The sequence below is a fragment of the Bombina bombina genome, chromosome 2 (assembly GCF_027579735.1).
Source record: "Bombina bombina isolate aBomBom1 chromosome 2, aBomBom1.pri, whole genome shotgun sequence".
Taxonomy (NCBI): domain Eukaryota; kingdom Metazoa; phylum Chordata; class Amphibia; order Anura; family Bombinatoridae; genus Bombina; species Bombina bombina.
The window spans coordinates 358240743-358312831 of record NC_069500.1 but is presented as its reverse complement, the minus strand read 5'-3'; positions in this window follow the sequence as shown (position 1 = coordinate 358312831).

Sequence of the window (72089 nt, the reverse complement as noted above, 5' to 3'; positions counted from 1 at the left end):
GGGGCCCACCCGGCAGGGCCTTTTTTACAACTACTACAAATCCGTTGTGTTAACTTAGACAATGTAACAAGTGAAGAAACAGCACTACTGAGAGGTGCAGGTAAGGATAAGAGACACTGCCAAGTCCCTGCAGGCATGAGCATGATTAAGGGGTTTTAACCACAACACATCGCTGTTTTTATTGTCTTAATAAAGCATTTCTAAGAAGTTTTTGGTGCTGTGGACCTATTGTGTTTAACTCCTTTGCTTGTTAAACACATTGTTACCACCATTTGACACTAGTGCAAAAATTATATTCATTTTCCATTACAATATCCCTTTAACATTAATAGAAAAAAGTTTTTTTTAATGAAGTAAAATGACCACCATGGTAACAGGGTCCTAATGCCTGGCCGTAGCAGTTAATAAATGTATTTTTTTTATAGAACTTTCCCACTTTCAAGCAGTCTGTTTTTTTTCCAGGTACTAACAACTTCATAAATAGTACAATTACCTTCTTGAACTATATCAAGTACAATTGAAATTGGCTTTAGGCATTTCAGAATCCAACAGGTCTTCTGCATTTCTCCAGTGTATTTTTATTTTTTTGTTGTTGCCTTCAATGCTATCAACAAAGCCCTATTTTTTGTACACACTTTCATGAGAACAGACCGTGTTTGTGTTCAGGTAAGGTGTATACTGAAATACAATAGCTAATTGTTTGAGTACAAGTCAGAACATCCTCTTGTCTAAATTCTGCACTTGCCAAGTGCTTATTTGTAAATGCTTGATCATCGTAACCATCTTCTCTGTCACATTGGGGATTTGCATATCATGTGTCAGTAAAATGAATAGGTCAACTGTAGCAAGATCAAATTCTCTTTAGAAATGAGCTTGCATTATCTTCACATTGCCAGTTTTGTATGTTCTCAGAAGCAGCAATGCACTGCTAGGTAATAAATGCTGATTTGTGGCTACACATATGTCTCTTGTCATTAGCTCATCAAATGTTTTCAGCTAGCTCCTAGTAGTGCATTACTACTCCTAAACATATTACTGGACAAGAAACACCAAGAAAACGATGCAAATGTGATAGACGTAAACTGGAAAGTTATTTAAAATTGCATGCTCTATCTGAATCAAGAAAATGGAATTTTAATTTTACCACCCTTTAACTGCTTCACCGATTATGGGCTAGATTGTAAGTGGAGTGCAAAATATTGTTTTATATATATATACACATACATACACACACACTGTGTGTATATATATATATATATATATATATATATATATATATAAATACACACACACATACATACTACACACACACACACATATTTATAGTGAAAACACAGTCCCCATAGACCACAATGTAAAGGCACTTTTAACCCCTAAAAAATGCTTAGTGGTGTTTTTTTTTTTTAAATTAAAAATGCTAATATATTCAAATGAGACCAACTAATTCTGCAAGTTTTTTTTCTTACTTTGGGAAAAACATACACCATAAATTCTGATCTCTCTCCTGGTTGAAGCTAAAATGGAAGTTGGGATGAAGATATAGGACATAAATTAAATTAGTCATTTTACTAAATAAAAAAGGTTTGTAAAGGGCTTACTGTGCATTATACAGTGAAATGAGACAGATCTTAAAAGAGACAGTTTAGTCAAAATGACATTTTTACGATTCAGACCGAGCATGCTATTATAAATAAATTCCAATTTACTTGTATCTAATTTGCATCTTTCTCTTGGTATCCTCTGTTGAAAAGCATACCTAGGTAGGCTCAGGAACAGCAATGCACTACTGGGAGCTAGCTGCTGATTGGTGGCTGTACACATATGCCTCGTCATTGGTTCACTTGTGTTCAGCTCTTGCACAGTAGTTTATTGCTGCTCCTTCAACAAAGGGATTTCAAGAGCAAATTTTATAATAGAAACAAATTAGAAAGTTGTTTAAAATTGTATGCTCTATCCGAATCATTAAAGGACATTTGGGCATTCATGTCCCTTTAAATGACTTAACAAGTAGCGTACATAAACCTCTCATACATTCAGTTCTGCTACAGCTGTGGTTTGCAAGTTAGTTCACACAAAAGGCCTTATGGATCTTATTACTTGTTCTAGTCTGAAATCTAATATCTGTCCTCCTTTAAATGCTCCCTAAAGACATTTTTGTTCAAGGAAGCCTAACACCCTACTCAGTAACAAATTAATTCCACTTACCTAACAATTGCCCTCATCTAACTCTGTACGAAACATTATTCTCACCCTGCAGTCCTCGCCTCCTGTTTCTCACCTTCCTACCCTTCTAGATTGTAAGTTCCCACGGGAATAGTGCCCTCAATTCCTCCTGTATTTGATAAAATGGTCTTCTCTTACAAATATCGTATAATCGTTGTACTTTTATCATTTGTAACCACAGCGCTGCAGAATTTGTTGGTACTTTATTTATAAAGTATAATAATAATAATAATATCAGCAGATAATCTACCAACATTAGAAGTTGTGTTTATTCTTGTTTTCTTTTAAGGAAAACAATATCTTACTATAAATAACATTCTATTTGTTAAATTACTTACCTAACATGACAATGGTTTTTACAACTTTCTTTTGTCCCATCTTGGTATTGAATAAGTTTCTGGATGATTTTTCATTATGACACTAATACCATAATTTGCTTTCTTTCACTTAGATTACGAGTTGTGCATTACGAGTCAAATAGTAGCGTTGTGGCCCATAACGCATCATTTCTTTCATGTAATTAGCAAGAGTCCATGAGCTAGTGACGTATGGGATATACATTCCTACCAGGAGGGGCAAAGTTTCCCAAACCTCAAAATGCCTATAAATACACCCCTCACCACACCCACAATTCTGTTTTACAAACTTTGCCTCCTATGGAGGTGGTGAAGTAAGTTTGTGCTAGATTCTACGTTGATATGCGCTCCGCAGCAAGTTGGAGCCCGGTTTTCCTCTCAGCGTGCAGTGAATGTCAGAGGGATGTGAGGAGAGTATTGCCTATTTTGAATGCAGTGATCTCCTTCTACGGGGTCTATTTCATAGGTTCTCTGTTATCGGTCGTGGAGATTCATCTCTTACCTCCCTTTTCAGATCGCCGATATACTCTTATTTATATACCATTTCCTCTGCTGATTTTCGTTTCAGTACTGGTTTGGCTTTCTACAAACATGTAGATGAGTGTCCTGGGGTAAGTAAATCTTATTTCACTCTAAGCTATGGTTGGGCACTTTGTTTATAAAGTTCTAAATATATGTATTCAAACATTTATTTGCCTTGACTCAGAATGTTCAACATTCCTTATTTTCAGACAGTCAGTTTCATATTTGGGATAATGCATTTGAATCAATAATTTTTTCTTACCTTAAAAAATTTGACTCTTTTTTCCCTGTGGGCTGTTAGGCTCGCGGGGGCTGAAAATGCTTCATTTTATTACGTCATTCTTGGCACTGACTTTTTTGGCGCAAAAAATCTTTTCTGTTTCCGGTGTCATACGTGTCGCCGGAAGTTGCGTCATTTTTGACGTCCTTTTGCGCCAAAAAATGTCGGCGTTCCGGATGTGGCGTCATTTTTGGCGCCAAAAAGCATTTAGGCGCCAAATAATGTGGGCGTCTTATTTGGCGCTAAAAAATATGGGCGTCGCTTTTGTCTCCACATTATTTCAGTCTCATTTTTTCTTTGCTTCTGGTTACTAGAAGCTTGTTCACTGGCATTTTTTCCCATTCCTGAAACAGTCATTTAAGGAATTTGATCAATTTTGCTTTATATGTTGTTTTTTCTCTTACATATTGCAAGATGTCTCACGTTGCATCTGAGTCAGAAGATACTTCAGGAAAATCGCTGTCTAGTGCTGGAACTACCAAAGCTAAGTGTATCTGCTGTAAACTTTTGGTAGCTATTCCTCCGGCTGTTGTTTGTATTAATTGTCATGACAAACTTGTTAATGCAGATAATATTTCCTTTAGTAATGTACCATTGCCTGTTGCAGTTCCTTCAACATCTAAGGTGCAGAATGTTCCTGATAACATAAGAGATTTTGTTTCTGAATCCATCAAGAAGGCTATGTCTGTTATTTCTCCTTCTAGTAAACATAAAAAATCTTTTAAAACTTCTCTCTCTACAGATGAATTTTTAAATGAACATCATCATTCTGATTCTGATGACTCTTCTGGTTCAGAGGATTCTGTCTCAGAGATTGATGCTGATAAATCTTCATATTTATTTAAAATGGAATTTATTCGTTCTTTACTCAAAGAAGTACTAATTGCTTTAGAAATAGAGGATTCTGGTCCTCTTGATACTAATTCTAAACGTTTAGATAAGGTATTTAAATCTCCTGTGGTTATTCCAGAAGTTTTTCCTGTTCCTAATGCTATTTCTGAAGTAATTTCCAGAGAATGGGATAAATTGGGTAATTCATTTACTCCTTCTAAACGTTTTAAGCAATTATATCCTGTGCCGTCTGACAGATTAGAATTTTGGGACAAAATCCCTAGAGTTGATGGGGCTATTTCTACCCTTGCTAAACGTACTACTATTCCTACGTCAGATGGTACTTCGTTTAAGGATCCTTTAGATAGGAAAATTGAATCCTTTCTAAGAAAAGCTTATCTGTGTTCAGGTAATCTTCTTAGACATGCTATATCATTGGCTGATGTTGCTGCAGCTTCAACTTTTTGGTTGGAAACTTTAGCGCAACAAGTAACAGATCATGATTCTCATAATATTATTATTCTTCTTCAGCATGCTAATAATTTTATCTGTGATGCCATTTTTGATATTATCAGAGGTGATGTCAGGTTTATGTCTCTAGCTATTTTAGCTAGAAGAGCTTTATGGCTTAAGACTTGGAATGCTGATATGGCTTCTAAATCAACTCTACTTTCCATTTCTTTCCAGGGTAATGAGATTACCGATCAATATTTTGGAACTCCGTGAAATTTTCAGAGCTCTTCAGTTTTGGCCTCTTCTGAAGAGAGAATCGTTCATTTGTTTTCAGACAGACAATGTCACAACTGTGGCATACATCAATCATCAAGGAGGGACTCACAGTCCTCTGGCTATGAAAGAAGTATCTCGAATTTTGGTTTGGGCGGAATCCAGCTCCTGTCTAATCTCTGCGGTTCATATCCCAGGTATAGACAATTGGGAAGCGGATTATCTCAGTCGCCAAACGTTGCTTCCGGGCGAATGGTCTCTTCACCCAGAGGTATTTCTTCAGATTGTTCAAATGTGGGAACTTCCAGAAATAGATCTGATGGCGTCTCATCTAAACAAGAAACTTCCCAGGTATCTGTCCAGATCCCGGGATCCTCAGGCGGAGGCAGTGGATGCATTATCACTTCCTTGGAAGTATCATCCTGCCTATATCTTTCCGCCTCTAGTTCTTCTTCCAAGAGTAATCTCCAAGATTCTGAAGGAATGCTCGTTTGTTCTGCTGGTAGCTCCGGCATGGCCTCACAGGTTTTGGTATGCGGATCTTGTCCGGATGGCCTCTTGCCAACCATGGACTCTTCCATTAAGACCAGACCTTCTGTCGCAAGGTCCTTTTTTCCATCAGGATCTGAAATCCTTAAATTTAAAGGTATGGAGATTGAACGCTTGATTCTTGGTCAAAGAGGTTTCTCTGACTCTGTGATTAATACTATGTTACAGGCTCGTAAATCTGTATCTAGAGAGATATATTATAGAGTCTGGAAGACTTATATTTCTTGGTGTCTTTCTCATCATTTTTCTTGGCATTCTTTTAGAATACCGAGAATTTTACAGTTTCTTCAGGATGGTTTAGATAAGGGTTTGTCCGCAAGTTCCTTGAAAGGACAAATCTCTGCTCTTTCTGTTCTTTTTCACAGAAAGATTGCTATTCTTCCTGATATTCATTGTTTTGTACAAGCTTTGGTTCGTATAAAACCTGTCATTAAGTCAATTTCTCCTCCTTGGAGTTTGAATTTGGTTCTGGGGGCTCTTCAAGCTCCTCCATTTGAACCTATGCATTCTTTGGACATTAAATTGCTTTCTTGGAAAGTTTTGTTCCTTTTGGCAATCTCTTCTGCCAGAAGAGTTTCTGAATTATCTGCTCTTTCTTGTGAGTCTCCTTTTCTGTTTTTTCATCAGGATAAGGCGGTGTTGCGAACTTCTTTTGAATTTTTACCTAAAGTTGTGAATTCCAACAACATTAGTAGAGAAATTGTGGTTCCTTCATTATGTCCTAATCCTAAGGAGAAATCGTTGCATTCTTTGGATGTTGTTAGAGCTTTGAAAGATTATGTTGAAGCTACTAAGACTTTCCGAAAGACTTCTAGTCTATTTGTCATCTTTTCCGGTTCTAGAAAAGGCCAGAAAGCTTCTGCCATTTCTTTGGCATCTTGGTTGAAATCTTTAATTCATCTTGCCTATGTTGAGTCGGGTAAAACTCCGCCTCAGAGGATTACAGCTCATTCTACTAGGTCAGTTTCTACTTCCTGGGCATTTAGGAATGAAGCTTCGATTGATCAGATTTGCAAAGCAGCAACTTGGTCCTCTTTGCATACTTTTACTAAATTCTACCATTTTGATGTATTTTCTTCTTCTGAAGCAGTTTTTGGTAGAAAAGTACTTCAGGCAGCGGTTTCAGTTTGAATCTTCTGCTTATGTTTTTCATTAAACTTTATTTTGGGTGTGGATTATTTTCAGCAGGAATTGGCTGTCTTTATTTTATCCCTCCCTCTCTAGTGACTCTTGCGTGGAAAGATCCACATCTTGGGTAATCATTATCTCATACGTCACTAGCTCATGGACTCTTGCTAATTACATGAAAGAAAACATAATTTATGTAAGAACTTACCTGATAAATTCATTTCTTTCATATTAGCAAGAATCCATGAGGCCCGCCCTTTTTTTGTGGTGGTTATGATTTTTGTATAAAGCACAATTATTCCAATTCCTTATTTTTTATGCTTTCGCACTTTTTTATCACCCCACTTCTTGGCTATTCGTTAAACTGAATTGTGGGTGTGCTGAGGGGTGTATTTATAGGCATTTTGAGGTTTGGGAAACTTTGCCCCTCCTGGTAGGAATGTATATCCCATACGTCACTAGCTCATGGACTCTTGCTAATATGAAAGAAATGAATTTATCAGGTAAGTTCTTACATAAATTATGTTTTTCCCTAAAGCAGCCATCTGTACCGCAAGCCTTTTAGCCTGTAACCCAATAAAATGAGAGCTGGTTAAATCCTATTGGCTGATTTGAACATCCAATAGGATTTTAGCAGCCCTAATTCCTATTGGCTGATTCAAAATTTTCAGCCAATAGGAATGCAAGGGACACCATCTTGAATCACGTCCCTTGCATTGAAGATTCAGTGTACGGAGGCGACCGTATGAAGAGGATGCTCCACGCCGGATGTCTTCAGGATGGACCCGCCCCGTGCCTCCGGGATCAAGATAGAAGATGCCGCCTGGATGGTAGACTTCTTGCTTCCTGGATCAGGACTTCAACTCCGGGATGAAGATCATTCAATCAGGACTTCAAAAACTGTAAGTGGATCTTCGGGGGTTAGTGTTAGGATTTTTTTAAGGGTTTATTGTGTGGGTTTTAATTTTTAGTTTAGAGTCTGGGCAGTAAAAGAGCTAAATGCCCTTTTAAGGGCAATACCCATACAAATGCTCTTTTCAGGGCAATGGGTAGCTTAGGTTTTTTAGATAGTTTTTTTTATTTTATGGGTTTGGGGGGGTGGGAATTTGTATTTTTATTTCATAAACAGAGCTGATTTATTTGGGGCAATTCCCTACAAATGGCCCTTTTAAGGGCCATTGGTAGTTTATTCTAGATTTTTTTTTATTTTGGGGTGTATTTTTTTAATGGGTATTAGAATAGGAATATTTTTTTTATTTTTGTTAATTTGTTATTTTGTGTAATGTATATATATACAGGGAGTGCAGAATTATTAGGCAAGTTGTATTTTTGAGGATTAATTTTATTATTGAACAACAACCATGTTCTCAATGAACCCAAAAAACTCATTAATATCAAAGCTGAATAGTTTTGGAAGTAGTTTTTAGTTTGTTTTTAGTTATAGCTATTTTAGGGGGAAATCTGTGTGTGCAGGTGACTATTACTGTGCATAATTATTAGGCAACTTAACAAAAAACAAATATATACCCATTTCAATTATTTATTTTTACCAGTGAAACCAATATAACATCTCAACTTTCACAAATATACATTTCTGACATTCAAAAACAAAACAAAAACAAATCAGTGACCAATATAGCCACCTTTCTTTGCAAGGACACTCAAAAGCCTGCCATCCATGGATTCTGTCAGTGTTTTGATCTGTTCACCATCAACATTGCGTGCAGCAGCAACCACAGCCTCCCAGACACTGTTCAGAGAGGTGTACTGTTTTCCCTCCTTGTAAATCTCACATTTGATGATGGACCACAGGTTCTCAATGGGGTTCAGATCAGGTGAACAAGGAGGCCATGTCATTAGATTTTCTTCTTTTATACCCTTTCTTGCCAGCCACGCTGTGGAGTACTTGGACGCGTGTGATGGAGCATTGTCCTGCATGAAAATCATGTTTTTCTTGAAGGATGCAGACTTCTTCCTGTACCACTGCTTGAAGAAGGTGTCTTCCAGAAACTGGCATTAGTACTGGGAGTTGAGCTTGACTCCATCCTCAACCCGAAAAGGCCCCACAAGCTCATCTTTGATGATACCAGCCCAAACCAGTACTCCACCTCCATCTTGCTGGCGTCTGAGTCGGACTGGAGCTCTCTGCCCTTTACCAATCCAGCCACGGGCCCATCCATCTGGCCCATCAAGACTCACTCTCATTTCATCAGTCCATAAAACCTTAGAAAAATCAGTCTTGAGATATTTCTTGGCCCAGTCTTGACGTTTCAGCTTGTGTGTCTTGTTCAGTGGTGGTCGTCTTTCAGCCTTTCTTACCTTGGCCATGTCTCTGAGTATTGCACACCTTGTGCTTTTGGGCACTCCAGTGATGTTGCAGCTCTGAAATATGGCCAAACTGGTGGCAAGTGGCATCTTGGCAGCTGCACGCTTGACTTTTCTCAGTTCATGGGCAGTTATTTTGCTCCTTGGTTTTTCCACACGCTTCTTGCGACCCTGTTGACTATTTTGAATGAAACGCTTGATTGTTCGATGATTATGCTTCAGAAGCTTTGCAATTTTAAGAGTGCTGCATCCCTCTGCAAGATATCTCACTATTTTTGACTTTTCTGAGCCTGTCAAGTCCTTCTTTTGACCCATTTTGCCAAAGGAAAGGAAGTTGCCTAATAATTATGCACACCTGATATAGGGTGTTGATGTCATTAGACCACACCCCTTCTCATTACAGAGATGCACATCACCTAATATGCTTAATTGGTAGTAGGCTTTCGAGCCTATACAGCTTGGAGTAAGACAACATGCATAAAGAGGATGATGTGGTCAAAATACTCATTTGCCTAATAATTCTGCACTCCCTGTATATATATATATATATATATATATATATATATATATATTTTTTAGCAAATGAGCTGTTTAATTTTGGGCAATGCCCTACAAAAGGCCCTTTTAATGCCCCCCCAAAAGGCCCTTTTAAGGGCCTTTGGTAGTTTGGAGGTTTGTATAGTTTTAGGGGGTGTTTGTATTTTTTTTCGAGCAAAAGAGCCATTTAACTCAGGGCAATACTCTACAAAAGGCCCTTTTAAGGGCCCTTGGTAGTTTATTCTAGATTAGGCTTTTTTATTTTGGGGGTTTTTTTTGTTTTTTTTTTAAAGGGTATTAGACTAGGAATAATCTTTATTTTTTTGGGATAATTTCGTTTTTTAATTTTTTGTAATGGTATTTTTTTAAATTTTTTGTAATGGTATTTTTTTATTTTTTGTAATGGTATTTTTTTATTTTTTGTAATGGTAGGTTTTTTTATTTTTTGTAATGGTATTTTTTTATTTTTTGTAATGGTAGGTTATAGTGTAAGGCAGGTTAGTTTTTATTTCACAGGTAAGTTTGTATAATCTATTTTTTTGGATAATTTGTTTTTTTTATTTTTTTGTAATGGTAGTTTTTTTTATTTTTTGTAATGGTATTTTTTTATTTTTTGTAATGGTAGGTTTTAGTGTAAGGAAGGTTAGGTTTTATTTCACAGGTAAGTTTTTATTTCACTATTTACTAACTATCTAGCTAAAATAAATACAAATAAAACCTAAGCTAGCTATAATGTAACTATTAGTTATATTGTAGCTACCTTAGGTTTTATTTCACAGGTAAGTATTTAGTTTTAAATAGGAATTATTTAGTCAATAATTGTAAATTTAATTTAGATCTAATTTCATTATGTTAAGGGTTAGGGTTACGTTAGGGGTTAATATAGTTTAATTTAGGTTGTTGCGATGTGGGGGGCTGGCTGTTTAGGGGTTAATAGGTTTATTTAGTGATGTGGGAGGCCAGAGGTTTAGGGGTTAATAACGTTATTTAGTTGCGGCGATGTTGGGGAGCGGCAGAATAGTGGTTAAAAACTTTAATATAGTTGCAGCGATGTTGGGGTGCAGCAGAATAGGGTTTAACTTTAGTATAGTGGCGGCGATATCGGGAGCGGCACATTAGGGGTTAATTTTATTTAGGTGGCGATATCGGGAGAGGAAGATTAGGGGTTAAAAACCGTAGGTAGATGTCGGCGATGTCAGGGGCAGCAGATTAGGGGTGTGTAGACGTGGGGTTTATGTTAAACTGTATTTTCTTTTTCCCCATAGACATCAATGGGGCTGCGTTACGGAGCTTTTGTTTCCGCAATCGCAGGTGTTAGACTTTTTTTTGCCGGCTCTCCCCATTGATGTCTATGGGGAAAGCGTGCACGAGCACGTCAAAACACTGCTTGTTTTTGGTGCGGTATAGAGCTCAAAATCTCCATATCACCCACGCAAGCCAGGTTTTTTTTAAACTTATAATGGCAGCGCTATAGGGGGTTAAATAACGCCACTTTTGTTGCGTTCTTTACTTTCCCTATAGTGCTCAAAACTCGGAATCTAGGTGTTTGTGATTTAAATTTGCTTTATTCCCTTATCCTAAAAGGGTTGCCTCGTGAATAAAATGTGCCTGTACCAAGTCTTGATACCAAATATTATTGTTTTTTGGAATAACACACTGAATGGGGCTGCAGCACGTTGACATAATACAGTTTCTTGCATCTTTCTATGAAAAATATTTGTATCTTTCTATGAAATATCTAGGAGATTTGTATCTTCGGTTAATAATCTCAAGTAGTACAGTAAACCAGTGGTTCTGAACCCACCTGGGTAACAATCTAATACAGTGTTTCTCAACCATGGCCCTCAAGAACCCCCAACAGGACAGGTTTTAATTATAGCTGAACTAGAGCACAGGTGAAATAATCAGCTGATCAGTAACCATGGCTAGTAACCTGCTCTCATCCATGAGCTGATTACTTCACTTGTGCTCTAGTTCAGCTATAATGAAAACCTGGTCTGTTGGGGGTACTTTAAGACCACGGTTGAGAAACACTGGTCTAAAAGCCCTAAGTCAGGCTTCCTTTTAAACTATAGGAGCTGCAATCATGAACTGCACCTGTGATTAACAACCTCCTAATGAAACCTGGCCCTCAAGCCACTTTTTTCTGGTAGGGGGCAGACTAAAGCTATTTCAAAGACTGTCCAAAATCAGTGGATTTAGAATATAATTTCTCAGGGATGTCAAAAAGGATTCAAAATAAGATCATTTTGGAAGATTCTCTCTTACACATGTATAGGGTGAACATATTGCCGCTTTAAAAAGAAACAGATATGAAAAACAAAATTTATGCTTACCTGATCAATTTCTTTCTTTTCCGATGTACCGAGTCCACGGTTTCATCCTTACTTGTGGGATATTATCCTTCCTTACAGGAAGTGGCAAAGAGAGCACCCACAGCAGAGCTGTCTATATAGCTTAACTCCACCCCCCAGTCATTCGACCGAAGGCTAAGGAAGAAAAAGGAGAATCTATAAGGTGCAGAGGTGACTGAAGTTTTCAATAAAAAATACTATCTGTCTTGAATAGACAGAGCGGGCCGTGGACTTGGTACATCGCAAAATAAAGAAATTTATCAGGTAAGCATAAATTTTGTTTTCTTTTGCAAGATGTACCGAGTCCACGGTTTCATCCTTACTTGTGGGATACCAATACCAAAGCTTTAGGACACGGATGAAGGGAGGGACAAGACAGGAACCTAAACGGAAGGCACCACTGCTTGCAAAACCTTTCTCCCAAAAATAGCCTCCGAAGAAGCAAAAGTATAAAATTTGGAAAAGGTATGAAGCGAAGACCAAGTCGCAGCCTTACAAATTTGTTCAACAGAAGCATCATTTTTAAAAGCCCATGTGGAAGCCACCTCTCTAGTGGAATGAGCTGTAATTCTTTCAGGAGGCTGCTGTCCAGCAGTCTCATAAGCCAAATGGATGATGCTTTTCAGCCAAAAGGAAAGAGGTAGCCGTAGCCTTTTGACCTCTATGCTTACCAGAATAGACAACAAACAAAGAAGATGTTTGACGAAAATCTTTGGTTGCCTGTAAATAAAACTTCAAAGCACGAACCACGTCCAAGTTGTGCAACAGACGTTCCTTCTTAGAAGAAGGATTAGGACACAGAGAAGGAACAACAATTTCCTGATTGATATTCTTGTTAGTAACAACCTTAGGGAGGAACCCAGGTTTGGTACGCAAAACCACCATATCAGCATGGAAAACAAGATAAGGCGAGTCACATTGTAACGCAGATAGTTCAGAAACTCTTCGAGCTGAAGAGATAGCAACTAGAAACAGAACTTTCCAAGATAGAAGCTTAATATCTATGGAATGCATGGGTTCAAACGGAATCCCCTGAAGAACTCTAAGAACTAAATTTAGACTCCATGGCGGAGCAACAGGTTTAAACTCAGGCTTGATTCTAACTAAAGCCTGACAGAAAGCCCGAATGTCTGGGACATCTGCCAGACGCTTGTGCAATAGAATAGACAAAGCAGATATCTGTCCTTTTAAGGAACTAGCTGACAATCCTTTCTCCAATCCCTCTTGGAGAAAAGACAAAATCCTAGGAATCTTGATCTTACTCCATGAGTAACCTTTGGATTCGCACCAAAAAAGATATTTACGCCATATCTTATGATAGATTTTCCTGGTGACAGGCTTTCGAGCCTGAATCAAGGTATCTATGACCGACTCAGAGAAACCCTGCTTTGATAAAATCAAGCGTTCAATCTCCAAGCAGTCAATTGCAGAGAAATTAGATTTGGATGCTTGAACGGACCTTGAATCAAAAGGTCCTGCCTCAATGGCAGAGACCATGGTGGCAGAGATGACATGTCCACCAGGTTTGTATACCAAGTCCTGCGTGGCCACGCAGGTGCTATTAAAATCACCAAAGCTCTCTCCTGTTTGATTCTGGCAATCGGACGCGGAAGGAGAGGAAATGGTGGAAACACATAAGCCAGGTTGAACGACCAGGGTACTGCTAGAGCATCTATCAGTACTGCCTGAGGATCCCTTGACCTGGACCCGTAACGTTGTCCGACTGAAATCTGATGAATCTGGCCGAAGCCAGCTGAGGCCATGCCTGAAGAGCATTGAATATCACTCTTAATTCCAGAATATTTATCGGAAGGAGGGCCTCCTCCTGAGTCCACAAACCCTGTGCTTTCAGGGAATTCCAGACTGCACCCCAGAAGGCTGGCGTCCGTCGTCACTATAACCCACGCTGGCCTGCGGAAACACATTCCCTGGGACAGGTGATCCTGTGACAACCACCAAAGAAGAGAATCTCTGGTCTCCTAATCCAGATTTATCTGAGGAGATAAATCTGCATAATCCCCATTCCACTGACTGAGCATGCATAGTTGCAGTGGTCTGAGATGTAAGCGAGCAAATGGAAATATGTCCATTGCCGCTACCATTAGTCCGATTACCTCCATACACTGAGCCACTGACAGCCGAGGAATGGAATGAAGAGCTCAGCAGGTGGCTAGAATCTTTGATTTTCTGACCACTGTCAGAAATATTTTCATGTCTACCGAGTCTATCAGAGTCCCTAGGAATGAAACTCTTGTGAGAGGGGAAAGAGAACTCTTTTTTACATTCACCTTCTACCCATGAGATCTTAGAAAGGCCAACACGAAGTCCGTGTGAGACTTGGCCAGTTGGAAAGTCTATGCTTGAATTAGAATGTCGTCTAGATGAGGCGCCACTGCTATGCCCCACGGCCTTAGGACTGCCAGAAGGGGCCCTAGCACCTTTGTGAAAATTCTGGGAGCCGTGGCCAACCCAAAGGGAAGAGCCACAAACTGGTAATGCTTGTCCAGAAAGGCAAACCTGAGGAATTGGTGATGATCTTTGTGGATAGGAATGTGTAGATACGCATCCTTTAAGTCCACGGTGGTCATATATTGACCCTCCTGGATCATTGGTAAAATAGTTCGAATGGTCTCCATCTTGAAGGATGGGACTCTGAGGAATTGGTTTAGGATCTTGAGATCTAGGATTGGTCTGAAGGTTCCCTCTTTTTTGGGAACCACAAACAGATTGGAGTAGAACCCCTGCCCCTGTTCTGTTTTTGGGACTGAGCAGATCACTCCCATGGTAAATAGATCTTCTACACAGCGTAAGAACGCCTCTCTTTTTGTCTGGTTTACAGACAATTGCGAAAGATGGAATCTCCCCCTTGGAGGAGAATCTTTGAAATCTAGAAGATACCCCTGGGTTACGATTTCTACAGCCCAGGAGTCCTGAACATCTCTTGCCCAAGCCTGAGCAAAGAAAGAAAGTCTGCCCCCTACTAGATCCGCTCCCGGATCGGGGGCTACCCCTTCATGCTGTCTTGGTGGCAGCAGATGGCTACTTGGCCTGTTTACCTTTATTCCAAGCCTGGTTAGGTTTCCAGACTAGCTTGGATTGAGCAAAGTTCCCCTCTTGCCTTGCAGCAGGGGAAGAGGAAGCGGGACCACCTTTGAAGTTTCGAAAGGAACGAAAATTATTTTGTTTGGTCCTCATCTTATTTGACTTATCCTGAGGGAGGGCATGACCCTTCCCACCAGTGATATCTGAAATGATCTCTTTCAGTTCAGGCCCGAATAGGGTCTTACCCTTGAAAGGGATGGTCAAAAGCTTAGATTTTGATGACACATCAGCCGACCAGGACTTAAGCCATAACGCTCTACTTGCTAAAATGGCAAAACCTGAATTCTTTGCCGCTAATTTAGCCAGATGAAAAGCTGCGTCTGTAATGAAAGAATTAGCTAGCTTAAGAGCCCTAATTCTATCCAGAATATCGTCTAATGGGGTCTCCTCTCTTTAACCTCTCTGCAGTGGTTACAGGAACAATGCACGCTATAGGCTGGAGAAGAAAACCCTGATTAACAAAAAATTTCTGTAGGAGACCCTCTAATTTTTTATCCATAGGATCTTTGAAAGCACAACTGTCCTCAATAGGTATAGTTGTACGCTTAGCCAGAGTAGAAATAGCTCCCTCCACCTTAGGGACCGTCTGACACGAGTCCCGCATGGTGTCGGATATGGGAAACATCTTCTTAAAAAACGGAATACCTGGTCTATCCCACTCCTTAGTAACAATGTCCGAAATCCTCTTAGGGACCGGAAAAACATCAGTGTAAACAGGAACCTCTAAATATTTGTCCATTTTACACAATTTCTCTGGAACTACAATAGGGTCACAATCATCCAGAGTCGCTAAAACCTCCCCGAGCAATAAGCGGAGGTGTTCTAGCTTAAATTTAAATGCCATCATATCTGAATCGGTCTGAGGGAACATCTTTCCTAAATCAGAAATCTCTCCCTCAGACAGCAAATCCCTCACCCTTATCTCTGAACATTGTGAGGGTACATCGGATACGACTTCTATAGCGTCAGAAGGCTCAGCATTTGTTCTTAACCCAGAGCTACTGCTCTTCCCTTGCAACCCAGGCAGTTTAGATAAAACCTCTGTGAGGGTAGAATTCATAACTGTGGCCATATCCTGCAAGGTGAAAGAATTAGACGCACTAGAGGTACTTGGCGTCGCTTGTGCCGGCGTTACTGGTGCCGGCGTTACTGGTTGTGACACTTGGGGAGAACTAGATGGCATAACCTGATTTCCTTCTGTCTGAGAATCATCCAGTGCGAAACTCTTATAAGTCAAAATATGCTGTTGCAATTTATAGACATATCAGTACATGTGGGACACATTCTAAGAGGGGGTTCCACAATGTCTTCTAAACATATTGAGCAAGGAGTTTCCTCAATGTCAGACACGTTGAACAGGCTAGTAATGAGACAAGTAAGCTTGGAAAACACTTTATTCAGTGAAAAAACAACAGTTATCAAAAACGGTACTGTGCCTTTAAGAGAAAAAAAAGGCATACACAAACTGCAAAACTGCTTAAAAATACCTCAAATTTTTCGAAATTTTTACAGTAGATTAAAAAAGCTTTAGGAAGATTGCACCACAAGCAAATTAAACAATTAACCCCCAAATATGGAAACCGGATTGACAAGTGACAAAAAAAACGGCAAAAACCCTGTCAGCACCTTGCCACAGCTCTGCTGTGGTGCCTACCTGCCCTTAGGGATTGGTAATGTGGGGATAAAGCTTCGATTTGGCCCAAGAAGTGTACCAGGACCCTCCGGTGCTGTAGCTTGCTGCTTGTCAGAAGAAAATAACTGTGCAACTTAGGCGCAAAATTAGGCCCCGCCCATCTCCTCGATGTTACTAAGGCCTCTAAAAAAACACACCAAGCGTTGTACTAGCCATGTGGGTTCTAAAAACCCCAAAAAGCCAAGTGTACCCTCAAAACAGTTGTCCCTTAAAGGATTATTAACAGCACTTCCCAAAACACACAATCGTTTGTTATAGCATTCAAACTGAGTGTCAACCATAAATATAGCCCTTAATGCAAGCTTAGTAATGCCTGTCTATAGCTCTTAGGATTACTGCTTACCCTTACCCTCATGGGGATACTGTCAGCCTTTCTGAAATATCACAGTCTCTCCAGAAAAAATGACTGAACATACCTCATTGATGTATAGCAAGAAACCGTTCCTCACACTGAAGTTTTCCTGTACTCCTCAGCTTCCGTGGGAACAGCAGTGGACCTTAGTTACAAATGCTAAGATCATCATCCTCTAGGCAGAAATCTTCATCTATCTCCTGCCTGAGAGTAAATAGTACACACCGGTACCATTTAAAAATAAACTCTTGCTTGAAGAAATATAAAAACTAACAGTTTATCACCTCTTTCACTTTACCCTTCCTGCTTAGAGCCGGCAAAGAGAATGACTGGGGGGTGGAGTTAAGGGGGGAGCTTTATAGACAGCTCTGCTGTGGGTGCTCTCTTTGCCACTTCCTGTAAGGAAGGATAATATCCCACAAGCAAGGATGAAACCGTGGACTCTGTACATCTTGCAAAAGAAAATACATATGCAAGGGCTGTTTTCAGGGCTGTTTAAAGAAATGTTTTGCATAAGAACCCTGACATATGTTTTTTTTTATATGTTTCCCTTTTTAAAGCGGCAATATGGTCACTCTACCCATGTAACAAAAAACATGTACACATTCTACACACCTATGTATTGACTCACTGCTATGGGCTTACTCAGTACTTGGACCCTGATGCCACCACACCTGCTGCACCAATGGTAGTTTCACCCCTGATCATGGGAAATATTTTACAGGCACATCTAAAGGCTGAAAATCTGTTTTTACATGTCTCTTGAGACAATAAAAAAATACCCAAATATTTTATAAGAGATTCATTGATATATAGATTATCTATTATGTTTCACATACCTAAGTCTTCATTTTAAAACAAACAAATCATAGCACAAATAGATTACACTGACAATCTTCACAAAAAGTAGATCCTTAGGGGCCGATTTATTAACAGTCGGACGGCATTCAACATCGCTGAATTCCGACAGCATACGCTGTTGGCATTTAACATTGCACAAGCAGTTCTGATGAACTGCTTGTGCAATGCCGCCCCCTGCAGATTCGTGGGGGTGTCAATCAACCCCATCGTATGTGATCTGGCTGATTACTGTACGCCGCCCCAGAGGTGGCATACGAGTTAAGGAGCAGCGATCTTAACTCCTGTTTCCGGTAAAGGCTCGCGCAGAAACGGGGGTATACGGCCCCTTAATGTGTTTTTAATGACTCATTTCTTTAGGTTTATTTCTGTGTATGAAATAGCTCTTCCTTATTAAAACCACAACCCATTGAAATAGGTTAAGCATGCACTGAGAGTAGACCTCCTTATCTTTCCATCTACACACAAAGGCATTTTATCTCTATATGAATAAATAAAAGGCCCATACTTAGGACCGAATGATGAAAGATTCTCCTGCTTGGAGAGAAATTGTAGTACAAGCTTCACAGGGGCTGAACTCACTGAATGCTAAAAGAAAAGGGGCAGAACCCTTGAGCACTGCGAGATGTATCAAAAGATTCTATACAGACAAATTTTACTATACATGTTTAAGAGCGATTCTCTGTGTTTTTGTATGTCTGTAAGTCCAGTGCAATATAGTACTGCATGATATAAGAGTTTTGTTACACTTACACGTTGTGCTATGCATTTTAAATTACTTTACACTTTAGATTGTGTCCTTTTAGTATTATTACTTTTAAGCTTTGCACATTCTATTTTATATTTGAATAGTTAGATTAAGATCCAGCAGTGATAATACAAATTCTGATTATGTTTTCAAAATGTCTGTTACTTTAAGAAATTTGGATCATGCTTTGTATATTTCAGTGTTTTTTACATCTTACATTGCACTTTGTATTTTATCTATTGCAAAATAAAACAGAGCTTCAGAAAGTGGGAGGGGCAGGGAAATTCTCTGGGCTGAACAGGGGAGATCCAAGAGTATGTCAGAAGCTTTCTCGCAAACTCTTGTAAAGTGCTGTAAGCAACAAGTTGGTCTTAATAAATTATCTCGCCAGCTGTATTCAGGTGAAGATTGCTCAAAATTCACTATACACTTATTTTACTGACAGAAAAAGAAATATATACTAAACTACTAGCAAAAAAACAACAAATTAAATTGTAGTGAAAACATTTCACTTTAATTCGTATTTGCTGTAAAATGAGACTTTTTATCAGCCCCAAGTGTTCTCCAATTAAAGGGCCAGTAAACCTAGAAAATAATGTTATATAATTCTGCACATAGTGCAGTATATCGGGCCGGGCTGTGACTAGACAGCTGCCCAGATGCGCTCAGAGGGAAAACCAGACCCGCTCAGTAGAGCACAGAGGGCGGGTCTGAAAAACCCTCTTTTTTAATAAAAATGTAACCGCAATATTATGTTGCATAAAGCTAGCACTAATATAATGTTATATAATTCTGCACTATGTGCAGAATTATATAACATTATTTTCTAGGTTTAACCTCTCTCTCCCCTGTGAAATTCTGTATACCAGGGAGCCTCATTACTTTCTATGGAAGCCATCTCTCTGGGTCTTCCAGGTTCCACCCTTTTTCTCATAGAATTTGTCAAGTTCAAAATCAGTGAAATCTGCATTATAAAATTTCTCTAAAAAGTAGAGAATGATTATTGGCCTCATAGAAAGTAATGAAGCTCTCTGGGAAACTGAAGCTTTTGTTTTTATTTTATTTTAAATAGAACACACAAAGTGTAAAGAAATTTGTAAGAGATACACATAAATATACAAAGTATAAACTTAATTTGTTATTGTTACACAGAAACTGTCAAAGCATAAACAGAATTTATAAAATCACAATCCTAAATACACTGCTATATACAAATAGAAATTGCAACGTTTAAATGTAATAAAACAATCTAAAATCTAAAGTAATATAAAATACAAAGCACAAAGTATAAATGCAGCAGAACTTGTGTCATGCAGTGCTACATTGCACTGGGCTTGTCTTTTCTCCAACATTGGTGTGTCCGGTCCACGGCGTCATCCTTACTTGTGGGATATTCTCTTCCCCAACAGGAAATGGCAAAGAGTCCCAGCAAAGCTGGTCACATGATCCCTCCTAGGCTCCGCCCACCCCAGTCATTCTCTTTGCCGTTGCACAGGCAACATCTCCACGGAGATGGTTAAGAGTTTTTTGGTGTTTAAATGTAGTTTTTATTCTTCTATCAAGTGTTTGTTATTTTAAAATAGTGCTGGTATGTACTATTTACTCTGAAACAGAAAAGGATGAAGATTTCTGTTTGTAAGAGGAAGATGATTTTAGCAGACAGTAACTAAAATCGGTTGCTGTTTCCACATAGGACTGTTGAGATGAAGTAACTTCAGTTTGGGGAAACAGTTAGCAGACTTTTCTGCTTAAGGTATGACTAGCCATATTTCTAACAAGACTGTGTAATGCTGGAAGGCTGTCATTTCCCCTCATGGGGACCGGTAAGCCATTTTCTTAGTCAAAAACAAACAGAATAAAGGGCTTATTATGGGCTAAAAAACTGGTAGACATTTTTATGGGCTAAATCGATTGCTTTATTTGTGCATATTATTCAAATTTAGGCTAACAATTGACATTTATAATCTTGGGGAACGTTTATAAAACAGTAGGCACTGTATTGGACACCTTTTTCAGTCAGGGGGCCTTTCTAGTCATAGACTGAGCCTCATTTTCGCGCCATTAATGCACAGTTGTTTTTTGAGAACAGGGCATGCAGATGCATGTGTGTGGATCTAAGAATCTCTGAAAAAGCTTTTAGAAGGCGTCATTTGGTATCGTATTCCCCTCAGGGCTTGGTTGGGTCTTAGCAAAGACTGTATCTGGGACTGTATAGGGGTTAAATTGAAAAACGGCTCCGGTTCCGTTATTTTAAGGGTTAAATTTGGTAATTTTTGAACAATTCCTTCATACTTTTTCACATATTCAGTAATAAATTGTTTTCTGTTTGAAATTTAAAGTGACAGTAACGGTTTTATTTTAAAACGTTTTTTGTGCATTGTTGACAAGTTTAAGCCTGTTTAACATGTCTATACCTTCAGATAAGCTATGTTCTATATGTATGAAAGCCAATGTGTCTCCCCATTTAAATTTCTGTGATAATTGTGCCATAGCGTCCAAACAAAGTAAGGACAGTACTGCCACAAATAATGATATTGCCCAAGATGATTCCTCAAATGAGGGGAGTAAACATGATACTACATCATCTCCTACTGTGTCTACACCAGTTTTGCCCATGCAGGAGGCCCCTAGTACATCTAGTGCGCCAATACTTATTACCATGCAACAATTAATGGCTGTAATGGATAACTCCATAGCAAATCTTTTATCCAAAATGCCTACTTATCAGAGAAAGCGCGATTGCTCTGTTTTAAACACTGAAGAGCAAGAGGACGCTGATGATAATTGTTCTGTCATACCCTCACACCAATCTGAAGGGGCCATGAGGGAGGTTTTGTCTGAGGGAGAAATTTCAGATTCAGGAAAAATTTCTCATCAAGCTGAACCTGATGTTGTGACATTTAAATTTAAATTAGAACATCTCCGCGCACTGCTTAAGGAGGTGTTATCTACTCTGGATGATTGTGACAATTTGGTCATTCCAGAGAAATTATGCAAGATGGACAGGTTCCTAGAGGTTCCGGTGCCCCCCGACGCTTTTCCTATACCCAAGCGGGTGGCGGACATAGTAAATAAAGAGTGGGAAAAGCCCGGCATACCTTTTGTTCCTCCCCCTATATTTAAGAAATTATTTCCTATGGTCGACCCCAGAAAGGACTTATGGCAGACAGTCCCCAAGGTCGAGGGGGCAGTTTCTACTCTAAACAAACGCACTACTATTCCTATCGAAGATAGTTGTGCTTTCAAAGATCCTATGGATAAAAAATTGGAAGGTTTGCTTAAAAAGATTTTTGTACAGCAAGGCTACCTTCTACAACCAATTTCATGCATTGTTCCTGTCACTACGGCAGCGTGGTTCTGGTTCGAGGAACTAGAAAAGTCGCTCAGTAGAGAAACTCCATATGAGGAGGTTATGGACAGAGTTCACGCACTTAAATTGGCTAACTCTTATTTTAGATGCCGCTTTGCAATTAGCAAAATTAGTGGCGAAAAATTCAGGGTTTGCTATTGTGGCGCGCAGAGCGCTTTGGCTAAAGTCTTGGTCAGCGGATGTGTCATCCAAGACAAAATTACTTAACATTCCTTTCAAAGGTAAAACTTTATTTGGACCTGATTTGAAAGAGATTATTTCAGACATCACTGGGGGAAAGGGCCACGCCCTTCCACAGGATAGGTCTTTTAAGGCTAAAAATAAGCCTAATTTTCGTCCCTTTCGCAGAAATGGACCAGCCTCTAATTCTGCATCCTCTAAGCAAGAGGGTAATGCCTCACAACCCAAACCAGCCTGGAAACCAATGCAAGGCTGGAACAAAGGTAAGCAGGCCAAGAAGCCTGCCACTGCTAACAAGACAGCATGAAGGAGTAGCCCCCGATCCTGGACCGGATCTGGTGGGGGGCAGACTCTCTCTCTTTGCTCAGGCTTGGGCAAGAGATGTTCAGGATCCTTGGGCGCTAGAAATAGTTTCTCAAGGTTATCTCCTGGAATTCAAGGAACTACCCCCAAGGGGAAGGTTCCACAAGTCTCACTTATCCTCAAACCAAATAAAGAGACAGGCATTCTTACATTGTGTAGAAGACCTGTTAAAGATGGGAGTGATACACCCAGTTCCAATAAAGGAACAAGGAATGGGATTTTATTCCAATCTGTTCGTAGTTCCCAAAAAAGAGGGAACGTTCAGACCAATTTTGGATTTGAAGATCCTAAACAAATTTCTCAGGGTACCATCGTTCAAAATGGAAACTATTCGAACGATTCTACCCACCATCCAGGAAAGTCAATTTATGACTACCGTGGATCTAAAGGATGCGTACCTACATATCCCTATCCACAAGGAACATCATCAGTTCCTAAGGTTCGCTTTTCTGGACAAACATTACCAGTTTGTGGCTCTTCCATTCGGATTAGCCACTGCTCCAAGGATTTTCACAAAGGTGCTAGGGTCCCTTCTAGCGGTTCTAAGACCAAGGGGCATTGCAGTAGTACCTTACTTGGACGACATTCTAATACAAGCGTCGTCCCTGTCAAAGGCAAAGGCTCATACGGACATCATTCTAGCCTTTCTCACATCTTACGGATGGAAGGTGAACAAAGAAAAGAGTTCTCTGTCCCCGTCAACAAGAGTTCCCTTCTTGGGAACAATAATAGATTCCTTAGAAATGAGGATTTTTCTGACAGAGGTCAGAAAATCAAAACTTCTAAGCTCTTGTCAAGTGCTTCATTCTGTTCCTCGTCCTTCCATAGCGCAGTGCATGGAAGTAATAGGATTGATGGTTGCAACAATGGACATAGTTCCTTTTGCACGAATTCATCTAAGACCATAACAACTGTGCATGCTCAAACAGTGGAATGGGGATTATACAGACTTGTCTCCAATGATTCAAGTAGATCAAAAGACCAGAGATTCACTCCGTTGGTGGCTGACCCTGGACCATCTGTCCCAGGGAATGAGCTTCCGCAGGCCAGAGTGGGTCATTGTCACGACCGACGCCAGTCTAGTGGGCTGGGGTGCGGTCTGGGAATCCCTGAAAGCTCAGGGTCTATGGTCTCGGGAAGAGTCTCTTCTCCCGATAAACATTCTGGAACTGAGAGCGATATTCAATGCTCTCAGAGCTTGGCCTCAACTAGCAAAGGCCAAATTCATAAGGTTCCAATCAGACAACATGACGACTGTTGCTTATATCAATCATCAAGGGGGAACAAAGAGTTCCCTGGCGATGAAAGAAACGACCAAAATAATTCAATGGGCGGAGGATCACTCCTGCCACTTGTCTGCGATCCACATCCCAGGAGTGGAAAATTGGGAAGCGGATTTTCTGAGTCGTCAGATATTTCATCCGAGGGAGTGGGAACTCCATCCGGAAATCTTTGCCCAAATAACTCAATTATGGGGCATTCCAGACATGGATCTGATGGCGTCTCGTCAGAACTTCAAGGTTCCTTGCTACGGGTCCAGATCCAGGGATCCCAAGGCGACTCTAGTAGATGCACTAGTAGCACCTTGGACTTTCAACCTAGCTTACGTATTCCCACCATTTCCTCTCATTCCCAGGCTGGTAGCCAGGATCAATCAGGAGAGGGCCTCGGTGATCTTGATAGCTCCTGCGTGGCCACGCAGGACTTGGTATGCAGACCTGGTGAATATGTCATCAGCTCCACCATGGAAGCTACCTTTGAGACAGGACCTTCTTGTTCAAGGTCCATTCGAACACCCAAATCTGGTCTCCCTCCAACTGACGGCTTGGAGATTGAACGCTTGATTCTATCAAAGCGTGGGTTTTCAGATTCGGTGATAGATACTCTGGTTCAGGCCAGAAAACCTGTAACTAGAAAAATTTACCATAAAATATGGAAAAAATATATCTGTTGGTGTGAATCCAAAGGATTCCCATGGAATAAGATAAAAATTCCTAAGATTCTCTCCTTTCTTCAAGAAGGTTTGGAGAAAGGATTATCTGCAAGTTCCCTAAAGGGACAGATCTCTGCTTTATCTGTCTTACTACACAAAATACTGGCAGCTGTGCCAGATGTTCAAGCATTTGTTCAGGCTCTGGTTAGGATCAAGCCTGTTTACAGACCTTTGACTCCTCCCTGGAGTCTAAATCTAGTTCTTTCAGTTCTTCAAGGGGTTCCATTTGAACCCTTACATTCCATAGATATTAAGTTACTATCTTGGAAAGTTTTGTTTTTGGTTGCAATTTCTTCTGCTAGAAGAGTTTCAGAGTTATCTGCTCTGCAGTGTTCTCCTCCTTATCTGGTGTTCCATGCAGATAAGGTGGTTTTGCGTACTAAGCCTGGTTTTCTTCCTAAAGTTGTTTCTAACAAAAATATTAACCAGGTGATAGTTGTACCTTCTTTGTGTCCGAATCCAGTTTCAAAGAAGGAACGTTTGTTACACAATTTGGACGTTGTCCGTGCTCTAAAGTTCTATTTAGAGGCTACTAAAGATTTCAGACAAACATCTTCCTTGTTTGTTGTTTATTCTGGTAAAAGGAGAGGTCAAAAAGCGACTTCTACCTCTCTTTCCTTTTGGCTTAAAAGCATCATCCGATTGGCTTATGAGACTGCCGGACGGCAGCCTCCTGAAAGAATCACAGCTCACTCCACTAGGGCTGTGGCTTCCACATGGGCCTTTAAGAACGAGGCTTCTGTTGACCAGATATGTAAGGCAGCGACTTGGTCTTCACTGCACACTTTTGCCAAATTTTACAAATTTGATACTTTTGCTTCTTTGGAGGCTATTTTTGGGAGAAAGGTTTTGCAAGCTGTGGTTCCTTCCGTTTAGGTGACCTGATTTGCTCCCTCCCTTCATCCGTGTCCTAAAGCTTTGGTATTGGTTCCCACAAGTAAGGATGACGCCGTGGACCGGACACACCAATGTTGGAGAAAACAGAATTTATGCTTACCTGATAAATTACTTTCTCCAACGGTGTGTCCGGTCCACGGCCCGCCCTGGTTTTTTAATCAGGTCTGATGAATTATTTTCTCTAACTACAGTCACCACGGTATCATATGGTTTCTCCTATATATATTTCCTCCTGTCCGTCGGTCGAATGACTGGGGTGGGCGGAGCCTAGGAGGGATCATGTGACCAGCTTTGCTGGGACTCTTTGCCATTTCCTGTTGGGGAAGAGAATATCCCACAAGTAAGGATGACGCCGTGGACCGGACACACCGTTGGAGAAAGTAATTTATCAGGTAAGCATAAATTCTGTTTTCTTTCCATCCAGAAATGCAGGGAACACCCCTTGGAGAAGTATAGCAAAACAAAAATGTATGCTTACCTCATACATTGCTTACTTATAAAACAGGATGATCTAATAGTAAAGACTCCAACACCAGTCACTCTATATACTTACTGGTCATCTAAAAGCCGGTTCAATTCAGCTAGGTAAGTTAGCAGATAGCAAGCTGAAGAGCTATCCCTGTTATTAGATTTATTTACACTCTAAGGGACGACCCATATATTATTGTCTCAATGTCTTGTATTGTAGTTGTTTGACTGAATCTGTTAATTATGGGTAGGAAGGTATTTGTTGACTCCCATGTCAGTCCATATATGCGTAGCCATGACTTGATTGCGTCGAGGTATACGCCTTTACAATAATTCATAGTTACCCAGTAACATTCTGAGAGGTATCGTATATGTATGCTATATCTGTCTTTTTTTCTTGTATAGTCAGCACCAGTTATTAACCATGTAAATCTAACTGGTAAATTCATTGATAATACTAAATAACTAGAACTTGGGTTCTTCAATAATACCCGACAACGGGCTAGTTTCCATTGAGCCGTAATTAGGTTTACCGATAAATATGCTGTCAGAAGCAATATCATTCACTGACTGCTTCCAATGGCCCGTTATACCTCAATTTCGGCAACTGGACTCCAGCTGCCGAAAACATTTTCGTGTCCCATACTAAGTATCAGAAGCCGCTAATCTTTAAATACCAGGTTTCCAATGACCGTGCAAACCGTTAAAACACTGTTGGAGGCTGCCAATACATGAATAAAAATTACACCCAGCTCAACTAGGTGTAAAATAGGAAAAAGGTGTTTTTTGAGACCTATTTCCCATTAAATCCAACCCGCCTCCGAAAAATAAACCTGATATGTCAAAACCCCTCTATCCGCCATCCCCCCCACATCGTAAATAATAATTTATTAACCTCTAAACCACCATCCTCCCACAATCCAAAGTACCTATTTAAACTATTAACCCCTAAACTGCCACCCCCCACATCGCAACTAACAAAATGTATTAACCACTAAACCGCCACCCCCCCACATCACAACTAATAAAATGTATTAACCTCTAAACTGCCATCCCTCACATCGCAATCTAGCTATTTCAACTATTAACCCCTAATCCGCCTTCCCCTGACAACGCATTAAACCTAATTTAAACTATTAACCCCTAATCCGCCACCCCCCACAACAAATAACTAACCTAATCACTAAGCCCCCTAACCTAAAAACCCATAAATTAACCCCAATTACATAAAATAAAAAAATACTAAGTTACAATTAAAATAAAAAATCCTAACATTACTTAAAAAAAAATGTAAGATTAAATTAAAATAAATAAATCTAAAATTACAAAAAATAAAGTCTAAATTGAAAAAAAATAAAATAAACCAAATTATCAAAAGTAACACAAATTAAACCTAATCTAATACCCCTATAAAAACAAAAAAGCCCCCCAAAATATATACACACCCTAATCTAACACTAAACTATCAATAGCCCTTAAAAGGGCCTTTTTTAGGCCATTGCCCTAAAGCGATCAGCTCTTACCTAAAAAATACAAAATTATCCCCCTTCGAATAAGGGGGTGTTTTTATTTTAGGGGGCTTTTTTTGCTTTTATAGGGGTATTAGATTAGGTTTAATATTTTTTATTGTTGATAATTTGGTTTATTTTTTTCTGCGATTTTAGACTTATTTTTTGTAATTTTAGATGTATGTATTTTAATTTATTAATTATTTAAGTATTGTTAGTATTTTTTATTTTAATTTTAACTTAGTATTTTTTATTTTATGTAATTGGGGTCAATTTAGGGGGTGATAGGTTAGGGGGCTTAATGATTAGATTAGTTATTTGCGTTGTGGGGGGGTGGCAGATTAGGGGTTGATAGTTTAATTAGGTTTAATGTGTTGTGGGGGGATGGTGGATTAGGCGTTAATTGGTTAAATAGGTACTTTGCGATGTGGGGGATGGCACTTTAGGGGTTAATAGTTTAAATACTGTAGGTACTTTGGGATGTGGGGGGGTGGCGGATTAGTGGTTAATACATTTTATTGTTAGTTGCGATGTGGGGGGATGGCGGTTAAGTGGTTAATACATTTTATTGTTAGTTGCGATGTGTGGGGATGGCGGTTTAGTGGTTAATACATTTTATTGTTAGTTGTGATGTGGGGGGGTGGCGGTTTAGTGGTTAATACATTTTATTGTTAGTTGCGATGTGGGGGGATGGCGGTTTAGACTTTAATAGATACTTGTCGATAAGGGGGTTGGTGGATTAGGGGTTAATACGTTTATTAATTATTGCAGTGGGGGGTGGCGGTTTAGTGGTAGATATTGCGCATGCGTTAGGTGTTTGCTTTTATTATAACAGCGAGCGACGGGTAAAATATACACACCGTACTTGTATTCAGCACCGTATATGTGATCGAGTATGTGTAGTGTAAGGTCGGGTTACTATAGTAACCTATTAATTTTCAAGAAATCCGGCATCGGGTGGAAGCGTTAACACAACGCTAACTTACACCTACACGAAAAGGGCGACTGCATGCAATGCAAATCTTTTTCAATGTAAACCTTGTTCTAAACGGGTCAATGGAAATGAGCTCAACATTAAGCCTTTTAGTTATGTCTACCCAACTAATAGATTATGTAAGATGTTAATTTATATGTTCATGTTAGCTAACCTCCACTGCTTATTTTCACTTCACACAGGCCCATAAGTGGCCTTTTAGTGCCTGAGGAGGTTCATATAAGTATATAAAAAAAAAGAGAGGTTTTACTCATATTTGCCTTATGTCTATTGGTTATGTATGTAACGGAGAACATGCATCATTCTTTTGCTGTAAAGATTATCCTTATCTATGTATTTACTGAGCTATGGCAATTCTTATTTGTATTGTAACTGTTTTTCAAACCTCAATAAAATAAATATTTTAAAAAATAAATAAATGTATGCTTACCTAATAAATTCATTCCTCTTTGGAATTACTCTTCTCTACCACTAGGAGGAGGAAAAGATTCCCAAACCCCAAGAGCTCTATAAAACCTCTCCCACCTCACACATACCTTAGTCTAACGTATAGCCAAGCAAGTTAGGTAAGAAAAAGGAATAAGAGCCATAAAAAGGAACAAGGAAAAAAGATGTGCTGAAGAAAAAACTAAGCCCCCCAAAAAATATGAGTGGGGTCTCACCACCATGAAATAAATGAATTTATCAGGTAAGCATTAATTAATAACATAAAAGGGAGGGATTTAAAAACATATTTCTTCACTGATAAATTAAACCCTCAAACACACTAAATTATTTTTTCTTTTTGAATGCACTTACAATAAGTCAAACTAGCAACACAATCAAACAGACAACTTTCTACCACAGGCTGCTTCAGAAGAAGAAAAAACAAAAAAATTATAGAATTTAGATAAAGTATGCAAATACCACCAAGTAGCTGCCTTGCAAATTTGATCAACTGAAGCCTCATTCTTAAAAGCCCAAGAGGTGGCAACTGACCTAGTAGAATGAGCAGTAATCTGCTGTGGTGTAAGCTGACCTGTATCCAAATAAGCTTAATGAATAAAAAGTTTTCACCAAGAGGCTAAAGAAACAGCAGAGACCTTTTTGTCCCTTCCTAGTGCCAGGAAAAAGAACAAACTGGAAGATTGTCTAAAGTCCTTAGAAGCATCAATGTAATATTTCAATGCTTTAACAACATTTAACTAATACAAATATATCTCAGAAGCATTGTTAGGATTAGGACACAAATAAGGATAAACAATCTCTCTGCTAATATTGTCTGAAGAAACAACCTTAAAGGGATAGGAAATTCAAAATTAAACTTGCATAATTCAGATAGAGCATGTCATTTTAATACACTTTTAAATTCACTTCTATTTTCAAAATGTGCTTCGTTCTCTTAATATCCCTTGTTAAAAAATGAATACGCTCATATCATACACTAGTGGGAGCTGCTGCTAATTGGTGCCTGCACACCTTTGTCTCTTGTGAATGGCTAAATAGATATTTTCAGCTTCCTGTCAGTAGTGCAATGCTGTCCCTTCAGCAATGGATAACAAGAGAATGAAGAAAATTTGATAATAGAATTAAATTGGAAAGTTGTTAAAAATTGTATGTTCTGAGGTGGGCAGAGTTAGCCTGTAAAGAGAGCAGACGCCCATGATCTGAGCTCCAGCTAATATTCTACAAAAACCTGATTAAATATAGCAATCTGCTGAATAAAAATTGACTACTCTGTCAGGGGTGACTCTGAAAACAAGGAGAACCAGCAAAAAAGTCTCAGGGGGCAGAACGTGAATTGAAGAGGAAAATACCGGCCACGCCGTTACTCCTGAGCCATGACCTGTGGCCTGCTCCAGTTACTGGAGTGGAATTAAGCCCCCTGTAGCATGCAGCAATCTATTGGCAAGCAATCTCGATTGTGAGATCAGAAGCAGTCTCCCGCGGGTGAGCGGAACAAAATGAGCCCCATTGCACCTGAGCAGTTTACCGGAGCTAACAGGAGAACTTAAACGAGACAGCCGCATAGGAGAGTTGCACGGCTAGAACCGTCACTTCCAGTACCAAACCTCAAATGCGTTGCTAGGAGAGATTTTACTAATTATATGATTATGTGAGAAGCTAGCTACACCGCATGGCTCCCAAGATGGTGTCGGAACACCAACTTTACAGACTCCTGCGATGCAAATCCTGACACCCAGATCATGGCTGGGTACGTTGTGACCATGGACACCACTAATACAGGGGAGATACATTTACACAAGCAGTATCAGCTGCCAAAACAGAAGGGTCACCCATGGCCCACACAGCTATACACCCTTCCGATTTATTTAGTGGAACAGAACAGACTGCTCATGTGAAGGGTGATGATGTGGCAGTCGTCTGAGTGATTCCCAGCCCATATTGCCCACCTGCTGTAAGGGGTGAGAGGAAATATAACAGTCCCAACTTCTTTTAGAACACCGGTCTTAAGATGGTGGCGACGTACAGAATAAGTATTACTGACCGGAAAGAAAGTTCTATGACCCATAAACGGCTTACTTTTAATCTTGGTAGCTCTAACCCTTCTGTTATCCCTCTTGTTCTTGATACTTGCAGAAAAGGAATTGGCTAGCTGTTCTCTATACAGCGGAACAACCTGCTGGATAAGCTATGTGCAAACTGAACCACTGATGACAAGTTTCCCCACTCCCTTTGGATAAATATGGAGATGACTTTCTCAGTTCGCTAACCAATCCTATGATACCCTCCCCACCATATTGTTCAGACTCGCTGAAACATGTTAGTTATTATTTGTTTGGCGTATACAGTTGTATACAGCTGTTATTTCTTCTAATGGAGTCTAAGGTAGATGTTAGGACAGATGGTCTTCTCTTATTAATATGTTTCAAACCGGTATGCATAGACCTGGTATACGCATATCCTCTATTTATGTAGAACTTTTTACAGGGTGCTCTAGGCAATCTTGAATTAGCATTGCTTGGAGATATTTTGGGACGCAGCATACCCAAAAATTAATAGTATATAGCGTTGATATCATCCCATTAGCCATTGCTAGCATATTTTAGATATTTGATGTTATGGATCTTGGATGTAAATTTCAGCTACTCATATGGGTCAAAGATTAGTCCATATTTTAGATAGCTATGCCTATGGGTGGTAGTGTGGGAGGTCTACTAGTTTGATTCTCTCATAATGTCTGTTTACACCGCATATGATTTTTATCGCTAGATCACTTATACTTTTGATATTAGCGTTAAAGCAAAGTAATGTACTTAACTATACTCAGCTGCAGTTCTAGGTATAGTGTATGTTAGGTACTGAATGAGAGGTACTGTTTGTATTAGATATGTACTAGTTACTGTGTGTGCTAGGTACTGCGTGTGCTAGGTATGTGCTTGGTACTGCATGGGCTAGGTACAGCATGGGCTAGGTATGTGCTGGGTATGTGCCCGGGTGCTGTCCGTGCCCGGGTGCTGTTTGTGTCAGATACAGAGCGTGCAAGGTACTATATATGTTAGTTACAGCTGGTGCTAGGTACTGTCTGTGCTGGGCATTGTGTGTCCTAGGTACTGCGTGTGCTAGGTATTTGTGTTATGGGTATTGTGTGCCCTAGGCACTGAGTTTGCTGGGTACTGTTTGGGCTAGATACAGTGAGTGTTGGGTACGGTTTGTGCTAGGTGCGGTGGGTCCTAAGTACAGCGTGTGCTAGACACATTGTCAAGACCCCTTTGTGACCTTTCAGTCTATGCTACCTCCTCCATGTTGCTTTGTTTAGTTATCTTTGACTATATTTATAGTATACAGAGAGATTGATATAATACTTTGTATAGCTAGAACTTAACTTAATTCACACGCACTAGCTATAGTCCCCCCCCCCCCCCCCCATATTCAGGTTATTATGGTACAATTTAGGTGAACTATTTTTTACCCCAACTCCCTCATATATCAATTTTTGATGGCATTTGTAACCAGACCTGCGTGTCCGATCCTTTGTGTCTATCAGAGCAGGGGACCTGCGTGTCCCCATTGTTATTTCTAATTCAAAAACCAATAAAATTTATTAAAAAAAAAACAAAAAACATAATTTATGTAAGAACTTACCTGATAAATTCATTTCTTTCATATTAGCAAGAGTCCATGAGCTAGTGACGTATGGGATATACATTCCTACCAGGAGGGGCAAAGTTTCCCAAACCTCAAAATGCCTATAAATACACCACTCACCACACCCACAATTCAGTTTAACGAATAGCCAAGAAGTGGGGTGATAAGAAAGGAGCGAAAGCATCAAATAAGGAATTGGAATAATTGTGCTTTATACAAAAAAATCATAACCACCACAAAAAGGGTGGGCCTCATGGACTCTTGCTAATATGAAAGAAATGAATTTATCAGGTAAGTTCTTACATAAATTATGTTTTCTTTCATGTAATTAGCAAGAGTCCATGAGCTAGTGACGTATGGGATAATAAATACCCAAGATGTGGAACTTCCACGCAAGAGTCACTAGAGAGGGAGGGATAAAATAAAGACAGCCAATTCCGCTGAAAAATTAATCCACTACCCAAATCAAAAAAGTTTCAATTTTTATAATGAAAAAAACTGAAATTATAAGCAGAAGAATCAAACTGAAACAGCTGCCTGAAGTACCATTCTACCAAAACTGCTTCTAAAGAAGAGAAAACATCAAAATGGTAGAACATAGTAAAAGTATGCTAAGAAGACCAAGTCATTGCTTTGCAAATCTGATCAACAGAAGCTTCATTCTTAAAAAGCCCAGGAAGTAGAAACTTACCTAGTAGAATGAGCCGTAATCCTCCGAGGCGGGAATCCACCCGACTCCAAATAAGCATGATGAATCAAAAGTTTAAGCAAGATGCCAAATAAATGGCAGAAGCCTTTTGACCTTCCTAACACCAGAAAAGATAACAAATAGACTAGAAGACTATCTGAAATCTGAATAGCTTCAACATAAGATTTCAAAACTCTTACCATATCCAAAGAATGTAAGAATCTTACCAAAGTCGTCTTAGGAAAAGACAATAATTCCTCCCTAATGTTGATAGAAATCACAACTTTAGGTAAGAATTGAAATGAGGATAGCAAAAACCACCTTATCCTGATGAAAAAATCAGAAAAAGGAGACTCACAAGAAAGAACAGATAATTCAAAAATTGTTCTAGCTGAAGAGATGTCTAAAAAGAACAATACTTTCCATGAAAGTAAATAATGTCTAGAGAAAACATATGCTCAAATAGAAGAGCCTGTAAAGCCTTTAGAACCAAATTAAAACTCCAAGGAGGAGAAATTGGCTTAATGACAGGTTTGATAAGAACCAAAGCCTGAACAAAATAATGAATAACAGGAAGGAACACTGCCTTACCCTGATGAAAATCAGAAAAGGAGATCCACAAGAAAGAGCAGAAAACTCAGAAACTCTTCTAGCAGAAGAGACCACCAAAAGGAACAATACTTTCGAAGAAAGTAATTTTAATGTCCAGAGAATGCAAAGGTTCAAACGGAGGAGCCTGTAAAGCCCTCAGTACCAAATTGAGACTCCAAGGAGGAGATATTGACTTAATGACAGGCTTGATACAAACCAAAGCCTGTACAAAACAATGAATATCAGAATGAATAGCAATCTTTCTGTGAAAAAGAACAGAAAGAGTAGAGATTTGTCCTTTCAAAGAACTTGCAGACAAAACCTTATCTAAACCAACCTGAAAAATTGTAAAATTCTAGGAATTCTAAAAGAATGCCAAAAGAATTTATGAGAAGAACACCAAGAAATGTAAGTCTTCCAAACTCGATAATAAATCTTTCTAGAGACAGATTTACAAACCTGTAACATAGTATTAATCACTGAGTCAGAGAAACCTCTATGACTAAGAATCAAACGTTCAATCTCCATACCTTCAAATTGAATGATTTGAGATCCTGATGGAAAAAATGGGCCTTGAGATAGAAGGTCTGGTCTTAACGGAAGTGTCCAAGGTTGGCAACTGGCCATCCGAATGAGATCCGCATACCAAAACCTGTGAGGCCACGCTGGAACCACCAGCAGTACAAACGAACGCTCCATTAGAATTTTGGAAGAACTAGAGGCGGAAGATATAGGCAGAATGATAATTCCAAGGAAGTGTCAATGCATACGCTACTTTCGCCTGAGGATCCCCGGACCTGAAATAGGCCCCTGGGAAGTTCCTTGTTAAGACGAGAGGCCAACAGATCTATTTCTGGAAGCCCTCACATCTGAAAAATTGAAAAACATATCTGGGTAAAGAGACCATTCTCCCGGATGTAAAGCTTGATTAACAGAGATAATCCGCTTCCCAAATGTCTATACCTGGGTAAAGGACCACAGAATTTAGATAGGAGCTGGATTTAGCCGAAGCAAATATCCGAGATACTCTTGTCACAGTCTAAGGACTGATAGTCCCACCCTGATGATTGACATACACCAGAGATAAATGGAAGATATTATTAATAGTGTCTCTGTAACTCCACTATACAACCAAACTTGAACCAAAAAACCTAGAGAAATTGGTTATAGATAGATTAAGGAGACAATAAAGAAAGCGTGGTTGCGCCTGTGACTATTAACCTTTAGATGGGAAAAATAGAAAAGTCTAAAAGTGGATTCTACAATTCTAAAACTTAATATATAGTAGTATGAAATAAATGTATTTTTAAAACTTCATAAATAACTATGCAGAGATATGATTAAATCAATATAATATTTATTCAATATAATGTCCCTCATTTTTATAAAATCATGCATAAAAAATGAATCATATAAAGACTGGCCAGTCTAACAAAAACTAAATAATATAAATCTATCTAATTATCTTAAAAAATTCCAAAATAAATTATTATCTCTAAATATATCTTATTTTTTAAAAAAAGAGTCAGTATATTGCATCAGTAACCAACAGGGAACCATTCGAGCAATATCCAACACTGATTCAAAAATAAATATATTTATAAATTCATAAATACTGGATTAATAATATTCTCAAATTGATAACAGTAAAAAATTAATACACTTTCGAAATATATAAATAAACAATCCTTGAAAGGGCAGGCTATCTTGTGTGATTACTACTTTTCACAGATATGGGTGTCTGGAGCTTTTGTGCAGTTAAATTAGTGATGAATGAAAGGATCCATATGACTTTGAAATAAGGGAAGGCAAAGAGTTTTTCCAATCATTAAATTTCTTCAATGTGTTAAGTCTCACAAATATTCTTCAGCAGATACCGGTAAATGCTACTTTAAAGTCTTTTTTATCAGAATAGAGTTAATGTAATTTCTTGTTCTAACGGAGTCTTACTTGTTGTGTTTTGTTTTATGGGAAAAAACAAATAATCCTGGATTCACATCGGCTCCAATGTGTCCTCTGTGTCTTTGTCTGTACAAGCGTATTTTTCACGCCTGGCAGAAATGAGTTCAAGCTGCAATCAGGTTGGTCTTTTACAATATTCGGTCACCTGTCACAACAGTGACTCTAATATCAGGACAGATGGTTTCCCCAGGCTCCGTTGTCAAAATAAATTGGAAAAGCAGAGTCTAAACGCTACGCGTTTCAGCTGCTACTGCAGCCTTTTTCAAGCGATATGAAGTACCTTCTCTCTTTGCTTTAATTTATTCAAAGTCAAAAATTCTGATTGGATCGTTCACTAATTATTTAATTGTTTGCCCCGTAGTGTTTTTTCTTTACTACCAGTCACTCTGTATTTGCCACTATCTGAAAGATCCTTCACTATGTATCAAAAAAGATTCTTTACAGTATATAAAGAAAATGCATATTTTTAACAATAAAACTTTCTAAACAGTTGATCATTATCAGTTGCTGAATAATAACACATTTAAGTTTGTTTTTACTAGTTCGTTTTTACTAGGGGAACAGACATAAATTTTATCCTGCCTATGAAACAAACCATTCTATGAAATTTCTAATGTATATATTCATAATCCTTAATTTTAAAACTATACAAATGTCTAAAAAATGAAGAAAAAAGCCGGAATAAGGTAAAAAGAAATATATAAAACTTATAAACAAATCATATAGCAGGTTACAGGGAGGGTTTGAACTCGTGGCCTATATGGATGATGGAAGAACGTCTTAACCACTAGGCTAAAGTTAAGGCTAATTTGGAATTAAAGTAGTTATTCCCTTTAAGCTCTATTTTGTATTCATGGTGTAATTCTATTTGTCCTACTGGATAAAAATCTTAGTTTAACTTCCAGGTTGGGTTTGAACCCATAGCTCTTCGGTTCAAGGGAAACTGTCCTAACCACTAGACTATAGTGGTGATTACTATAGTTAAGGTTGATTTTATAAATAAACTTCTCATTACAGTTATTTATCTCGTTTTTCTACTTTTGGTCACTCTGTATTTGCCAATGTTTAAAAAAGCTTTCATTATATATCAGAATTAATTTACAATATCTAAGGAAACTGCACACTATTAGAAATTTCAACTTTTTAAAGAGTTGGTCATAGTATAATATATTATTTTGTCCTATTTGGACAAAAACATATTAAACTTCCATGTTGGATTTGAACCTGTAGCCTTTCGGTCCAAGGGAACCTGTCCTAACCACTGGACTATAGTTGTAATTAGAATATTTAAAATAGATTTTGTAAATAGACTTATTGTTGCAGTTTTACCTGCTTATTCTACTGCATCACTTTCTCAGAGTGTTCTATTCTTGCAAGAAAAAACCTTTTTGTATAAAAAATATAACGATCTAAAAATATTTCATAAAATTTAATAAAATATGAAAATTTAAAAAATAGTAATAAACATTTTTAAAAGATTATTTATAAAAGATTATTTTTTAAACCTATTCTCTAATTTATACAATTTTATTATTACCAAATTGTGTAACCAATAACTTTAAAAATTGCACATTATTGTAAAAAAGGGGTGAGATGAAAATCTATATTTAATCCCTTTGGGTGCTTAGTCTCTAATTCGTAGATCCATTTATATTCCAATTTTAACAGTTCTGTTTGTATGTCACCCCCCTCTCCAATCTGGATTTACTTTATCTATGGCTATGTACTTAAAATGCTTTAAATTACAATTATTACATGTTAAAAAATGTTTAGGCACAGGGAGATCTTCGTTTCTTTTCTCTGTAGCATTTTCTATGATAGAATATGTTCCCTACTCTTTCCCTAACGGGTCTCGTGGACTCTCCTATATATTGTTTTCCACATTTGCAATTGATAAGGTAAATAATATTTTTGTCAGTACATCTTATTAGGGATTTAATTTCATATTCTTTTTTCGTCACATTCGAGTAAAAATTTTTACTCTTCTCTGAGTGCCTGCAGGCTTTACATGCCAAACATGGATAAAAACCTTTAAGATCATTTCCTAGCAAATCTTTCTCCTTTCCTTTGTTTTTATGTCTTTTTAGATCAGTTGGTGCTAGTCTGTTCTTTAAATTGTTGGCCTTTCTATAGACTATGTTTGGGGCTTCGCCTATTATCCCTTTTAGTTTCTCATCTAATTTTAAAATATTCCAATGTTTTTTAATAATCCGTTCCAATTTTTTATGATTATTGTTATATTGAGTTACTAATGGTATAAATGGCTTTTCATCTTTTTTTTTTTTTTATCACCGTGTATAATATCCTTTCTACTGATCTCTTGTACTCTAGTTATCTCTTTCTCAATAGCAGCACTCTCATATCCTCTTTCGAGAAACTTATTTTTTCAGAATATTAGTTTGATCAAAATAGTCTTTATCATTGGTGCAGTTTTTCTTAATACGCAAAATTTGCCCCTTTGGTATATTATTTTTCCATGTTTGTAAATGACAGCTTTCCGCGTGTATATAATTGTTGCTATCAACAGGTTTGAATGTGTTTTCGTATTAATTTCATTATTTCTATAAAAATTTCCAGATCTAAAAATATTATTCTTTCTTTGCTGATATCATGTGTAAATTTTAAATTAATATCATTTTCATTCATTTTCATAAAAAATGATTCAAATTGGGATTTCTCACCTCTCCATACTATTAAAATGTCATCTATATATCTCTTATAGGAGACCAGGTTCGCTCCAGTCTTTGCATTTGTTAAAAAATCTGTTTCCCAAAAACCCATAAAAAGGTTTGCGTAACTTGGAGCGAACCTGGTCCCCATTGCAGTTCCACATATTTGGTCATAAAAAACATCTTCATAGTTGAAATAATTATGTGTTAAAATAAATTTAATACTTTCCAGAATAAAGTTTCTATGTTGTATAATTAGATCTTTATCATTTTCCAAATAATACTCTACTGCTCTTAGGCCATCTATGTGTCTTATGCACGTATATAATGATGTAACGCACATATTTCATCCCATCTTATTTGTTCTAATAATTTTATTACACTTGTTGAGTCCTTCAGGTAACTATCTAAATTGGTTACATGTTTCTGTAAATAAAGGTCAACATATTCAGATAAATTGAGGTTAGTGACCCTATGCCCGATACTATTGGTCGTCCCGGTGGATCTGTTATGGATTTATGAATTTTGGGTAGAATATAGAATAAAGGGATTTTTGGAAATTTGGGTAAAAGATATTCGAATTCTTTATCATTTAGGATATCATTATTTTTTGCTTCAGATAGAATCATTTTCAATTCTAATTTGTAGAAGCTGGTCGGATTTCTTACACATTTTTTATAAGTATTGGTATCCGTTATAAGATCTCTACATATTCTATTATAATGTTCCCTATCCAATAGGACAACCCCCCCCCCCCCCCTTTATCTGCGGGTTTTATTATTATATCCTTATTTTGTTCTAAAGCTTCTAGTGCCTTTCTCTCTTTTTTACTTAGGTTAAAATCTTGTTTACTTATTTTTTTGATCTTTCATTTTCTTTAGGTCATCTAATACTAGTTTTTCAAATGTTTCCAAATATGGACCTTTTTCATGTTTTGGATAAAATATTGATTTCTTTTTGAGTTCTGAAGTGTTTAAATTTTATTCGTCTGTTGTATGTTTTCTTCTATAATCGTTTTTTCAACTGGTGTTTTCGAAAAATATCTCTTTAAAGTAAGTGATCTAATATATTTCTGCACATCTATATAGGCATTAAATGTATTCATTTTATTATCTAGGGGCGAACGATAGACCTTACTTAAGACTTCGTTTTGTTCATGGCTCAGGTTAATTTTACTTAAATTATAAATACCTTTGTAAGTGTTACTCACGTCCCTATTAGAATTAGTTATTTCTGATTCTATACTTATTGCATTTCTTTCCTTTGATACTCTTAATATTTCTTTCTTAGCAGCTTCTCTTTCTATTTCTTCTTCTTGTCTTTTGGTTTTACGTAATGATGTTCCTCTAGATCCTCTCTTTCTAACTCTTTTCTCTTTTTTGAAGTCTTGTTGTCCCTCTCTGGAGGTATTGGCTCTCTGTTCATTTGTCCCAACCCTAAAAAATCCCTGCTGTGAGTATTTTGTTCTCTATTGTTCGAGTTGAACCTATTCTCTATGTCTGTATGTCTTAATGGTTCAAACCGATTGTATGATTCATAATTTTTATTATCATTCTGTATAGCTCTATTGTGTGGCTGAAAATTTCTATAATCGTTTTCTTGTGTGTTGTTATTTCTAAAGTAAGCATTTCTGCCCTCATGTCTCATAGAATGAGAGTTTCTGTTGTTAAAATCTCTATCCCAATCATTATATTGATTACTATATCTTTCGTTAGGCCGATATGTAGTATGGTTAGTATCATAATGATTCTATGACTTTCATTGTATCCTTTATTTCTGTTATATCTGTTGAAACCATTAGGGTAATAATTGTCATAATTTCTATCTTTGTTCGTATTATAGGGCACGGTAGTTGGTTTTTTATAGTGACTATTATTAGATCTGTTTGTGTAAGAGTATTCAGTATAGTGTCTGCGATTGTGATGTACAGTTCTCCATGGTGTTGCATTGGAGTGGTTTTGTTCATTATTTCTTTTTGTATCCATCTCTGTATTTGTAGTTTCGATATTCTCTATTTGTCTATTATGTCTCCAAAAATGTGTACTGAAATATTTCTTACCCTCAACTCCCTCAAAATGTTTGTAATCCTCTCTATCTCTTTCAAATTTCTTCTTTTTTGTATCAATAACTCTTTTTCATCCTATTCATCAATTCCTTAAGTTTTAATTCTCTTTCCAGATACTCTTTATCTAATTTATATTTTTGTAGCTGACTTTCTAATTCGTTAATCTCATTACCTAATTTTATTAGTGCATCTCCTCTAAATTCTTTTATCAGTTCTATTAATTTTATAGAGGCAGTTTCCTAGAATATCTCTCCATTTTTGATGAATCTTTCATCATCCACCTTAAAGGAGCACTGTTTCTTTATTCTTAGACCACGTGGGATCCATTTTTGCTCAATGTATTTTGTAAGGAAAGCATACTCTATTTTTTGTCTCATCTCACTTGTTAGTTTCGTTTCTAACTCATTCATTAGTTTTTTAATTATATCTCTCTTATTTTCTGTAGTTGTTAATTCAACAGTCTCAATACTAGTCTCATTGTTATCTGTGATGTTTTCCTCAAATATATTATTCAAACAATCATAAATAGTGGACCTTAGGTTGAAAACGTCTATGTTACTGTTCATGATATTTTAATAAGTATCTAACTAACTGACACTGGATGATGAAAGATTCATCAAAAAATGGAGAGGATATTCCTAGAAACTGCCTCTATAAAATTAATGGAACTGATAAAAGAATTTAGAGGAGATGCACTAATAAAAATTAGGTAATGAGATTAACGAATTAGAAAGTCAGCTACAAAAATATAAATTAGATAAAGAGTATCTGGAAAGAGAATTAAAACTTAAGGAATTGATGAATAGGACGAAAAAAGAGTTATTGGATACAAAAAAGAAGAAATTTGAAAGAGATAGAGAGGATTACAAACATTTTGAGGGAGTTGAGGGTAAGAAATATTTCAGCTACACATTTTGGAGACATAATAGACAATAGAGATATCGAAACTACAAATACAGAGATGGATACAAAAAGAAATAATGAACAAAACCACTCCAATGCAAACACCATGGAGAACTGTACATCACAATCGCAGACACTATACTGAATACTCTTACACAAACAGATCTAATAATAGTCCACTATAAAAAACCAACTACCGTGCCCTATAATACGAACAAAGATAGAAATTATGACAATTATTACCCTAATGGTTTCACAGATATAACAGAAATAAAGGATACAATGAAAGTCATAGAAATCATTATGATACTAACCATACTACATATCGGCCTAACGAAAGATATAGTAATCAATATAATGATTGGGATAGAGATTTTTAACAACATAAACTCTCATTCTATGAGACATGAGGGCAGAAATGCTTACTTTAGAAATAACAACACACAAGAAAACGATTATAGAAATTTTCAGCCACACAATAGAGCTATACAGAATGATAATAAAAATTATGAATCATACAATCGGTTTGAACCATTAAGACATACAGACATAGAGAATAGGTTCAACTCGAACAATAGAGAACAAAATACTCACAGCAGGGATTTTTTAGGGTTGGGACAAATGAACAGAGAGCCAATACCTCCAGAGAGGGACAACAAGACTTCAAAAAAGAGAAAAGATTTAGAAAGAGAGGATCTAGAGGAACATCATACGTAAAACCAAAAGACAAGAAGAAGACAATAGAAAGAGAAGCTGCTAAGAAAGAAATATTAAGAGTATCAAGGAAAGAAATGCAATAGGTATAGAATCAGAAATAACTAATTCTAATAGGGACGCGAGTAACACTTACAAAGCTATTTATAATTTAAGTAAAATTAACCTGAGCCATGAACAAAACGAAGTCTTAAGTAAAGGTCTATCGTTCGCCCCTAGTAATAAAATGAATAAATTTAATGCCTATATAGATGTGCAGAAATATATTAGATCACTTACTTTAAAGAGATATTTTCGAAAACACCAGTTGAAAAAACGATTATAGAAGAAAACATACAACAGACGAATAAAATTAAACATCAGAACTCAAAAAGAAATCAATATTTTATCCAAAACATGAAAAAGGTCCATATTTGGAAACATTTGAAAAACTAGTATTAGATGACCTAAAGAAAATGAAAGATCAAAAAATAAGTAAACAAGATTTTAACCTAAGTAAAAAAGAGAGAAAGGCACTTAGAAGCTTTAGAACAAAAATAAGGATATAATAATAAAACCCGCAGATAAAGGGGGGGGGGGATTGTCCTATTGGATAGGGGAACATTATAATAGAATATGTAGAGATCTTATAACGGATACCAATACTATAAAAAATGTGTAAGAAATCGACCAGCTTCTACAAATTAGAATTGAAAATGATTCTACTGAAGCAAAAAATAATGATATCCTAAATGAAAAAGAATTCGAATATCTTTTACCCAAATTTCCAAAATCCCTTTATTCTATATTCTACCCAAAATTCATAAATCCATAACAGAATCCACCAGGACGACCAATAGTATCGGGCATAGGGTCATCTAACCTCAAATTTATCTGAATATGTTGACCTTTATTTACAGAAACATGTAACCAATTTAGATAGTTACCTGAAGACTCAACAAGTGTAATAAAATTATTAGAACAAATAAGATGGGATGAAAATATGTGCGTTACATCATTATATACGTGCATAAGACACATAGATGGCCTAAGAGCAGTAGAGTATTATTGGGAAAATGATAAAGATCTAATTATACAACATAGAAACTTTATTCTGGAAAGTATTAAATTTATTTTAACACATAATTATTTCAACTATGAAGATGTTTTTTATGACCAAATATGTGGAACTGCAATGGGGACCAGGTTCGCTCCAAGTTACGCAAACCTTTTTATGGGTTTTTTGGGAAACACAGATTTTTTAACAAATGCAAAGACTGGAGCGAACCTGGTCTCCTATAAGAGAAATATAAAAAAAGAATAATATGAATTTTAATAGTATGGAGAGGTGAGAAATCCCCAAGTTGAATCATTTTTTATGAAAATGAATGAAAATGATATTAATTTAAAATTTACACATGATATCAGCAAAGAAAGGAATAATATTTTTAGATCTGGAAATTTTTATAGAAAATAAGTGAAATTAATACGAAAACACATTTCAAACCTGTTGATAGCAACAATTATATACACGCGGAAAGCTGTCATTTACAAACATGGAAAAATAATATACCAAAGGGGCAAATTTTGCGTATTAAGAAAAACTGCACCAATGATAAAGACTATTTTGATCAAACTAATATTCTGAAAAATATAGTTTCTCGAAAGAGGATATGAGAGTGCTGCTATTGAGAAAGAGATAACTAGAGTACAAGAGATCAGTAGAAAGGATAATACACGGTGATAAACAAAAAAAAAAAAAGATGAAAAGCCATTTATACCATTAGTAACTCAATATAACAATAATCATAAAAAATTGGAACGGATTATTAAAAAACATTGGAATATTTAAAATTAGATGAGAAACTAAAAGGGATATAGGCGAAGCCCAAACATAGTCTACAGAAAGGCCAACAATTTAAAGAACAGACTAGCACCAACTGATCTAAAAAAGACATAAAAACAAAGGAAAAGGAGAAAGATTTTGCTAGGAAATGATCTTAAAGGTTTTTTATCCATGTTTGGCATGTAAAGCCTGCAGGCACTCAGAGAAGAGTAAAAATTTTTACTCGAATGTGAGAAAAAAGAATATGAAATTAAATCCCTAATAAGATGTACTGACAAAAATATTATTTACCTTATCAATTGCAAATGTGGAAAACAATATATAGGAGAGTCACGAGACCCGTTAGGGGAAAGAGTTAGGGAAACATATTCTATCAATAGAAAATGCTACAGAGAAAAGAAAACGAAGATCTCCCTGTGCCTAAACATTTTTTAACATGGTAATAATTGTAATTTAAAAGCATTTTAAGTACATAGCCATAGATAAAGTAAATCCAGATTGGAGAGGGGGGTGACATACAAACAGAACTGTTAAAATTGGAATATAAATGGATCTACGAATTAGAGACTAAGCACCCAAAGGGATTAAATATAGATTTTCATCTCACCCCTTTTTTACAATAATGTGCAATTTTTAAAGTTATTGGTTACACAATTTGGTAATAATAAAATTGTATAAATTAGAGAATAGGTTTAAAAATAATCTTTTATAAATAATCTTTTAAAAATAGTTTATTACTATTTTTTAAATTTTCATATTTTATTAAATTTTATGAAATATTTTTAGATCGTTATATTTTTTATACAAAAAGGTTTTTTCTTGCAAGAATAGAACACTCTGAGAAAGTGATGCAGTAGAATAAGCAGGTAAAACTGCAACAATAAGTCTATTTACAAAATCTATTTTAAATATTCTAATTACAACTATAGTCCAGTGGTTAGGACAGGTTCCCTTGGACCGAAAGGCTACAGGTTCAAATCCAACATGGAAGTTTAAATATGTTTTTTGTCCAAATAGGACAAAATAATATATTATACTATGACCAACTCTTTAAAAAGTTGAAATTTCTAATAGTGTGCAGTTTCCTTAGATATTGTAAATTAATTCTGATATATAATGAAAGCTTTTTTAAACATTGGCAAATACAGAGTGACCAAAAGTAGAAAAACGAGATAAATAACTGTAATGAGAAGTTTATTTATAAAATCAACCTTAACTATAGTAATCACCACTATAGTCTAGTGGTTAGGACAGTTTCCCTTGAACCGAAGAGCTATGGGTTCAAACCCAACCTGGAAGTTAAACTAAGATTTTTATCCAGTAGGACAAATAGAATTACACCATGAATACAAAATGGAGCTTAAAGGGAATAACTACTTTAATTCCAAATTAGCCTTAACTTTAGCCTAGTGGTTAAGACGTTCTTCCATCATCCATATAGGCCACGAGTTCAAACCCTCCCTGTAACCTGCTATATGATTTGTTTATAAGTTTTATATATTTCTTTTTACCTTATTCCGGCTTTTTTCTTCATTTTTTAGACATTTGTATAATTTTAAAATTAAGGATTATGAATATATACATTAGAAATTTCATAGAATGGTTTGTTTCATAGGCAGGATAAAATTTATGTCTGTTCCCCTAGTAAAAACGAACTAGTAAAAACAAACTTAAATGTGTTATTATTCAGCAACTGATAATGATCAACTGTTTAGAAAGTTTTATTGTTAAAAATATGCATTTTCTTTATATACTGTAAAGAATCTTTTTTGATACATAGTGAAGGATCTTTCAGATAGTGGCAAATACAGAGTGACTGGTAGTAAAGAAAAAACACTACGGGGCAAACAATTAAATAATTAGTGAACGATCCAATCAGAATTTTTGACTTTGAATAAATTAAAGCAAAGAGAGAAGGTACTTCATATCGCTTGAAAAAGGCTGCAGTAGCAGCTGAAACGCGTAGCGTTTAGAACTCTGCTTTTCCAATTTATTTTGACAACGGAGCCTGGGGAAACCATCTGTCCTGATATTAGAGTCACTGTTGTGACAGGTGACCGAATATTGTAAAAGACCAACCTGATTGCAGCTTGAACTCATTTCTGCCAGGCGTGAAAAATACGCTTGTACAGACAAAGACACAGAGGACACATTGGAGCCGATGTGAATCCAGGATTATTTGTTTTTTCCCATAAAACAAAACACAACAAGTAAGACTCCGTTAGAACAAGAAATTACATTAACTCTATTCTGATAAAAAAGACTTTAAAGTAGCATTTACCGGTATCTGCTGAAGAATATTTGTGAGACTTAACACATTGAAGAAATTTAATGATTGGAAAAACTCTTTGCCTTCCCTTATTTCAAAGTCATATGGATCCTTTCATTCATCACTAATTTAACTGCACAAAAAGCTCCAGACACCCATATCTGTGAAAAGTAGTAATCACACAAGATAGCCTGCCCTTTCAAGGATTGTTTATTTATATATTTCGAAAGTGTATTAATTTTTTACTGTTATCAATTTGAGAATATTATTAATCCAGTATTTATTAATTTATAAATATATTTATTTTTGAATCAGTGTTGGATATTGCTCAAATGGTTCCCTGTTGGTTACTGATGCAATATACTGACTCTTTTTTTAAAAAATAAGATATATTTAGAGATAATAATTTATTTTGGAATTTTTTAAGATAATTAGATAGATTTATATTATTTAGTTTTTGTTAGACTGGCCAGTCTTTATACGATTCATTTTTTATGCATGATTTTATAAAATTGAGGGACATTATATTGAATAAATATTATATTGATTTAATCATATCTCTGCATAGTTATTTATGAAGTTTTAAAAATACATTTATTTCATACTACTATATATTAAGTTTTAGAATTGTAGAATCCACTTTTAGACTTTTCTATTTTTCCCATCTAAAGGTTAATAGTCACAGGCGCAACCACGCTTTCTTTATTGTCTCCTTGATTGACATACACCACAGATGTGATAATGTCTGAAAAAAACAATAAACGTCTCTTCTTCAAAAGAAACCAACTGAAGAACTCTGGGAATGCACGGAGTTCCAAAATAACAAATGGTAATCTTGCCTCCTGAGATTTCCAAACCCCTTGTGCTGACAGAGAACCTCAGACAGCCTCCCAACCTAAAAGACTCGCATCTGTAGAGATCATGGTCCAGGTTGACAGAATCGAAGAGACCTGTAGAACTAAATGATGGTGATCTTAACCACCGAATCAAAGAGAGATAAACATAGAATTCGAAGATTTAAAAAGTGAAATCCTAGAATCCCTGCACCATTATTCAGCATAAAAAAACTGGAAAGGTTTTCTATGAAAATGAACAAAGGGAATTGAATCCAATGCTGCAGCCATAAGACCTAAATTTCCATGCATATATAGCAACTGAAGGAAATAATAGAGACTGAAGGTACCGACAGACGGAACCCAATAAAAAAGTCAATTGTCTGTTAGAGACAAAGACAGTGACACAATCTATCTGGAAACCTAAAAAAAGTGACCCTTGTGTGAGGAATCAAGAGCTTTTGATAAAAAGATCCTCTAACCATGTCTTGAAAAAACAAAGTTGAATCATATGAGATTCCGTAGTCTCAGAAAATAAAAATAATCTGAATGAAAACAGAAAATGAAGATGTGCATCTATTGTATCTAATGAAAACAAATAATGCTATCACTGACCAAAAAAAGGCAGAATAGACCATATAAATACCAATCTAAAAGATGGTACATAATAAAAAGATTTTCTATCTTTGGAACAATGAATAGTTTTGAATAAAAACCCCAAAACCTAGTTCCTAAAAATGGAACTGGAATAAATACCCCAGAAGATTCCAGATCTGAGCAGCGCTTGAGCCCCAACAGGTGATCAGCCGCACTTCAACATTACCCAAAATATATAGGAAAATGTTAGCCTTACTGGAATAGCTGGAATATAATAGAGAGAAAGACTTCTCATAGACGGTTTAACTCTAAATTTTATTCTGTACCAAAATCTAAGAAATTTGGACCGAATAGAACCAAAAAACTTCCAATTAAAAACATGTTACTTGGATAAGAATTTAGAATTTTGTTCCTTAGTAAGAACAACCAAACTAAAATAAGCTTAAAGGGACATTAAACCTTATTGCTGTTTTACAGACCCGCTCTCTGTACTCTGCTGAGCGGGTCTGTTGTTTTTACTGAGCGCATCGGGCCAGCTGTATAGTCACAGCCCGGCCCGACCGCGCCATTAGGCACAATGCAGCTCGCTCCTGCTCTGTGTCTGACAGCGGGAGCGAGCTGCATTGTGTCTAATGGCGCGGTCGGGCCGGGCTGTGACTATACAGCTGGCCCGATGCGCTCAATAAAAACAACAGACCCGCTCAGCAGAGCCCAGAGAGCGGGTCTGTAAAACGGCGATATTTTTTAAAAATAAAAAGGCAATATTATGATTTAAAATGTTTGGCTAATGTAATGTTATATAATTCTGCACTATGTGCAGAATTATATAACATTTTTTTTAAGGTTTACTGTCCCTTTAAAGTTTTAGTCTTAGAACTCAATCTTGAAGCCCAGAGTAACAGTTAAGAATTGAATCCAAAATGAACCAAATAATTGATTATCTTGAAAAAAAGAAATAAGGATTTTATAGAAATCACAAAATTCTTCTAGCTAAAAACAGCTAAAGACATAGATTAAACCTCATTTGTGAAAATATTCAATAAAATGAAGATACAAATGAAATTATTAGCATGATAATCCAGTTAAAGGACCAGTCAACACACTGGACTTGCATAAACAAATGCAAGACAACAAGACAAATGCAACAGCACCCAGTCTGAACCTCAAATGAGCAGTAGACTTTGTCTCTTAACAATGCTAAATAAAACATAATCTGATACTTGATTTTAAAGTAAACAGAAAAAATGAAGCAATTGCAACATCATTCAAATAAATCACAGGTCCAAGAAAAATACCTGAAAAATAATTTTCCTTATATAAGATACAACCATCTAAAGGAAAAATAAATACTATTTTGCTATAGAAACAATAGCATAATTAGCAGGAGTAGAGATAGCCCCATTAAATTGGAGAACCATCAAAATTGAAATGAACTGCCGGCAAAGAATATAATTTAAAACCTTTAAAGAAGGAATAAAAGAAAATTCCCAGCCTATTCCATTCCCTAGTATGAGGAACTGGAAAAAAACCTCTGAAAATACAGAAGAATAAATAAGCAGAAATAAAATGTTAGTTAGTCTTGAAATAACTAATTACCTTAATATCCAAAATAATCAACACCTTTTCAACAAAGAACAAATGTACTTAATAAAATAAAAAAGTGGATTTGATAGCGTCAATATCTGATGAAGAAAATTCTGAAATGAGAAAAAACATCATCAGGGAAGGATAAATCATTAAGTAGTTGGTCATTTGAAACTTCAATAATTAAAAAAGAAGTTTGAAAAAGACCTAAAATTTTTTATTAGAAGGCACGATGTCAGACAAAGCCTTTAAAATAGAATCAGAAAAATATTCTTATAAATCTTCTACGTAATTCTTGTACATAAGATGTAAAAAGAATAGCAAATATATAAAGCATAAATACTAACGGATTCTGCATGTAAAAGTTTATCATGATAACTTATTACAAACCATAGCTAAAGAAAAACATTCATAGCATTTTAAAATAAATGAACTTAGCTTTGGTAGGACTGAACTTCAGTCAAAAGGAATCCCTTAGAACGATTTTGAAACAGGAACAGTGAAATCTTGCAATATGTAATAGAAAAAAACAATATTTAAAGCAAAATTATCAAATTCCTTAAATGACAGTTTCAGGAATGGGAAAAGAAATGCAAAATAATAAGCTTCTAAAAACCAGAAGCAATAAAAAAGTAAGATTTAAATAACCACATTTTTTGGCGCAAAAAATGACGCCCACATTATTGGCGCTAAATACAACGCCCATATTCTTTGGCGCCAAGTATGACGCCACATCCTCTGACGCCGAAACCGACGCCCACATTTTTTGGCGGGAAAAAAATGTCTGAATACACATGCATCAAAAAATGACGTTTACAGAATACAACTTCCAGCGTCAACTACGGCGTCGGAAATGACAAAATTTTTTGCCCCAAAAAAGTCAGCGCCAAAAATGACGCAATAAAAAGAAACATTTTCTGCCCCCACGAGCCTAACAGCACGAAGGGAAAATGGTCAATTGAAAATTTTCAAGGTAATGAAAAATAAATTGAATTAAAATGCATTATCCCAAATAATGAAACTGACAGTCTGAATTCTAAAGGAATACTGATTATCCTGAATCATGGCAAATATAAGTTTAAAGACATATATTTAGAACTTTACATATAAAGTGCCCAACCATAGCTTAGAGTGTCACAAAAAATAAGATTTACTTACCCCAGGACACTCATCTACATATAGTAGATAGCCAAACCAGTACTGAAACGAGAATCAGTAGAGGTAATGGTATATAAGAGTATATCGTCGATCTGAAAAGGGAGGTAAGAGATGAATCTCTACGACTGATAACAGAGAACCTATGAAATAGATCCCGTAGAAGGAGACCATTGTATTCAAATAGGCAATACTCTCTTCACATCCCTCTGACATTCACTGCACTCTGAGAGGAAAACCGGGCTCCAGCCTGCTGCGAAGCGCATATCAACGAAGAATCTAGCACAAACTTACTTCACCACCTCCTAAAACTGAATTGTGGGTGTGGTGAGGGGTGTATTTATAGGCATTTTGAGGTTTGGGAAACTTTGCCCCTCCTGGTAGGAATGTATATCCCATACGTCACTAGCTCATGGACTCTTGCTAATTACATGAAAGAAATTGTATGCTCTATCGGAATCATAAAAGAAAATTTGGGGTTTTACTATCCCTTTAAGCAAAAAATTAAATTACGTCTGTAAAACAGCCTTATCCTGATGAAAAAAATCAGATAAACAGGTTTACAAGAAAGAACAGACAACTCAAACTCTTCTAGCAACTCTTGCTATCATTATTTGAAAAAGCAGGAATGTAAGCATAGGAGCCGGCCAATTTTTGGTTCAAGACCCTGGGTAGCGCTTGCTGAATGGGGGCTATATTTCGGCTTGATAACCGGTTTAATTCGAACCAGAGCCTGAACAAAATTATGAACATCAGGAAGATTAGCAATCTTTCTGTGGAACAAAACAAATAGCATAATTCTGCCCCTTCAGAGAACTGGCAGATAGGCCCTTATCTAGACCATGCTGCAAAAACTGCAGAATCCTAGGAATTTTGAAAAAATGCCAAAAAACAACAACATCTATACACCAGGAAATAAAGGACTTCCAGAATGTGTGATAGATCTTCCTAGGTACAGCCCTACAAGCCTGAATAAAGGTTTCAATAACAGAATCAGAGAAACCCCTAAGCCTAAGGACTAAGCGTTCAATTTCCATGCCATCAAGTTCAGAAATTTGAGATCCGGATGGAAAAACAGACCTTGGGACAGGAGGTCTGTCCGCAGAGGAAGAGGCCAAGAAGGGCAACTGGACATCTGAACCAGATCTTCATACCAAATCCTGAAAGGCTATGCTGGGGCAATCAGGATTACAGAAGACTTCTATAGTCTCATCTTGGAAATTATTCTGGGAAGAAGAACCAGAGGCTGAAACAGATAAGCATGCTGAAAAGATCTAGGGAGAGCATCTACTAATTCTGCCTGAGGATTCCTGGACCTTGCAAAGTACCTGGGAAGTTTGATGTTCAGATGAGGGGCCAGCAGATCTATTTTTGGGAGACCCCATAGATCCACAATCTGAATGAACACATCCTGGTGAAGAGACCACTTTCCTAGGATGTATAGAGATTGGTGACTGAGAAAGTCTGCCTCCAAGTGGCTCACTCCTGGAATATGAATTGCATAGACTAGACAAGAATTGGTTTCTGTCCATGAGAGAATCCAAGACACCTCCATCATTGTCAGGAAACTGCAAGTTCCCCTCTGATGGATGACATAAGCTATTGCTGTGACATTGTTTGTCTCGAAATGGGAGATAGGACTCCCTTTTCCTGAAAATTGCACAGAGTTCTAGAACATTGATTGGTAACCTGGCCTCCCAAGGATTGCAAACTCCTTGTGCTGTCAGAGACCCCCAAAGAGCTCAAACAGTTCCCCAACCTGTGAGACTTGCATCTGTAGTGATCTCAGTCCAGGTATGATGAGCAAAAGAAGCCACTTAAATAATAAACTGATGACCCTGCCACCAAGTTAGTAACTAACTTGTAATGGCATCCAAAAATATCCTTTGAGACTGCTGAGTGTAATTTCTGCAACATTGATGCAGCATACAAAACTGAAGAGGCCTCATGTGAAATTGAGCAAATGGAATTAAAATCATGACACCTAGGACTTCCATACACAGAGCCACTGAAGGAAACTAGAGACATTGAAGGTTCAGACAAGCCGACACCAATTTCAACCTTCTCTGCTCTGTTAGAGCACTATCAGTTTCCTTGATCTCACTTACTCTGAGCCGGTCAATACCAGTATTTACAGAAAACTCATTTTGGGCAATTCCCTATTACATGCTAAGAGTTGTCACCCCAAACATGTACCCTATGCTATTGCCAAGGGGCAATTTGTTCCGGTGAAAAGGAATTGCACTGACAAGGTTGATTGTAATATACAAACAAAAGACATAAAGAAGCGTCTAAGGCAGAGAGGTTACTCATCTATAGTTATAAATCTATCTAGTAATGAGGTAAGCGCACTAGATAGGTCCACTTTGCTTCAAGAGAATGGCAACAGTACCATCAATAACAAAACCAAAAGTAATTACCACACGGGGGGTTACTTTTGTTACAGACTACATTGAACAATACGACAGTATATGTAAAATCATTAAACAACACTATAAGCTGTTAGTTGCAGATGACAAACTAATAGACTGCTTAAAGAAAGGGGTTAGATGTTCATACTGAAGAAACAAAACATTGGGGAATTAGCTCTAGCCAACAGTTTTAAAAACACCAGTAACACAATAATACAGTATATGTACAAAATACACACATGATTTTTTTAATACGGTTTTGTCACACACTCAAATCTATCATCTAGGTCTAGGAATGTAAACTGTTCAAGCCCTGACATTGATAGTGTATCAGTGCAGAATAGTAGTGTATGGTCTCCTTAAATCTCTGCAGTAAATATGAATTTAAATTTGTTTTAACCAATAGACTTTGTTGTCAGTGTATGTTTTGGCAGACTACAGCTATGATTACTGCTTACAGCTGAAACGCGTAAGCTTAGATCCCAGCACAATAATAGGAAATGTAGTCACAACTGTAGCAATCTACCCATTTATTATTCAATCAGCAAAGATAAACAATATCAAGAGCAGAATAATACATATGGGCCCCAACTATTCACACATTCACAAGCACCAAACATAGACCTTTAAGGCGTCCCAAGGGGGACTTCAGTCAACAGCTGTCCGGGGTTAATAGCAAAAGCCATGCTTGTTAGTTTGAAAAAAATCAGGATGCAAAAGTTATCAGTATTCAGCTACAAGCGTATGAGCAGTCACTTCCAATTAGTTATGCATGCATCAATCACAAGAAATTATCCAGCAATTTCCTTCTATAGGGAGCATCAGAGACACATACATTAATGTATTATAGGATCAAGTCCTCCTTAATAATATGTGTAGCTACAAACGATATACGCTCTACCTTATTTGTAATCCACCAAGGCAAAGTATAGGGTATCATAAGCACCTGTCATGCTATACACTCTCAATGAATGGCACAGTTCCAAGCACCATCACAGTGTTAGCGAAATATGATATTGTTTATCTTTGCTGATAGAATAATAAATGGGTAGATTGCTATCGTTGTGACTACATTTCTTATTATAGTGCTGGGATCTGTTTAATGTTATTTTATTATTTGGGTGTTGACAACATCCTATCCCATGCATTTTCTTTAATATTGTGGATGGTACTGTCATAAGCAAGATTAAAAGTTATGTTTTATTAGCACAAGCGGCTGCGTTCTGTCTTTGGATGTTTTTGTTAGAGAAAGACTCATGGATACTGAATCTATTGGGAAACCAAAGAAAGTTACCTTTGTCTGAGGAACCAAAGAACTCTTTGGAAAATTGATCCTCCTACTATGCTCTTGAAGAAACAACAATAGTCGGTTGATGTGAGATACTGCTACATGAAAAGATGAAGCTGGAACCAAGAGTTTTATTTCACCCCTGGTATACCTCAGTCTCATTCTTATCTCTGTAATATTTTGTTGATGTTTTTTTTTTCTGTTTCTGCATGATTGACCACCAGCTTAAATGTACCCTCCCACTCCTTTAACACACTCTTGCTGGACCATCATTAACCTAATATCTCTCTCCTTTAGTTTGATTTCCAACACATCCTCTCCCAAACTCAGAGAAAATACACAGACTTTTCCACTCAGCTGCAACAACTGCCCTCTAACTTACTACAGGTAGCCTTCTGGAAAACAGCTTCCCTCCCACCCTACCCCTCACCCCACCCACCCCAAGCTCATTTCCTCATTTATAGATGGTCTCCCACACAACTTTCACTCTCCTGAAATGACAAGTGCAAACACTAATCAGCACATCCTTCCATTCCCTTAACCCTATAGAATACACAGTACTTTTGTTATATTATGTTTCGTATACCTTTTGTTCCCTTATGCACTTGTTACAGTAATTCTGTGTCTTATGTCTTTAACTGGTTCCCAATTCTGTAAAAATGCTCAATATATTCATATTCCTGTTTGCTACCCTTTGTCTCTATAACAAACTACACTATTCAATTACTCCTTCTCCCTCTCCACCTGCACTGTTCATTAGCCCATCTCTCTTAAACTCACCTTACTTTTGTACTCATGAACTTTACCTATTCCTAAACACTCTTTCTCCCCCCTGTAGCTCATCTCAAAAGCAGTCTCACTACTGCAAATCTGTATCTCATCTCTTGTCACTCTCCCTCTTGCTTCTACTTACTGCTGGTGACATCTCCCCTAATCCTGGTCCCCAACCACTGATAAGCCGTGCACATCCATGTGTACCATCCCATAGACTCAGAAAACAAAACTCTGTACACCTTACTCACATTCCTCTTGCATCTAAAGCCACTACCCCTTTCACTTGTGCACTCGAACTCTTGCTCTGTTTGCAACAAGCTCACTTCTATACATGACCTCTTCATCTCCCACTCCCTCAACCTTCTAGCCCTAACAGAAACCTGGCTCTCTCCCCTAGACACAGCATCCATTGCTGCTCTGTCACATGGGGGTCTCCACTTCAGCTACACTCCTAGGTCTGATAACAGACAAGGAGGTGGTGTAGGTATTTTACTCTCCTCTTGTTGCACCTTTCAACAAATACATCCTATCTCTTCCCTCACTTTTCCCTCATTCGAAACCCACATGACTCGCTTATTCTCCCCTCTCTCCGTAAGTGTTGCAGTCATATACTGACCCCCTGGCTCCTCAACTCAATTTCTAGATCACTTGGCTGCCTGGCTACCCTATTTCCTTTCCTCAGACACCCCTGCCCTCATTCTTGGCGACTTCAACATCCCCCTTAACAATCCCACTGCCTCATCCGCTAAACAACTTCTGCAACTCACTTCCTCTTTCGGTCTGTCACAATGGACTGATTCTCCCACTCACAAAGACGGTCACTCTCTTGACCTGATCTTTAGCTATCGATGCACTCTCTCAAACTTCCCTTTTCCTCTTTCTGACCACCATCTCCTTACTTGCAACATATCATCCCTTCCTATAACTCTCCCTCCTTCTACTCCTCACACCAAACTTCACAGAAGCATTATGTCTTTAGATCAGCAACAACTTGCTAATTCCCATAAACCGCTCCTCTCATCCTTCTCCTTTTCGTGCCCTGAACAATCTATCTGCCACTATAATTCCACCCTTATATCCGTCCTTGACAATCTCGCCCCTCTTACCATTGCTCGGAAATCACACACTCATCGCCAGCCCTGGCATACTCCTCTGACACGGTACCTACGCAGATGTTCCCGTACTGCTGAACGGCATTGGAGAAAATCACGGAGTTCAGCTGATTTTCTTCATTACAAATTCATCTTGAACTCCTACTATTCTGCCCTTAATCTCCACAAGAATCTAATCTTTCTTCAAACCCAAAACGTCTGTTCTCCACTTTCAATACTCTCCTCCGCCCTCCCCCACTTCCTAATACAACTTCTCTGTCAGCTCAAGACGTTGCCAGTCACTTCATTAACAAAATTGACTCCATCAGACATGATATCAGCTCTCAAAATAATTCCATTCTCTCCCCCCCTCAAATGCTCTCACTCAACCACAACCCTCATAACCTGAAACTTAGTTCATTCTCCCCTGTTACTGAGGAAGAAGTTTTGGCACTTATACTGCGCTCTCACCTCACTACCTGTCCCCTTGACCCTATCCCCTCACAGCTACTCCCCTCCCTCTCTGCTACCCTTACCCCTATACTAACACATATTTTCAACCTCTCCCTCAGCACTGGTACATTTCCCTCATCGATGAAACATGCACTGGTCACACCTATCCTCAAAAAACCTTCCCTTGATCCTACCTCCCCATCCAACTACTGCCCTATTTCCCTCCTCCCTCTTGCTTCAAAGCTTCTCGAAAAACTAGTATATGCACGCCTATCCCATTTCCTTACGTTAAACTCCCTTCTTGACCCGCTGCAATCTGGATTTCGTCCCTATCACTCCACAGAGACAGCTATTGTTAAGGTCACCAATGACCTACTTACAGCAAAATCAAAAGGTCACTTCTCTCTGCTTATCCTCCTTGATCTGTCCGCAGCCTTTGACACTGTCGACCACCCTCTTTTGCTCCAAACCCTGCAATTCTTCAGCATCTGTTACACAGCCCTTTCGTGGCTCTCTTCCTACCTATCAAACCGTACCTTCAGTGTAGCCTGCTCTGGGGCCTCCTCTGCCCTGTCACCACTTTCTGTCGGAGTACCACAAGGCTCTGTCCTTGGTCCCCTTCTCTTCTCAATCTATACATCATCACTAGGCTCCCTAATTAAGTCCCACGGTTTCCAATATCATTTGTATGCCCATGACACCCAAATCTACTTCTCTGCACCAGACCTATCTCCTTCCTTGCTAACCCGTGTCACTAACTGTCTTTCTCACATCTCTTCCTGGATGTCCTCCCACTACCTCAAGCTAAATCTCTCCAAAACTGAGCTCCTCATTTTCCCCCCTTCTTCCAAAATCTCCACCTCCAATATCTCTATAACTGTCGACAACTCCCCTACCCCGCATGCCCAATGTCTCGGGGTCACATTTGACTCCGATCTTTCCTTCACTCCTCACAATCAGTCCTTGGCTAAAGCCTGCTGCTTCCACCTTAAAAACATCTCCAAAATTAGACACTTCCTTACACAAGACACAACTAAGATTTTAATCCACTCTCTCATTCTTTCCCGCCTTGATTACTGCAACTCTGTCCTCTCTGGTCTCCCCACCTGCCGCCTAGCTCCCTTACAATCCATACTGAATGCCTCTGCCAGACTCATCTTCCTTACACATCGCTCTTCATCTGCTGCTCCTCTCTGCCAATCCCTTCACTGGCTTCCTCTTGCCTCTAGGATCAAACACAAAATTCTCACTCTGACATACAAAGCCCTCAACTGCACTGCTCCCCCCTATATCTCAGACCTTGTCTCCAGATACTCTCCCTCCCGTCCCCTTCGCTCTGCTCATGACCTCCTACTCTCCTCCTCTCTGGTTACCTCATCGCACTCCCGTTTACAGGACTTCTCCAGACTGGCTCCCATCTTGTGGAACTCTCTGCCTCGCCCCACAAGACTCTCCCCTAGTTTGAAAGCTTCAAGCGCTCCCTAAAGACTCTGCTGTTCAAGGATGCATACAACCTATGCTAACCTTACTTTATACCAGTTCCACTCCTCCATTGCTATCCCCTGAACCCCCTTAGCATGTAAGCCTAAGAGCCCAGATGTATGTAGATCACCTTCTTAAGAGTGGATTACAACAGTGCTACTGTTGGCAGGGCCCTCTACCCACTTTATCCCCTAATTGTTTTATACAGGTAGCCCTCAGTTTACGCCAGGGTTAGGTTCCAGAAGGAATGGTTGTAAATCGAAACCGTTGTAAATTGAAACCCAGTTTATAATGTAAGTCAATGAGAAGTGAGGGAGATAGGTTCTAGGCCCCTCTCAAAATTGTCATAATAACACCTAATACATTATTTTTAAAGCTTTGAAATGAAGACTTTAAATGCTAAACAGCATTATAAACCTAATAAAATAATCACACAACACAGAATATATAATCAAACTAAGTTAAATGAACAAAAACAATTGCTAAACAGCATTATAAACATAATAAAATAATCACACAACACAGACTTCACTTGCATTTTTCTGCAAACAGTTCTTTCTATGCATTCCAATCTGGGCTGATTTATAGACAGGAAAATCTTGTTCCTTTGAAATCTGCTCGATAGCTCAGGTCTGGTTAAACTGATTAATTTCAGCTTGGTTGGCTTTGCTGCAACACAAGCGGACAGCTCGACCTACTGGTTATTTTAATAAATGCACTGCTTCTCAATGCTTTTTAATAGCAGTCACATGACTGGAAAAAAAGGTTGTTATTCTGAAACGGTGTAAATTGAACCGTTATAAAGCGAGGGCCACCTGTACTCCCCTTTGTTTATAGCTCTGCGGAATCTGTTGGCGCTCTACAAATAACTGATAATAATAATAATAATAATAACCAAGAGGTTATCCAGGTATGGAAACAATGTATTACTCAGAGACCAAATCACACACAAAAGGTCACCCAGAACCTTTTGTGAATATTCTTGGAGCTATAGCCAGACCAAACGGTAGAGCAACAAACTGAAAATGCCTGTCGAAAAAAACAAACGTTAAAAACTGGAAATGATCTCTAAATAGGAACATGAATGTAAGCATCCTTTAAACCTTTGTGGACATAAACTGACTTTGCTGAGCAAAAGGCAGAATAGTCCGAATAGTTTCCATTATGAAAGATGGAATCCTTACAAACCTGTTCAGAGCCCTTAAATCTAAAACTGGTCTGAAAGTAACTTCCTTCTTTGGAACATGGAGAGATGTAAATATTTTCCAGATCTGAGACAGACTGAAGAAAAGCTTGAGCTTTTGCAGGATTCCTTGGAAAATTGGACAGAAAAAAACCTTCCTCTTCGAGGCCTTGTTCTGAATGCTTTTCAATATCTCTGAGAAACAATATTCTGAACCCAAGTGTTTGGAACAGACTGAAACCAAGCCTTCTGAAAGAGGCTTAATCCGTCCCCTAGCAGAATAAACTTTAGGATCTTTAACCCCTCCTTTAAAATAAAACGAAAATGTTCAACTTTAAACAAAAAAGGGGAATTAACAGGATCAACTTCAGATGAAGAATCCTCACTCTTAGAGTAAACTTCACCATCTGAAGACAAAACAATATCCTTGGTCTCAGGACACAGACTTATAGAAGGTAAAATCTAAACTGACCTTTTATGCTTGTTTAAAGGTGGGAGAGAAGCCAACACTTTAGAAACTGCAGCCTTCAAAGAAAATGTTGTGGTAGGAGACACATCATCAGCATTATCCTGTAATAAACAAACAGTAGGTGCATTAGTTCCCAGAGTAATAACATTAGATAGGTCTGATTGCATTAACAAATCTAAACATGAGCCATATTATGTCAGTATATTTATGAAAATCTAAGTAGTGCTCTCCAAATAATACATCAGCTTATGGCAGGGTTATAACACAATACAAATAATAATTATCCTTAAAAATAGAAACCCTTAACCAACATGCATCTACTAGAAACCATACAATTAATATAAATACCTGAATTCTTTTATTTAGTTAATATCCATGAACATTTTGAAATATATTTGCAATACCAGAATATGACACAATATTATATACGTTAAAACCAACTATTAAGATATGCTATCCTTCTTATAAAACCCAGAAAAATGTATCTTTAAAACCAACCTTTCATTCAGAGCTGCTTTTAAAATATTACAATGAGACTAAAATCTTTTGCTTTTAACATCCAAACAATACAATTCTAAACAGTGCTTATAAACAATAGGATAATATATATATATATTATGCTATTTAACTGCAATTTATCCTAATACAATATTGATTTAAAACACCAGAACTTTCACAGATAAATCACTTAGCCTACCAGATACAAATTTAAACAATAATACAATATACACTTCTGAATTATTATTATATATTTGCATAGATAAACAATTTAAGATTGGGATTAGTTTAACACCACATAGGAATTTTCTGATCATTTTGATATGAAATACAGTATATTATATTAAAATAATGTATCCTGTTTCTGAAATTAATGGCATTTATACATCTAAAATGTTTTCAGAGTTGTGTTTAAACTTTCAAAAATATCTAGTGTATATAATCATATGACATGATTCAGATATCCCATGCAGGCATTCCATCTGAAAAATAGAAAAATTATGTTACATATAATTAAATAATGGGTTTATTACAGCTTGAATCTATTTTTCATATATCTATTAACTGCAGCAATTATTTATTTAATATAAAACGTACTATTTCAACATATATATATATATACACATATATGGGCTATTTGAATCATTCCAAACATATATGAAGCTATTGGCATTATTTCTTCTTTAAAATGTATTTAATTTTACTTAAAGTCTAAATACAGTTGTTTTGAAATCACAGTGTAAGCCATGTGCTTTCTCTGTGTTATCTTAACCCAGACGCAATGTTTAACATTTTGTATATTCCGGTGTTAGCAGCCACACAGCATGAGTCACTCAACAAATCTGTGCTAATTATCAGTCCCTTTTGGAAAATGCTTGCATTTTTCACATCTCTTCAGACGGATCGGCATCTCCATTGGAGGAAGCCCATATATGGGCATGTATCCTGATCTAGGTATCAGAATGCTGTCTTTTAACAATGGTTCATAGGAAATCACACATATGGTTTCTGAAATTGTTGTTACATTTTAATTAACCCCTTAAAGACCGAGGACGTGCAGGGTACGTCCTCAGAAAAAAGGCAGTTAACGCCTGAGAACGTACCCTGCACGTCCTCGGTGTGGAAAGCAGCTGGAAGTGATCCTGCTCGCTTCCAGCTGCTTTCCGGTTATTGCAGTGATGCCTCGATATGGAGGCATCCTGCAATAACCTTCTACGGCCATCCGATGCAAAGAGAGCCACTCTGTGGCCCTCTCTGCACCGGACATCTATGGCCGGTATCGTTGGTGGGTGGGAGCCGGTGTGGGAGGTGGGTGGCGGCCATCGATGGCCCTGGTCATGTGGAGGGGGGAGGGATCGGGGGCGGGATCGGGGGCGCGCACGTGCACGAGGGGGCGGGCGCGTGCACGGGGAGGGAGCGGGTGGGAACCGCTACACTATAGAAAAATGTGTCCCAAAACAAAATAAAAGTGGGACCTAGAATGCAAAAAAAAACTTTAGGTGTCATTTATGTGGTGGGGGTTAGTCTGTGGGGGGGGAAGCTACACTACAGAAAAAGATAAAAAAGAAATAAAAAAATAAACATTTGTTTGTGTGCAAACTGGGTACTGGCAGACATCTGCCAGTACCCAAGATGGCCCCCAATAAGGCAGAGGGGGAGGCTTAGAGAGCTGTTTTGGGGGGATCAGGGAGGTTGGGGGCTAAGGGGGGATCCTAAACACAGCATATGTAAATATGCTTTTTTTTTCTTTAAAAAAAAACCCAAAAAAACCCTTTTATTTTAGTACTGGCAGACTTTCTGCCAGTACTTAAGATGGCGGGGACAATTGTGGGGTGGGGGAGGGAAGGGAGCTGTTTGGGAGGGATCAGGGGGTGGGATGTGTCAGGTGGGAGGCTGATATCTACACTAAAGCTAAAATTAACCCTGCAAGCTCCCTACAAACTACCTAATTAACCCCTTCACTGCTAGCCATAATACACGTGTGATGCGCAGCAGCATTTAGCAACTTTCTAATTACCAAAAAGCAACGCCAAAGTCATATATGTCTGCTATTTCTGAACAAAGGACATCTCAGAGAAGCATTTACAACCATTTGTGCCATAATTGCACAAGCTGTTTGTAAATAATTTCAGTGAGAAACCTTAAATTGTGAAAAAATTAACGTTTTTTTTAATTTGATCGCATTTGGCGGTGTAATGGTGGCATGAAATATACCAAAATGGGCCTAGATCAATACTTGGGGTTGTCTACTACACTACACTAAAGCTAAAATTAACCCTAGAAGCTCCCTACATGCTCCCTAATTAACCCCTTCACTGCTGGGCATAATACACGTATTGTGCGCAGTGGCATTTAGCAGCCTTCTAATTACCAAAAAGCAAAGCCAAAGCCATATATGTCTGCTATTTCTGAACAAAGGGGATCCCAGAGAAGCATTTACAACCATTTATGTTATAATTGCATAAGTTGTTTGTAAATAATTTCAGTGAGAAACCTAAAGTTTGTGAAAAAAATTGTGAAAAAGTGAACAATTTATTTTATTTGATCGCATTTGGCGGTGAAATGGTGGCATGAAATATACCAAAATGGGCCTAGATCAATACTTTGGGATGTCTTCTAAAAAAAAATATATACATGTCAATGGATATTCAGGGATTCCTGAAAGATATTAGTGTTCCAATGTAACTAGCGCTAATTTTGAAAAAAAGTGGTTTTGAAATAGCAAAGTGCTACTTGTATTTATGGCCCTATAACTTGCAAAAAAAGCAAAGAACATGTAAACATTGGGTATTTCTAAACTCAGGACAAAATTTAGAAACTATTTAGCATGGGTGTTTTTTGGTGGTTGTAGATGTGTAACAGATTTTGGGGGTCAAAGTTAGAAAAAGTGTGTTTTTTTTCCATTTTTTCCTCATATTTTATGTTTTTTATAGTAAATTATAAGATATGATGAAAATAATGGTATCTTTAGAAAGTCCATTTAATGGTGAGAAAAACGGTATATAATATGTGTGGGTACAGTAAATGAGTAAGAGGAAAATTACAGCTAAACACAAACACCGCAAAAATGTAAAAATAGCCTTGGTCCCAAACGGACAGAAAATGGAAAAGTGCTGCGGTCATTAAGGGGTTAAACCAAATGCTCTATTGTTCTCACTTTAGCTAGGAAGGTCTTTTAAAGTAATCTTTATGAGTTTCCTGTGTAATTGAAAAAGTGGGGGAGAATTAAACATGTTTGAAGTCAGTTTGTCTGACAGAAATGAATCATTTCTACTGACCAGTCAGATCTGAATAAATATAATTGTATTGCATAGCCTTAAAATATATGATTAAAATATATATATTTATTAACCTTACATATACCTTGACATAAATCCCCCTTCCAATTTTAAATAGATGTAGGACACATGTATTTAAATTGGCTTAAAGTCAATGGTATTTTGTGAGGGTGTTGACCGTACACACCATAGACAGTCTGCTATGTAGATAGTCTGTCAATTTTGAGCCTTCATGTTTATCAGCTAGGCATCTTTACACTACAGTATGTCTTTAGTGCATTTGGGGATATGACACTTTATTCTCCCTCTATGACTTGTAGTTGGGACCTAGGATGACATGTCCGTAATTGATTGATATGGACCCATTTATCTATGAAACTTTCATTTTTGTGGATCCTTATTTTATAGGCCACTGGAGATATTTTGTCAGTAATGACAAAAGGACCTTTCCATGAGGGAAGAAATTTCTTCTCCCTAACTTGATCTCTTCCAAAGTTATAAAGATAAACTTTATCATTTATTTCATATTCCTTTTTGGATGTTTTGAGATCATAATAGGTTTTAGCGGCAGTTGCGGCTCTTTCTAAATTCCTTTGAGCAAATGCGAAGGCATATTGCAGATCCTTTCTTAGGTTCTCCACATATTGATGTGTATTGGCAGCGTTTATCAAGTTTTGGTCTGATGTACGGTACAGCAGATGCTGAGGTAGAACCATTCTTCTACCAGTCATTAGTTCAAAAGGTGACATCTTGGTAGCACTACTTGGAGTTGCTCTTAATGCCATTAGGACTAGAGGTAGTTTTACATCCCAGTCTTTACCCGTTTCACTCACAAACTTTTTGAGGATTTTCACAATGGATGATTGTAACGCTCTACACCACCACTTGAGGCAGCTCTATAAGCAATATGGAGCTTTCTTTTAACCCCTAGTATTTTCCACATTTTGGTCATCACTTTGCTAGTGAAGTGGGTCCCCCGATCTGACTCGATTCTTTGGGGTAAACCAAATCTGTAAAATACATGGTTGATGAGCAACACTGCGCATGTTTCAGCACTATTGTTAGGTGCACTAATGCACTCTACTCATTTAGTGAACAGACATGTCACGGTTAACATGTATTTGTTACCTCTTGATGACCTTGTTACCGGACCAATAAAATCAATTTGTATATCTGACCATGGCATTACCATCCCCCTTTTCTGCAATGGCGCTCTATGCGTTGGTGCAGTGGGTTGGAACTGTGGGCAGATTAAACACCCTTGACAGTAGGTTTGAACATCTTTCAACATGTGTGGCCAAAAAGCGTAATCACGTAATATTTCATACGTGAGTTTGGCACCACGATGACCAGAAGTGGGAGCATCATGGTTATGTTGAAGCATTAGACCTCTGAACTTGGTGGGTACTACCCACTGCTGGATGCCAGTTTTGGAGGTTCTAATTAACAAACCATCCTGTAACTTGAATTGTGATCTAGATTTTATTAAGATTCTAAGATCTTCTTTGCCAATACAATCATCTTTTGAGATGGGGTTGCTTTCAAGATCTTCTATGTGTTTGTAGAAGATGTCAAAAAGAAGACCCCATTGTAGGCTAGTGATCAGGTCCTCACTAGGAGAATCCTGACTCCATTGTACCAAGTTAGGCTCACTCTGTTGTTTTGCCTGGTTTCTGGTAATGGCTTCTACCTGAATTGCACCCATTAAGTGGTCAATATTAAGGAGTTCTCCAGTTATGGCTCCTTGTTTGGCTAATGAATCCGCAAGGTCATTGCCTTCCTTATCCGGACCTAGAACTCTTGAATGACCATTGGTCTTTTTCCAGTGTATGGTTAAATCATTGGATACCACCAGATTATCAATCTCGCAGAACAACTTGCCATGCTTGACTGGTTTGTTATTGCTTTTCTGCATGCCATTTCTCTTCCAAGTTGGCAGGTATTCAAGAAAACTGTCACGCACATAATTTGAGTCAGTTATGATCACAAATTCATGAATACCATGTTCAATAGCCATTTCAATGGTTTTGAAAACAGCAGTTAGTTCTGCAACTTGACTGGATCTTGGTCCAATGTTGAAACCTATAGATATATTTGGGAATCCATGTGCCCCAGCTATACCAATGCCAGCGACTAATCTGCGCTCATTATCAATAGTGTCATGGTAAGAACAACCATCAACATACACCCAAGGTAATGTTTGACAATGGTCCTCATTGTATATTTTATATGGGGAAAGCAATTGTTCCTCCAGAAAATCATCTTCTGATAATTCTTCCCCAGGATCTCTAGCAGTACAGTCGTGGAGCTCAGCAAGCCCTTGTGCGACTGGATTCTTTTTATTCTGCTTGTAGTGAATTTCTAAGGGCCAGCCTTGTAAGGAAAGAGTCCACGCTGTTATGCGGCTATTAGACAAATTCCCATCTCTTATTCTCTCACTTTGCAAATATAGCAAAGGCTGGTGGGCCGTTTCTACAATAATTTTCTCGCCCTGTATATAGCTGCGGAAATTTTCTAGAGCCCAAACAAGAGGGCTTTTTCGCAGTCGTTAAACTTTATTTCTACTGGGGATAGATTTTTGCTTGCATAAGCAATAGCTTTGTTCAAATTATCATGCTTTTGGTATAAAACAGCACTCATGCTTATATCTGTGTAACCTGTCTCTAAGAAGAAAGGTTTACCACCTTCAGGGTACGCTAAGCAAGGTGTTTGAGTGAGTTTTCTCTTCAGCTCTCTGATGGCTGTCTCTTGAGACTCACTCCAGTGCCATTTCACATCTTTCTTTAGAAGAAGTAGTAGTGGTTTAGCTAATTATCAATGAATTTGCGAGAATAATTTGTCATACCCAGGAATGATCTCAATTCCTTTAAGTTAGTTGGGTTTTTAGACTTCACTATAGCTTCCACCTTTTTCTTCTGGGGATTTAATCCTTCAGAGGTAACTTCATGTCCCAAGAAGTTTACACAAGTGCGGCACCATTGAGCTTTTTGTAGGGATAATTTGACACCTGCCCTTTTAAGTTGGCTGAGGACGTGTTTAAGCTCTGCGACGTGTTTTTCAAAGTCTGTGCTTTTGATTAAAACATCATCAACATAAGATAAGGTCCCCCTTTCCAGTGCATCAGGCATAGCCTTATGCATGAATACAGCAAATTCATGTCCAGAATTTATGTATCCAAAAGGAAGTCTTTGAAATGCATATTGGACCTTTTGGAAAGAGAATGCTAGCTTATATTGGTCCTCTTCATGTACCTTTATGGTCCAATATCCCTGTGCACAATGAATGGCAGTGAATATTTTGGATCCCTGCATTTGTGCTAGGCACTGGTCAATGTATGGTACAGGCCAGCCAGACATGTACACTCGTTTGTTTAGCTGTCTTAAGTTAGCACACAAACACCATTGTCCATTGGGCTTAAGGACACCTAGAATAGGATTATTATAAGAGCTGTGCACCTGTCTGATAATACCTCTTTCTTCCAAATTCCTTATGATCTCTGCAAGAGAATCATACGAGGCTAGGGGAAGTCTGTATTGTTTGACAAATACAGGTGGTGCATCGGGATCTGTTTGTATTCTTGCAATGTGCAAGTCTGTAGTACCACAGTCATAAGAATCCTTAGCAAAAATATCCTTGTACTCCATCAGCTGGAACAGCCATTAGCTAAGGATATTTGCTCTTCGACTATTTGCTGAAATCCTGGAAAGATTTCAGGCTGTCCTATTTCATAGGCTTCCAATCTAGAGGTGAGATCCCCTTGATTATAGTTTATATTGCTCCCATGACTCTGGAAATTGGGGTAATCTTGCTGTTTGATTTGCTGATCAAACACTAGAGAGGCTTCTTCAATTTTACAGATGCCTTCCTCTGAGCTGAAGGGATAAATAGACTGAATATTAAATAGACCCTCTGGCATAGATGCAAAGGATTGTTCTATTAATTGTTCTTCAGTTAAGTATCCTTCAGGTATTAGCCCAATTACATTATTCTGGAATCCAAAAGTGTAATAACTTGATTCCAGTGCATATCCTATGGTAGTTCCCTTGGATAATGTTATATCCTGTGGGGTCATGTTATGCACAACAATATGTATTGGAACAGTTCCAATATTCACCATAGCAGTGTAGGTCACTGTGACACCCAGATTTTGTATTCTATGGGAGAGGCAAATTAGCATTTCAGAAGTTTTTAATTTCTGACCTCTCTTTACCTGTAAGGGTAAAAGAAATTTATCAGCCCCAGCAGGAATTATAACATCGCTAGATATCTGCATTTTCACAGCATATGGCAATTGCTGGTTTGACTTCAGGGCTGCATTTTTATCCTGAAATACTTCAGGGTCCCCCTTTAACCTGCTCCAGAGGCAAGAGTTAATCAAATCTATTTGTATGGCATATTTATGTAAGATATCATTGCCAATGTATATTTGATTATGGGGAGTATTTAAAACTAAAAACAGGTGCATCACTGACTTATTACCAAAAGAGATAGATAATAAGCACTTAGCTGTGATGTTATAGCTTTCAGACCTGTTATCCAGGTTGTGGACACAATGGTCTTGGGGAGAAAGATATTTAATCAATTTAGGCTCAGCTATCTGTGCTAATAGACCTTCGCTTATATAGCTAGCTTCCTGTTTAAGTTCATTTTAGCATACTTGGTTTTACCAAGGTCATGCACTTGTATAGGGATAAATAGATCCTCTTTAACTCTCTCAATCCCTGTGAGGTATTGAGCATGGCCTCCCCCCTTAGGGATTTTATGATCCCCCTTGTGGAGTGATATGGTTAATACATCGCCATCTAGGGAAATATTCTCTATCTTTTAAAAGTATTACCATCAGAGCCACTAAAAGGAGTCTGATCATCTATTTGTAGAATAGTGATTTCAGGTACAGAGTTATTCCTGAAATGAATCTCCACAGCATCTGGTTTCTCTTCCACCACGTGACAGCTATGTCGGGTGCGAGATATACCAGATTTTTCATAATTGATAGGCCTTTTAACTTGTGACCAAATTACATTATTTATGCAATCAATTATGGTGCTTAATCGCTTCAGGAGATCACTACCAATAATTAAACGATCAGTTGAAAGATCCACTATAATGACAGGGTGTCTTATGACCCTGTTCCCCAATTTAAATTTTAACCAGGCAGTACCGTAAACTTTTAGGGAGTTACCCCCAACACCTATTAGGGAACCATCAAATTCTTTTATTTTAGGTTTGTGGGGTGTTAGCTCATTTAGCTGTGTGTAGTACCTGTGGGATAAGATAGTTGCCTGAGATCCGGTGTCAATTAATCCCATGATAGGGTTGGAGACTGAATCTTGCAGTTCAACTAATACATAATACCTTCCTGCATTTTCTACCATTTCACACATAAAGTTGGCATTATCATACATCTGTGGGCTTCGCCACTTGTTACCTGAATTTGCAGTGTTTTCCGATGCAGAAGAAACGTCATACCTACCGGTCTCCTCTATGACAGGGCCGGCTGTATTCTTGTGTACTGCATCTGTGGAAATAAGGTTAAGGGAGTGCTGCAAAGGAAGAGATTTGTTAATTTTTCCCGGATGAGGTTGCTTGTCGCCACAGCTAAATTGTCCGTTTCCGGTCTGTGGGGAGAGAACATGATTAGTACCATTGACATTTATCATTACATCTTGTATATCTCTCCCCTCCCTCTCAGGTGATGCTGCCGTATTTATGACTGTGCCTGTAGTCCACTGCTGACCACTGGCTGTACCCCTAAAAAAGTATTGTTCAGTTGCTGAGCCGTAGAAGGTTGACTCATATTAGCGAATTGTTCGCTCAACCAATTTAACTGGGTAAAAAGCATATCTACCTGATTGTACAAGTTACCTCTACCCCTGGGCCTATCTCTTGGTGCCCCATAATAATGATCCCTGGACCATTGGGTTCCCTCAAAATCAGGGCCGCTATTTCTATTCTGGCGTGGTTGCCCCTGGGGTTCAGCTTGTTCAGTATTAGTACTTTGGGGAGCAGTATATATCTGGGGTGTCTGGTTACTCTGAGAATATCTTTGCCGTCTATTGTATCTACCCTTGCGCGGATACCAATTATTTGGTGAGTATTCTCTTTGTGAGTAATTATTCACCTGATTATGTCCTCCACTTTGGTTATAGTCTCCCTGCGCCTCAACCCGTGTAGGGGAGGGGGCAGAGTTAAACCTCTGTGGAGATGGCCTGTTTTGACTGGCCACTTCCGCGTAGGCTTTCTGTTTAGACTCCAAATTGAGGGGTTTAGGTGACATCCTAGTTTCTGCCAAATTTTGGGTTTTGATTCCTTTTTAACCCCCTGCTCACTGGACTGCTGAATAGAGTATAATTTTGTACTCTCTTTGATCAGACATTCCAATGAGCAGTCCTCATCAAAATCTATAGCTAAGTTAATTTTGATGGGTGTAGGCAATGCTTCAAAAAAATTAATTTACAAATTCTGAGCCATCAAATCTGGGATTATCTTCAGCCATACTGTACGCATTTTTCAATTCAGAAAGGAATTCGATTGGACTCTGATTTGCACGACACTTTAAACCATATACCGCTATTTTCGTGGCAGTTTTAGTACGATATTGCCCAAATTCTTTTCTGCATTGTCGTTTTATCCCATTCCAGGAATGAATATTCATATCCTTTAGTGAAGCAAAGAATTTGTGATGTTTACTGTCAAATACCCAGGGCAGAAATTCAATTTTCAATTTCTCACTTGTAACATTCATTATAGCTAACGCATTTTCAAAAGCCTCTAAATGATCAATTACAGATGTTGTTCCCTTATTGGAGAATATAGGTAATGCACGTTGTACGAAGGTGATTATTTTATGGGAATCATATACTTTATCAGACTTACTTTGGGATTCTCCGTTAGAGTTTCCCTCCCCCGCACCAGCTGCTTTACAGCAGTCCTCTGGATTTATATCATGAGGTGACTGCCTATTTGGGAAATCTATTTCTGACCCATTAGGGGTCATTTGTGTATACTGTTCCATATATTTCTGTACCTCGTCCCTGACGTGTTCGCTAAAGGAGTTAGCATTATCTGCATTATTCTCACTGTTAATATAAGGGTTTTCATTATGGCGATATGACCTTTTTAAATCGCTTAATTCTCTCTGGCTTTGCGCAAGCTGTTTATTTAAATCTTGTATCTGTGCGAGTAAGTCTATGTTATGCTTATCTAAGGCGTTAAGGTTTTGGGCAAATTCATCCATTTTATTTTTGGCTATTTTTAAATCCTCTTTGCGTCTGCGTGAGGAACGAATACTACCTTCTAGCTCCTGTACAGGGAGTGCAGAATTATTAGGCAAATGAGTATTTTGACCACATCATCCTCTTTATGCATGTTGTCTTACTCCAAGCTGTATAGGCTTGAAAGCCTACTACCAATTAAGCATATTAGGTGATGTGCATCTCTGTAATGAGAAGGGGTGTGGTCTAATGACATCAACACCCTATATCAGGTGTGCATAATTATTAGGCAACTTCCTTTCCTTTGGCAAAATGGGTCAAAAGAAGGACTTGACAGGCTCAGAAAAGTCAAAAATAGTGAGATATCTTGCAGAGGGATGCAGCACTCTTAAAATTGCAAAGCTTCTGAAGCATGATCATCAAACAATCAAGCGTTTCATTCAAAATAGTCAACAGGGTCGCAAGAAGCGTGTGGAAAAACCAAGGCGCAAAATAACTGCCCATGAACTGAGAAAAGTCAAGCGTGCAGCTGCCAAGATGCCACTTGCCACCAGTTTGGCCATATTTCAGAGCTGCAACATCACTGGAGTGCCCAAAAGCACAAGGTGTGCAATACTCAGAGACATGGCCAAGGTAAGAAAGGCTGAAAGACGACCACCACTGAACAAGACACACAAGCTGAAACGTCAAGACTGGGCCAAGAAATATCTCAAGACTGATTTTTCTAAGGTTTTATGGACTGATGAAATGAGAGTGAGTCTTGATGGGCCAGATGGATGGGCCCGTGGCTGGATTGGTAAAGGGCAGAGAGCTCCAGTCCGACTCAGACGCCAGCAAGGTGGAGGTGGAGTACTGGTTTGGGCTGGTATTATCAAAGATGAGCTTGTGGGGCCTTTTCGGGTTGAGGATGGAGTCAAGTTCAACTCCCAGTCCTACTGCCAGTTTCTGGAAGACACCTTCTTCAAGCAGTGGTACAGGAAGAAGTCTGCATCCTTCAAGAAAAACATGATTTTCATGCAGGACAATGCTCCATCACACGCGTCCAAGTACTCCACAGCGTGGCTGGCAAGAAAGGGTATAAAAGAAGAAAATCTAATGACATGGCCTCCTTGTTCACCTGATCTGAACCCCATTGAGAACCTGTGGTCCATCATCAAATGTGAGATTTACAAGGAGGGAAAACAGTACACCTCTCTGAACAGTGTCTGGGAGGCTGTGGTTGCTGCTGCACGCAATGTTGATGGTGAACAGATCAAAACACTGACAGAATCCATGGATGGCAGGCTTTTGAGTGTCCTTGCAAAGAAATGTGGCTATATTGGTCACTGATTTGTTTTTGTTTTGTTTTTGAATGTCAGAAATGTACATTTGTGAATGTTGAGATGTTATATTGGTTTCACTGGTAAAAATAAATAATTGAAATGGGTATATATTTGTTTTTTGTTAAGTTGCCTAATAATTATGCACAGTAATAGTCACCTGCACACACAGATATCCCCCTAAAATAGCTATAACTAAAAACAAACTAAAAACTACTTCCAAAACTATTTAGCTTTGATATTAATGAGTTTTTTGGGTTCATTGAGAACATGGTTGTTGTTCAATAATAAAATTAATCCTCAAAAATACAACTTGCCTAATAATTCT